The 72,089-nt window shown below is 33.7% G+C and overlaps 5 protein-coding genes across 6 annotated transcripts; 3 read left to right on the top strand and 2 right to left on the bottom strand.

Moving 5' to 3' along the window:
* Window positions 1–18,338: 18,338 nt before the first annotated feature.
* LOC145641597 (superoxide dismutase [Mn], mitochondrial-like) lies at window positions 18,339–22,874 on the top strand. The gene is made up of 6 exons (XM_081692451.1): window positions 18,339–18,725; window positions 19,817–19,863; window positions 19,950–20,075; window positions 20,162–20,218; window positions 20,443–20,520; window positions 22,500–22,874. Exons 1-6 carry the CDS (start codon window positions 18,431–18,433, stop codon window positions 22,596–22,598), a joined length of 702 nt encoding a protein of 233 aa, XP_081548577.1. The 5' UTR covers window positions 18,339–18,430; the 3' UTR covers window positions 22,599–22,874.
* A 7,707-nt stretch (window positions 22,875–30,581) lies between these two features.
* LOC145641609 (small ribosomal subunit protein eS26z-like) lies at window positions 30,582–33,431 on the top strand. Its single transcript, XM_081692461.1, has 5 exons — window positions 30,582–30,720; window positions 30,819–30,911; window positions 31,324–31,408; window positions 31,518–31,651; window positions 33,177–33,431. The coding sequence occupies exons 1-5, from the start codon at window positions 30,718–30,720 to the stop codon at window positions 33,249–33,251; spliced, it is 390 nt and encodes a 129-aa protein (XP_081548587.1). The 5' UTR covers window positions 30,582–30,717; the 3' UTR covers window positions 33,252–33,431.
* Window positions 33,432–34,117: 686 nt separating this feature from the next.
* Window positions 34,118–39,606, bottom strand: LOC145641596 (uncharacterized). Its single transcript, XM_081692450.1, has 6 exons — window positions 38,894–39,606; window positions 36,988–37,188; window positions 36,788–36,887; window positions 35,447–35,653; window positions 35,271–35,333; window positions 34,118–34,688 (listed from the first exon to the last, which is right to left on the bottom strand). The coding sequence occupies exons 1-6, from the start codon at window positions 39,478–39,480 to the stop codon at window positions 34,566–34,568; spliced, it is 1,281 nt and encodes a 426-aa protein (XP_081548576.1). The 5' UTR covers window positions 39,481–39,606; the 3' UTR covers window positions 34,118–34,565.
* On the top strand, window positions 39,561–60,370 carry LOC145641595 (uncharacterized). Of its 2 annotated transcripts, XM_081692448.1 has the most exons (14): window positions 39,606–39,681; window positions 42,651–42,803; window positions 43,593–43,710; window positions 43,965–44,065; window positions 48,906–49,161; window positions 52,794–52,976; window positions 55,791–55,883; window positions 56,748–56,930; window positions 57,479–57,581; window positions 57,682–57,864; window positions 57,956–58,485; window positions 58,612–59,042; window positions 59,572–59,775; window positions 59,944–60,370. In XM_081692448.1, the coding sequence occupies exons 4-13, from the start codon at window positions 44,052–44,054 to the stop codon at window positions 59,732–59,734; spliced, it is 2,139 nt and encodes a 712-aa protein (XP_081548574.1). In that variant the 5' UTR covers window positions 39,606–39,681; window positions 42,651–42,803; window positions 43,593–43,710; window positions 43,965–44,051; the 3' UTR covers window positions 59,735–59,775; window positions 59,944–60,370. The 2 variants fall into 2 exon arrangements, with proteins under 2 accessions (XP_081548575.1, XP_081548574.1); XM_081692449.1 differs by lacking the exon at window positions 42,651–42,803 and having other exon boundaries at window positions 39,561–39,681.
* A 387-nt stretch (window positions 60,371–60,757) lies between these two features.
* LOC145642615 (alpha-galactosidase 3-like) lies at window positions 60,758–61,852 on the bottom strand. The gene is made up of 4 exons (XM_081693806.1): window positions 61,766–61,852; window positions 61,539–61,597; window positions 61,157–61,297; window positions 60,758–60,871 (listed from the first exon to the last, which is right to left on the bottom strand). The coding sequence occupies exons 1-4, from the start codon at window positions 61,821–61,823 to the stop codon at window positions 60,758–60,760; spliced, it is 372 nt and encodes a 123-aa protein (XP_081549932.1). The 5' UTR covers window positions 61,824–61,852.
* Between the last annotated feature and the right edge of the window lie 10,237 nt (window positions 61,853–72,089).

Here is a 72,089-nt window from a genome sequence, read left to right as displayed (position 1 = left end):
TCAGTTCAGTTTGAATCAGTCCAGTTCAGTTCATTGCAACTCTAATCAGTTTAGTTTAGTTCAGCTCAGTTCAGTAAGTGTGAACAGGCCCTTAAGCTTCCTCCTATAGTTCATAGAATTGCAAGGCTAATTGGTTTTTGTCTTATATAGTAGGGCTGAAAATTAGATTTGGGTTATAATTTATGTATAGACTTATATTGCGGTTTGGTTTTCGATTTTTCAAATCCTAAAATCGAAATCAAACCACATTTCACTAGGCGAAAAATGCAAATGGCCACCGGTTGAAAACCCCCCATTGCCACCGGTTTTGAACCGGTGGTCATTTGGGGGGTGGCAATAATGCATCAAATGGCCACCGGTTCAAAACCGGTGGCAATAGTGTTAATGGCCACCGGTTAACCGGTGGTAATACTAATTATGGCCACCGGTTAACCGGTGGCAATAAAAATTGGCGCGGTTTTTTTGCTGCGGAATGATGACTATTGCCACCGGTTCGAACCGGTAAACCGGTGGCAATAAAAGGTTCTAATTTTTATTTTTTTTTTGACCTGCAATTAATCCTGCAACTGATCCTGCTATAATATTCTGCCATATTATTGCGAAAAATTCAATAATCATAACAAGAATTAAAAATATATTTTTAGACTACTTTTATAATTAAAAACCAAATGCAATACAACAAATTAAATAAAGTGTGATATATAAATAAATACAAACAATACTAATAACTAGTCAATATTGTAGTTTAAAAGTTAATAATAAACAAAGTATAATTCATAATGATGCCACATTTACAAATTGAAGGTGATGAAAGATGCCAACATGTCTCGAACTTCATTAAGCTCCTTGCTAGTTAACGGATCCCCCTTTTGCACCTTGCAAAACTTGGAATATATATAAATTATGTTAGAATAAATTAAATTAATATGTAAAAAATTAAATACTTGGGAAAATTAAAAACAGTCGCATAAACAAATGACCAAAATAGCCAAAATAAGGCCTATTTGACTTCTACTTGCCCACTTTCTACATTTTTAAACAAATGACCAAGTTGTTTCTCATAACATGTCAATTATACTTAGTTATAGGTGGCTAAGCCTTGAAATCAAAGAAAAAGGGCATTTTACTAAGTTTAAGGTCGCATTTTCATCCAAAATAGCCAAAATAAGGCCTATTTGACTTCTACTTGCCCATTTTCTACATTTTTTAACAAAGGGCCAAGTTCTTCCTCATAACATGTCAATTATACTTAGTTATAGGTGGCTAAGCCTTCAAATAAAAGAAAAAGGACATTTTACTAAGTTTAAGGTCGCATTTTCATCCAAAATAGCCAAAATAAGGCCTATTTGACTTCTACTTGCCCATTTTCTACATTTTTCAACAAATGACCAAGTTCTTCCTCATAACATGTCAATTATACTTAGTTATAAGTGACTAAGCCTTGAAATCAAAGAAAAAGGGCATTTTACTAAGTTTAAGGTCGCATTTTCACCTAAAATAGCCAAAATAAGGCCTATTTGACTTCTACTTGCCCATTTTCTACATTTTTCAACAAATGACCAAGTTCTTCCTCGTAACATGTCAATTATACTTAGTTATAAGTGACTAAGCCTTGAAATCAAATAAAAAGGGCATTTTACTAAGTTTAAGGTCGCATTTTCATCTAAAATAGCCAAAATAAGGCCTATTTGACTTCTACTTGCCCATTTTCTACGTTTTTAAACAAATGACCAATTTGTTTCTCATAACATCTCAATTATACTTAGTTATAGGTGGCTAAGCCTTGAAATCAAAGAAAAAGGGCATTTTACTAAGTTTAAGGTCGCATTTTCATCCAAAATAGCCAAAATAAGGCCTATTTGACTTCTACTTGCCAATTTTCTACATTTTTCAACAAATGACCAAGTTCTTCCTCATAACATGTCAATTATACTTAGTTATAAGTGTCTAAGCCTTGAAATCAAAGAAAAAGGGCATTTTACTAAGTTTAAGATCGCATTTTCATCCAAAATAGCCAAAATAAGGCCTATTTGACTTCTACTTGCCCATTTTCTACGTTTTTCAAAAAATGACCAAGTTGTTTCTCATAACATGTCAATTATACTTAGTTATAGGTGGCTAAGCCTTGAAATCAAAGAAAAAGGGCATTTTACTAAGTTTAAGGTCGCATTTTCATCCAAAATAGCCAAAATAAGGCCTATTTGACTTCTACTTGCCCATTTTCTACATTTTTCAACAAATGACCAAGTTCTTCCTCATAGCATGTCAATTATACTTAGTTATAAGTGGCTAAGCCTTGAAATCAAAGAAAAAGGGCATTTTACTAAGTTTAAGGTCTCATTTTCATCCAAAATAGCCAAAATAAGGCCTATTTGACTTCTACTTGCCCATTTTCTACGTTTTTAAACAAATGACCAAGTTGTTTCTCATAACATGTCAATTATACTTAGTTATAGGTGGCTAAGCCTTGAAATCAAAGAAAAAGGGCATTTTACTAAGTTTAAGGTCGCATTTTCATCCAAAATAGCCAAAATAAGGCCTATTTGACTTCTACTTGCCCATTTTCTACGTTTTTAAACAAATGACCAAGTTCTTCCTCATAACATGTCAATTATACTTAGTTATAGGTGGATAAGCCTTTAAATCAAAGAAAAAGGGCATTTTACTAAGTTTAAGGTCGCATTTTCATCCAAAATAGCCAAAATAAGGCCTATTTGACTTCTACTTGCCCATTTTCTACATTTTTCAACAAATGACCAAGCTTCCTCATAACATGTCAATTATACTTAGTTATAGGTGGCTAAGCCTTGAAATCAAAGAAAAAGGGCATTTTACTAAGTTTAAGGTTGCATTTTCATCCAAAATAGCCAAAATAAGGCCTATTTGACTTCTACTTGCCCATTTTCTACATTTTTCAACAAATGACCAAGTTTTTTCTCATAACATGTCAATTATACTTAGTTATAGGTGGCTAAGCCTTAAATCAAAGAAAAAGGGCATTTTACTAAGTTTAAGGTCGCATTTTCATCCAAAATAGCCAAAATAAGGCCTATTTGACTTCTACTTGTCCATTTTCTACGTTTTTAAACAAATGACCAAGTTGTTTCTCATAACATGTCAATTATACTTAGTTATAGGTGGCTAAGCCTTGAAATCAAAGAAAAAGGGCATTTTACTAAGTTTAAGGTTGCATTTTCATCCAAAATAGCCAAAATAAGGCCTATTTGACTTCTACTTGCCCATTTTATACATTTTTCAACAAATGACCAAGTTCTTCCTCATAACATGTCAATTATACTTAGTTATAAGTGGCTAAGCCTTGAAATCACAGAATAAGGGCATTTTACTAAGTTTAAGGTCGTACCTCATCAAGATGTATGGTGTTGGAACAATGAGTCGCTATCTCAAGCATGAATCTCATCACGTATAATCCACAATCAACTCCATTATCTTGTTGTGGGCACTAGCATAGGAACAAATCAAATGAATCAATTGTCACATAAAACCCACAATTTTTTTAGCAATGTTTATTAAGATAATCACAATATGATGTGGCATTACCATAGGTGATTTCCATGTAGGACCTCGTGGAGCACGACCATGTATCTTCTTCATAATACTATAGGAAAGTAAAATCAAATTTGATTAGTTTGACTACTAAATGAGTTAGGTTAAGATACTCAACACTAGGTAGCTATATTTACTTTTGTAGTACAGACATCACGAGGTACTTCTTTGTTGATCGAGCTGAATCAAGGTGAAAGATTGTGTTATTAGCAGGACAAATCACCATGAGGAACCAATGATACCTACATAAATTCACAATACACAAACACATCAATAATTAGGGTACAACAAATAAATCAGATGTAGAAAGAATTGAATTACACATGGTTACACTACTAGAAATAGGCTAAATTGCGACGGAATGCTTACGACGGATATGATTTTCCGTCGTAAAGGTGGATATTTTCGACGAAAAATATTTCGTCGCAATTTAGCGACGGAAAATTTCTATTACGACGCATTTTCCCTCGTAAAATTTACGACGGAATTTATTTCCGTCGTAATTTAAAACTTGCGATGGAATATTCCGTCGTAAAGTGTTTTGCGACGGAATATTCCGTCGCAAGTGTTAAATTACGACGGAAATAAATTCCGTCGTAAATTTTACTGTCATTTTTTGAAAATTAAAAGTTGCGACCTTGCCCTAAAAAAAAAAGGGGGAAATAATTGAAAATCAGAGAGAGAAGTGAAGCAGCGCGAGGAGAGAGAGAAAGAGAAGGAGAGAGGAGAAAGTCGCGGCGGCGGTGGTGATTTCTTTACGCCGGCGACGCACGTCAGCCGCCGAGAAAGAGAACGGGAAACAGAGAGGAGAAAAAGAACGGGAAAGAAAGAGAGAGGAGAAAGAGAACGGGAAAGAGAAAGATAAGGAGGAAGGGAGGAAGGGAGAGCTGTCGAGCCCTGGTGGTTTCCGGCGAGCCGCCGCGTGTAGGTAAGTGTGTGCAATTGTCAATTAATTTTATTTATTTTTTTTTTTTGCAAAAAAACTACCGGAATAACATATAACAACCACAACGCAGCCGCACCTCCGTCCCCTAGCCGTGACTGAACCCACCGGCCCTTGGTTGTTTCCGGCGACGCCCCACCTCCGCCTGACAGTAAGTGTGCTCAATTGAATATGAGTTAGCTAGCTGCTCGAACTCTGTGGCCAAACGATCGCAAAATTACTGCTATTTTTCTTGCTTAATGTGCTAATTTTTATGATACTAGGCTATATTTTCTCAGGAATTGTGCTAATGGTTTGTTAAATCAGGATTTTACGAAGTAATTATTTCAATTTTGTGTTAGTAGCTAATTATTCTGGAATCGTTAATTTTGTTGAATTATGTTTGCATTTTTATTTTTTTTTCTAGAGAGGGAACTATTAAGGTGATTAATTAGATGACAAATTCATAAATGCTCGAATTCTTTTTTTTTTAATTTTTTTTTTAATTTTTTTTTTAATTTTTTTTTTCTGATTTGCTTGAATTTTGTTGCATTAATTTGAATTATAAACCCTTAATTTTTTTTTTTTTAATTTTGTTGTAGGATTTGTACAATTTTGTTGGATTAATTGTTAAAAAGAAGTGCAGATCTAAAGGTTAGTTACATTACAAACCTTAATATAATGTATATGTGTATCTTACTTTGGTTGTTAGATATTCAATAACTTTTAGTTTGGTTAATTTAGTGACATTGGTGATCTCTTATAAGTAATCAATTGCTCCCTTCTCTTTAAAAAAACAATATAATGTTAGTTTGGTTTAGTTTAGTTTAACATAATGTAGTTTAGTTAAGTTTATGTTAATATAATGTGTTTTAGTTTAATTTATTTTAATATAAAGTACCTTATTGTAGTTTAGTTTTTTTTTAAAAAATATGTTAGTTTAATTTAATATATAAAACGGTAGTTTGTCTTGGTTTAGTTTAATATGATATATTAGTTTACTTTGGTTTGGTTTGATTTGTTTCTCTTGTTTAGTTTAATCTTGATATATTTGTTTAATAATATGTATGTTAGTTAAGTATATATATTTTTTTTAAAAATCATTTGCATAATCATATGCCTAGATACCCGTTCAAGGCATACACATTAGGAGTATGTCTTGAATAGTCCCCGGTTGGGACTGTCCTTGTACGTTTATTCTCACTTAGGTGGTGAATGTATTCCTTTGTTTTAATTCTAAGGAAGATCCTTGCTTGTCATTTCTCTACAATGTTCTCTAGGTACATATATAGGTGTTTCTAATCGCCTATATTGTGTACTCGGGGAACTGTAGGGAGATGCTGCCGGATTTTCCATAGAATTGAAATTCTGGCATACATTCACTAGTGAGATTGAACGTACAAGGATGGGTTAGGTTGGAGTGATAAGGACCCTTGGAAACTCTCCAAACTCAAATGGAAGCCCGAATGGCTGAAATGGAGAGGAGATACAAGGAGAGTTTCGATGAGATGATGAGTCGTCTCAACAACAACGACTCATGTTCCACCATTCATCCTCAACATCGAGACCCTAGGAATGACCCGGGTGGTGGTGGAGCAGGCCAGGGTTTCCAGGCGATTTCATAGCTTAGCTTTAGTCTAGCATAGAATCACTCTAACCTAGCTTTTGTTTGGTATAGATACCAAAATGTGGACTATCTTTTGTACTAGGACATAATTATTATATATATATGTACATAACCCTAATTTTGTAGGTCGGTAATTAATTTTTTAAAAACAACAATTTTAGGACTCAATATTTTTTTTTTTTTTTTTGTCGATTTATCATTAAAAAAATTCAGGTTTGAAAATGCAGAATACAAAAATTTGTTTTGGGCTGGAAATACAATTTGCGACGGAATATTTCGTTGTAATCTATTATTTACGACGAAATATTCCGTCGTAAATAATTATTTGCGACGGAATTTTCTGTCGCAAACATATTATTTACGACGGAATTTTCCGTCGCAAACCTTAGATTACGACGAAATATTCCGTCGTAAATAATAATTTGCGACGGAATTTTCCGTCGTAAATAATATTTTGCGACAGAAAATTCCGTCGCAAATAATTATTTACGACGGAATATTTCGTCGTAAATAATTTTTTGCGACAGAAATGTTTCCGTCGGAAATTTGCGACGGATCTTCATGAAAGACCAATTCCAAGTCCGACGCTTTTATTTCCGTCGTAAAGTTGGTTTACGACGGAAATTCCGTCGTAAAATGGCCATTTTCCTACAAAGGCTTTTCCGACAACCATTTACGACGGAATTCCGTCGTAAACCAACTTTACGACGGAATTTACATAGTTTACGACGAACTTTTTCCGTCGCAATTTTGCTGTTTTCTTGTAGTGTTAAACGCACTCCTCATAACATGGGGCGAATATGAACTTGTCTCCCGCACGCATTGATTCCCGAATATTATGGTTAACATAATACATCACCTCGGGGGAGTTGTGTAAGATTCTAGTCTCGGATGTCTGTTCGGGGCATAACCACCCAACTTTACTAGGTGAATCAGTGTCACTTAAGTGCTCCCGTAGTGCTCTACGTGCATGTGCAATGAAAAATTAATTGACATATATGAAGGATAAACAATACTAATATATACAACAAATTAATTTAAGTGGCATGAGCCCGTACCTCATGAATATTTGAATGAGAGAAATGTTAAGCATTGAACCGCTTAAAAATTCCTTCACATCTTGTTTGTTTAACCATGCACTTGCATCCTCATCATAATGGAACATTGCCTTAGGAAGTGCAATTTCAATGGGATCGTCACTAGGCAAATGACTAAAACGATTGTGTAGAAAAGTTAAATCCTTAGTGAGCGATTGAAGGACATTGTCTCCAACAAGTGGTGTAGGTTGCATGGCTGAACCTTTCGAAGAATTCTTCTTCGACACTTGTTCACTCTTCGACCCTTGTTCACTCATCTTCTTTATAGGTTGATCAACGCTTTTAGGCTTCACCACCTTCCTTCTCTTTGATGGTTGACTTTTTTTCGAAATCTGATCAAAACAAAGATAATTAGAGTTCAAAAATTTTTGGCCGGGGTTTAAGCTAATAAGTACGCATCAAGATTTGTTATTTTGCACAACATCAAAATAAATATTACCTCGTTGATCAACCTCACCCAAGCACGTGGCCATTGCACATAGCTACCCTTTGCTTCCCAAAGAAGAGTAATCCCATCATCCACTATAGGCACCGGTAGTGGGATGTTTTCAAACCCAACAATGTAAGAATTGATCCCGACCGAGTAATGTTGTGGCCTAAGCGATTGGAAATGGACCGTATCACCAGTCGTTGCTTGTGCACTACCATACGCCACCAACTGCAACTCTCCTCCATTTGATAGCCCCGGGGCTAGAAGTGTACACTCGGTCTCTACCTACACCAGTAACGAAATTCACTTGTAAAAACTGAAATTATCAAAAAGGGTCTTTTCCTACACAATTGATCATGTAACGAAATTCACTATGTTAAAACCAAACACGCTCCCTCGAATCCTAAATTCACCTCTAAATCTGGAAATTCATGGGGTGTTGGATTATCAACCTCCCTCGAGTCCGCATGTGTGGGAGTAACAACCTGCAATAATTAATCAATAATGCCACATTAGATCTCACGTAACTCACAAGCTAGGCCAAAACTAATAGATAGAAAACTACCTCATGTATCTCCTCTTCTCCTTGTCCTTTTGGGTGACTACTGGAGTCGACCGGTGTAGTCGAGGGGAACGGCAAGGGTAAGTTCATTTGCTTCGCCCAAGCATTGAATTCACCTATTAACTCATTGCGAACTTGTTCCTTGATGGATGCCACCTTGGCATCCAATTCTTCCGGTGAGTTAACACTTCCTCGAGATCTTCCCTTTTTGTGTATTCTGAACCCATCACCTTCTCCCATCCTAGCAACGTCCCTCCCATACCTACTACCCGGCCTGGATGGTAGGGCTTTCCCAAAGCCAAGGTGAAGGGGTCTTTCTCTATAGTCGGGACCAGCTTGCCTTCAACAACTTCTGTAGTGTACTCAAGCTGTAGCATAAGAAAAAATGTTAACATGAATACATAAAATGTTTTTGTATGGTAAAGTTATGCTAAAGTTTCAAATAGCTTACAAGTTTATCCGCCACTTTTTTTCCGGTTCCTTGATGACCCATTTTCCGGTGTCCTTATCAAAGGTATGTAGGGAACAAATGAAATCGCCAGCACGACTAACCAACGTAGTGATCGTGGAGTTGGAGGGTTCTGAGGATGACCCTTGAGTCAAAGCGGGGTATATACCCTCCTTCTTCCAAGTTTGCCTCCATTCACCAAATGTCTTGGCCCCCGTACGATGGCGGTACTCCTTCTTCAATGAATTTGCCTTGTTTTGCTCTCGAATTTCCTACATAAATAGTAATGTTAGCATCATTACTGCAAAAAGAGTCAATATGTTATACAATTCTCATTAGATTTAGTAGTTCTTACAATTGCTTTGGGTTGAGTTCTTTGAATAACAAAGTCTTTCCACTCGTCCTCCGTCACACTTGGCCATTTTTTCCACGGTGGGTCTTGTTCCTCAACATCTTCCTCATTTCCACCTTCACCTTCATTTCCCTTGGAAGCTTTCTTCTTGTGTTTCTTTTTCTTATAGATCCATCCACTGGTCAAGTGGGTCTTGAAGCCTCTGAATCTCTCCGCTAGTAAAGAATCAAACACTCTTCTTTTCTGGGGATCATTAGGAATACTAAACAGCTTCTGCAATCACAAATACAAGCCATTATTATTTTCCATTTACAAACTAACATTAGGTGAAATTATTTGTAATACATGTAAATGTGCATTTGAATAAAACACTTGCCCTGGTATCATCCCAAAATGTTTGAATCAAGCCTGGAGGTACTTGCTTCCAATAAAGTGTAATGGGGATTTTGCGCGAACATATGCCAACTTGGTTTGCATATTGTCGAATCCATTGGCCAGTAGGTCGGCCTCTTTTGTCATACTCCAACACCATGGGACCGGTTGGCTTCTTAAAACTTGTTGTCGGACCCCTACCCTTTCTCTTAGCTGGTGCCTTAACCCCCACTCCACCACCTGTGTTCAATTGCTCCTTTCCTTGGCTTTGAGTTTGAGGAGTAGTGTTCTCACCAACAATCTCAACAATTGTAGAATCAATATCAGGCGCACGTTCAGCTGAAATTTCATATTCATCAAGCCTTTGCTCATAAGCATCTTGTTCCTGATCTTCTGGCTCACCCAAATCAGTCTCCTTGTTGACATCATACGGCTCGTCCTCATCCTCATCCTCATCCTCATAGCCATCATCATCATCCTCCAAATTCTCTACTAGTGGGTCATAATCGTCCTCCATGAGTTATAAACACCTGTCATTACAAACATAACACGATATTAGGTCCATAAGAGATAAAAATGTTGACATATAGGTCATAATACATGTTAGTATATAAAATATTAAATTCTATCATTTTTGATGCATTTTGACATAACTTGTTATTATCTAGTACCGTTAACACTAAAAAAATTAAATTTTATCATAATATGTCAATTTTGAGATATACTTCATTCATTAACAAGAATTTGTGAAAATTTAACAACTAAGATAACAATATCATACATTTTCCCTCCAACTATTCATAAAATTACTTAACTTCTGATTAAATTTAATAATACTTTTAATTGCTTACAATTTCAAATTAAATGGTATAGTACCTCATTCTAATATTCCTTCGTTGTGGTCTGACCGCATATAACATGTCTGGTCGTCTATGTCATTTGATGCAATAGGTCTAGGAACAGTGAAAGGTGCTGAATCATCAAATGCATCGTATTCTTCCTCATCTTCAACATCTCCAATGCCTAGGATTCTTCTTTTCCCAGCTAGCACAATGGACCATCTTGAATCGACTGGGTCAGTTACATAGAACACTTGCTTAGCTTTAAAAGCTAGGATGAACGGTTCCGCACTATCATTCAAGTGCCCAAGATCTACAAGAGTAAAGTCATCATACTTGACATTACGCCTGATATTATCAACCCACTTACATTTGAAAAGAGCAACCGTGAAGTTACAATAATCAAGCTCCCATATTTCTTGAATTTGACCGTAGTATGACAATTTTGCATCGACAGGTGATTTATCCTTAGCACTTGCAAACTCCCTTGACGATGCCACAAGCGTTACTCCACTGTTTTGGGTCGACGTAGATTTCAAATCCCGACCCTCTGTCCAAAAAGTGTACCCATTGATGTCATATCCCTCAAATGAGCGAACATCATCCCTAGGACCATAAGCAAGCCACCTTACTGTATCGGTGACACTATCATCCAAGCGACTCATCACTCGTTGACTAAACCAACTCACAAACCTCTTATTATGCAACTGCATTAGTGCCCTTTCACCTTTCGATGGAAATTCATCACGCAAACTAGCCATGTGCTCATCTAAATATGGGTGAACATCAGCAACATGGTGCAACACATAAAGGTGTGCTTGTAAGAACTGATCTCGATCCGGTGACATTCGTTTCGACCCAATTGTGCCATGACCATCCAGTCTCCCTTCATGTCGAGAAGCAGGAAGACCAATAGGTTCAGCAAAGGCTAAATAGTCGGCCACAAAATTACCAATATCCTCACTCACGGTCCCTTGAATTATGCTTCCTTCCGAATGAGCCGGATTCCTTACTTTATCTTGCAATGTGCCCATGTGTCTTTCAAAAGGATAGCACCACCTCAAGAAAACTGGACCGCACAACTTAATCTCACGCACCAAATGAAGAATGAGATGCACCATTATGTCAAAAAAGGAGGGTGGGAAATACATCTCAAATTTGCACAAAGTCACAACCACATCCGTTTGCAAAGCATCAAGTGTACAAGGATCAAGCACTTTGCTGCATATTGTATTGAAAAACGAACATAGGCTTGTAATAGCTTCTCTCACGTGCTTCGGTAAAATACCACGTATTGCAATCGGTAGAAATACTTGCATCAACATGTGACAATCATGGGATTTCATACTTGTCAGCTTCAGTTCTCCACTTAAGGATACAAATCTTTTCATGTTAGATGCGTACCCAGATGGAACCTTAATGCCGTAAAGACATGCACAAAACATCCGCTTTTCTACCCTTGACAATGTGTAGCAAGCCGGTGGTAAATACTTCTTCTCAACCTTGCCTTTACCCTCATCTCTACTCTTTGAAGCATCCGCGGCCTTTCCCTTTCCTTTGCTCTTCCCCTTTCCTTTTTTCGAAACATTTACAGTTTCTTGTTCCGGTTCCTTTCCCTTTCTGTCCTTCCCCTTTGTAACCTTGTCTTGAGGCCACAATTCCGGACGAATCCCGATCTCTTCCAAATCTAACCGTACACCCTTTCCATCCTTTGTTTTGCCTGAAATATTAAAAAGTGTTCCCACAAGAGCATCACACACATTCTTCTCTATATGCATCACATCTAGACAGTGCCTAACATCATGTTCTTTCCAGTACGGAAGCTTCCACAAAATTGATTCTTTTTTGAAAAGAGCTGTTGAGACCGGAGCTTTTTCAGATTTTCCAAACACTGTTCGTATACCCTTAACTCGAGCATAAACCTCAACACCGGTCAATGGCCTAGGCGCAATCTCCTCTTCCACTGTCCCATCGAAAGCCTTTTTTTGCCTACGGTACGGGTGATCACGCCTAAGGAACCTTCGAGTCCTTATATACACATCTTTGTGAGAATTCTTAAGGTATATGCTTGATGTTTCATAAATACATATGGGGCATGCTTTTTTCCCTTTAACCTTGTACCCACACAGGTTGCCATATGCAGGGAAGTCATTCATGGTCCACATAAGGGCTGCACGCAATGTGAACACCTCGTTCTTATGAGCATCAAAACAAGAAACCCCTTCGTCCCACATCTTTCTCAAATCGTCAATTAGTGGCGCAAGGTAAACATCTATGTCATTTCCAGGTTGCCTAGGCCCCGTTATTAGCAATGAAAGCATTATATACTTCCGTTTCATACATAACCAAGGAGGCAAATTGTAGATCACTAAAAGAACCGGCCAAGTGCTGTGTTGGGTACTAAGAGTGCCAAATGGATTCATCCCGTCTGTGCACAACCCAAGTCTTAAATTTCTGACTTCAATACAAACTCCAGAAACTTCAAATCAATGTTCTTCCATTGCGGGGAGTCAGCCGGATGCTTCAGCATTCTGTTTTTCTTCCTTCCCTCGGCATTCCACCTCAGGTTTTTAGCGTCTTTTGGTGTTGAGAATAGACGCTTAAACCTTGGAATAATAGGAAGATACCACAACACCTTAGTAGGAGGTCCCTTCGTACCAGGATTTCAACTCATGCGCTTGTAGCGCGATTGCTTGCATCGTGGACACTCCTCCAATTGTTCATTCTCATTACGATACAAAATACAATCATTAGGACAGGCATGTATCTTCTTATACTCTAAACCAAATGGACACATAAGCTTCTTTGCATAATAGTAAGACGTAGGAATTTCATTCCCATCAGGCAACATCTCACTTAATGCGGTCAACAAAGAAGTAAAACTAACGTCCGTCCACCCATGCTTCGACTTAATGTTAAAAAGTGTTAGCACGGCAGAAAGTTTGGAGTATTTTTTGCACCTAGGGTACAAAGGCTTTTTGGAAGCCTCCGATAGTAATTCAAACACATCACCTTCGACATTATGCAACATCTCATCCACGTCATTATCCTCGACCTCATCCACTGGATGATCCTCAGCTCCATCCTCACCACTATCAATAACATATTCATCATTCTCCCATTCCTCGTCCACATGAATCTCATTGCTTTTATCATGCACGTCATTCCCATCAAGATCCTCACTATACTCTCCACTTTCACCATGCCAAATCCACACATGGTATTTAAGTCTAAACCCACGACAAAGTACATGATCTCTAATGATTTCAACAATATTAACCACCTTCACATTATTACAATCAACACAAGGACAGTATAGGCCTTCCTCACCAATTTTGCGCTGATAAGATAAAGCCGTCTCGCAAAACTCTTGAACCCCATTCCAAAAATCCATTGTATCACGTCTACCATACATCCAACCACGATCCTTTCCCATTTAGTAAAGTGTCTCTAAACATATATAGCAACATATTATCAATAATGTACAATTGCTACATATCTTATGTAAATCAACTTCAAGTACACATCGTGAATATACCATTCATATAGTGAACAAATGCATGTTTCCAAAGTGTCCTTATCACTCCAACCTAACCCATCCTTGAATGTCTACTCTCACTAGTGAATGTATGTCAACTTTCCAATTTTAAGGAAAATCCGGCAGCACTTCCCCCCAGTTCTCCAAGTACAAGATGTAGATAATTACTTACCCACATATGTACCCAGAGAACATGGAGAAGAAATGGACAGCCAAGATGTTCCTTAAAATCGAAAAAAAAGACATACATTCACCACCTAAGTGAGAGTAAACATTCAAGAACAGTCCCAACCGGGGACTATTCAAGACTTTCTCCTAATGAGAAAGCCTTGAACGGGTATCTAGGCATATGATGATGCAAACATTCAACATATTATTGTAATTATTTATTATTAATTAACAAGACACAACTTGTAATATCATGAACAAACCTTTATCAAATAGATAAATAGAAAGAAATATATATAGCTCCATAAAGTTTATAGTTCATACCAATATAGCAAGTATAATGGATGTAATGTCTCAAACTTCCCACTTGAATAGCTAATAAACTTGTGCTTCACTACATATGAATCTACAAAAATAAAAAAATACAACAACAAAATAAAAGTTAGTAATTTTGTCAAGAACTATATACAAAACAACCTAAAATTACACATTAAAACATACCAATTAATAATTACACATTAAAACATACTACCAAAATTCAACTAATTAAGTAACAACTCAGAGATGAAAGGGAAATTATATTCAAAACTTAATTTTAAATCTTGTACTTACCCCTTGCACTTCCCATATTTTAGTTTTCAAAAGACTGTCAAAATCAGGTTACCAGGAAGATATGGAAGAAGAGACTCTTAATATATTTAGTTTGTGTGTCTATGAAACTAGTGGGTTCATAAAGATAGTGCATATATATTGTTCTGAGGAAGAATATGGAGGTTATTTTTATAACTTTCTTAGTACTACTGAATGGAGGAACTTATTTCTGTTTTTGCTGCTTGCAAAGTCATGAACTTATTCCATGTTAATTGTGTGAGTTCAGACTTCGGAGGTATCCTTTGTCCTCCTTGTACTCGAATCAGATATCTTTATCTTACATAAAAAGTATATGATTAATAAATGGCCAAGATGTTTACATATTTATACAACAGTACAAATGCTAGCTTTTCTAGTGCCTTTGTTCAGTAAAAAGGAGAAAAGATGCCACCAAAATCATGTCATTTGCTTGTCGATAATGAAGGCTCTTTATAGATCGCGAATGTTAGTTAATTAGTTCCTGTTATAATTTTAATTTAGTAGAGATTGTCATTAGAATATAAGTTATATGATGATAACATAAACAGGGTGCAAAAACAAAACAGAAAAAAATGAAAAGATATGTACATGGTGCAAATATTCATTAAGGAAAGTTGAACCTTTGATTTCCACAAAATAGCTTCAATATGCACTGAATTGCACCATAACAGATAAAAAAGCCATACACAGAAAACAGGCCTAGAGTTAAACTTAATTTTAATTTGCCTAAACATTGTTCAAAATGCAAAATAAATTAAAACTAACCCTAGGTGGAGATGAAAGGGAGGAGAGATGGACGGTGGTCGGAGGTGGAGGGCCGCGAACAGGTGGTGGAGGGCCGCCGCGGTATCGTGCCCAACCGCCACGAGGGCTCAGTTGCTGCTAGGAGGAGGGCCGAGCAAACAATGCCGAGGGCGACGCGAGGGCTCAGTTGCTGCTAGGAGGAGGGCCGCGAACAGGTGGTGGAGGGGTGCGCAATGGTGGTGGAGGGTGCAGCAGCGGCTGGGCGTCAGAGGTGGAATTCGTGGTGGTAGCTGCTAGGGTTGGAGAGTCGTGAACTGAGAGTTAGAGGGCTGAGTGTTTCAAATTTCGTAGAATCAAACAGGAAAAAGAAGGAAGAAAGCTAATTAAAAGGCGCGATTTTTTTTTTTTTTTAATAAAATTAGTTATTGCCACCGGTTCAAAACCGGTGGCCTTTCCAATTTTTGCCACGGGTTTGGTTGAACCGGTGGCAATTATTCTTTGCTTCATCCCGCCACTTAATTAAGCCACCGGTTTTCAAAAACCGGTGTCAATGAGGGTTTGGTGGGTGGGTCGGTTAGGGTGAATAGGATTGGGTCTAGGTCAGTTAGGGTGGTGGGGCTGGTGGCGATGGTGGTTGTTCATAAGTTTTTTTTATTAGCGGCGGTGGAGGTTGGTGGCACTGCTGAGGGTGGCGCCGCATGTTTTTTTTTTTTTGGTTTAGAATGATTTTCGAGGGAATTCCCCTCGCAAATTTACGACAGAATTGTGTCCGTCAAACGTTGTCGACGGATTTTTCCGGTGCCGAAAAATCACTTCCGACAAATGAATTCCATCAAAAAATTGGTTATGACGGAATTTTCGTCTAAAAAGGTCGTTTTTCCTACCAACCCTTTTCCGACAACCTCTTACGGCGGAAATTCCGTCAGAAACGGGTTTTCCGATGGATTTCAGGGTGTTTTCGACGGAATTTTTCCGTCGAAAATAGGTTGTTTTTTAGTAGTGAAGTAACTTAGTTTTAGGTATCACGTTGCATACATTGTTTGGTGATGAAATTGTGAAAAAGGAAGAGCAAGTAGAGGCCGCACTAGGGCTAGAATAGCGATTCCTCCCAAAAAGAAACGTTATTTTAGTGTCTTCGCTCCTGAACTCATTTCTGTATAAGTAGACCAATTTCGGCTTAGGTAAAATTCATGCTAAATATCCCTTGAACTCTACTTGGGAGAAAGGCATGAATGAGGTTTATGAGTTAAAACTCATTTGGCGACTCCTTATTAGTTTTTTTTTTTCAAAAAAGCGTAATGATAAGATCAACTCTAATTCAAGGTCCCCCAAACAGTCATGAATTCAAATCCTAACACACCCTAAAAAAGTGTAAAGTTCTAGGCTTTAAAGGGTCATGGGCATAGAGGAGAAGGATCTCTTACGATGGACACACCCTCCTCACACAAATACATACATAAATTAGAATCAAATAAAGGTTCCTTCATATGATCGTTGAAAATATCTTACAATGTGGTACATTCCTTGTACGCATTGCTGAAAAATGCAGCCTTTTCGGAGAGACGGTCTAACGATTTGTTATAGCCATAGGATGATAATTATTTGATTCGCTTAAACACATTTGATAATTCGATAACCGTTGTCGAATTATCAAATGCGTTCAAGTGAATCAAATAATGATTACAAACAAATTGAGGGCAAAGGATGATTGATTTTTTTTATAAGCCCTGACACACAAATAAACCCGGCCTAACAAAAAACAATTAATTAAACTAAAAAAAAGTAACGACTCCACCACAGGTCCATAGGGAGACAAACGAATATCTACACCACTTGTGTAGATTTATTGAAACTTAAAATGTAACACTATAGAAAAACAAAATAAAAGGGTCAAAAATAGTCTAATCTTCGAAGAAATTAGACTAAAATTACACTATTTCAGCCTAAACAACCAAAATATTATAAACCCTAAAACAGAGAGGAAAGATGAGGGGACAACTAGGTTCTTTTTTTTTTTTTTTTTTTTTTTTTTCCAAATTCGATCCATTTAATATTGCTTTGTTGCCACAATTCCTAGAAATGTTCAAGTTACTGCTAAAGCTCCAAGAGTTCAAAATAGTGCTCAAATTCCTGAGAGTTTCTAGAAATGTACAAATTCCTACAACTGTTCAAGTGGCTACAAGTGATCAAAACAATGCTCAATTTCAGGCCTGTTAACTTAAGCTTAATTTCAGTTTAATTCAGTTCAGCTCCAATCAGTTCAGTTCATTTCAGTTCAACTCCTAATTTCCTTCTCTCATAAAATATTCATTTCAGCTCTATTCAATTCAGTTCAGTTCAGTTCGAATCAGTCCAGTTCAGTTCATTGCAACTCTAATCAGTTTAGTTCAGTTCAGCTCAGTTCAGTAAATGTGAACAGGCCCTTAAGCTTCCTCCTATAGTTCATAGAATTGCAAGGCTAATTGGGTTTTGTCTTATATAGTAGGGCTGAAAATTAGATTTGGGTTATAATTTATATATAGACTTATATTGCGGTTTGGTTTTCGATTTTTCAAATCCTAAAATCGAAATCAAACCACATTTTATATAAAATCTCATACCACACCAAACCATATTAAAATAAAATTGAACTGCATAATTTGGATTAATTTGCAATTCAGTTCGGTTATAAATTGTACTCCCTCCTTTTTGTAAATACTTGCTTCACTTTCTTTTTTCAGCCATTTTTAAATACTTGCTCAATTTCCTTATTTAGAAAGTTTTTACAATATTTAACTAATTTCTCTCACCTAGTGGACCCACCATGATTATATTTTATTAATTTCATATTCTCTTTCCGCTAATTCTCTTCACTACTTTTTCTTTTTATAATTTTTTATTTTTCCACCTATTCCACTACCTTTATATATTATTACTTTCTCTAATTTCTCCTAAAACTCCGCACAAGAAGAAATTGAGTAAGTATCTAAAGACGGAGGGAGTATTACTGTATTAGTTTCAACCCTAAGTGCAGAGTTCCTAATTCGAAAGACGACGTGGACAAAATATAAGGCTAGCATTACCTTTCTCCTTCACTCTCTCTCCTCTTTCCCATTTCCAACCGAAGCCCGTCGAAAAAAAAAGCTTCGACAAAAATGGCGCTTCGAGCTCTGATGACCAGAAAAACCCTAGCTTCTGCATCTTCAAACCAAGGACTTCTTCATCAATGTCGATCGTTGCAGACTTTCTCTCTCCCTGACCTTCCGTACGACTATGGCGCTCTTGAGCCTGCCATTAGCGGCGAAATCATGCAGCTTCATCATCAGAAGCATCATCAGACTTACATCACTAACTACAACAAAGCTCTTGAGCAGCTCGATGATGCTATTGCTAAAGGCGATGCTTCGTCTGTCGTCAAGCTTCAAAGCGCCATTAAATTCAATGGCGGAGGTTCGATTCTCTCTCTCTCCTCTTTAATTTTTCTTGTGCTTTGATTTTTCATGTTATGAGCTCGGATTCTTGATTTTTCTGGAATTTGAATTTGTCTACAAGTTTTCATCAATTTGACTTTATTAGATACGAGTCGTACAACGATGATGAAATGTTCTTGATTTTTTCACGATTGCTCTAACTTTCGATTTCGATTGTAGTAATTGTTTGAGTGATTCAATATAAAATTTGGATACTTAAATGCAAATCTTAGTTGTTTGTAATAGTTTTTATTCATCAGATTATAGATTGGAGGCATATGCTATATGAGAACAATTTTAATTTCTTTCACTGTGAGATTCATTAAGATCTTATTGTATTTTGAAGTCTTCAGTTGTATTTCTGTGAATTAGAAGCATTACTTCTTTTGTGATAAGATTTTAACTCATTTGATTGCAAATTGGAGTTATATGAGTAAACAGTTTTGAATTCCTTCAACCGATTAGAGTCATCTTTTGCAGTTTCGCTGTGAAATTTGTTATATGGTTGTGAATTAAGACTTGAAAGTGAAGTCTATGTGACCTTAAATTATGTGGTGGTGGAATATTGGAATTGACTTCTTTAGGTTGCAAAAGTCAAGGGGAAGGGGGAGGGTATTAGCAATACTTGGTACTTTGGTAGATATGAGAGGTTTTCTCAACGCCATTGCTCTGTGAGAATCTGTTGAAACAGGTTTCATCAAATTTGTTTTGAGTGTTAAGAGGTTGAAAAAGGATTGAAGAAGATTGCATCTACGAAGTGTGAGCAGCAAGACGGACAATTACTAGCTTGTGTCTAGTGTTTTCCGAAGCTGTCTTGTTGCCATTGTACTTGCAGATTGTGGACTTGTGGTCTTCCAAGAATCTTAACTGCTTCTGTATTATCCTTCCTGCCGGAATTTCAATAGTTGTCAACTGATTGATTTTATGCATTGTCTCTTACATTGTCTTTTGGCATTATATGTCTAATTATTCCATGATGTTTCAATGTATTCTTTGCTTCCTACAGATCCTACCTTTTAATCAGTGTTTTATTCATATCTTTGAGTTGATTTTGGACAAATTTAATGGCAGGTCATGTAAATCACTCTATTTTCTGGAAGAATCTTGCTCCAATTAGTGTAAGTGTCAGTACTGAGATATTATTGTTATCTAGTTTGTGTGAAATTAGACAGATGATGTAAATGATATCATGACATTGTTGCAGCAAGGTGGTGGTGAGCCTCCAAAAGCTTCACTGGGTTGGGCAATTGATTCAAACTTTGGCTCTCTGGAAGCTCTTATCCAGAAAATGAATGCAGAAGGAGCTGCCTTACAAGGTTCTGGATGGGTGGTAAGTTTCACTCTTAGAAACCTTTAGTTGACCTTTCTTCTTTTACCCCTTCTTAACTGTGTGATAATCTGTATTCATTGGAGCAGTGGCTTGGACTTGACACACAGTCAAAGAAGCTTCTTGTTGAAACCACTCCAAATCAGGTGAATGACCAGAGGCCCCAGATTGTTTTCTTTAATTAATAGGAGCAAAGCTTGAAATTTCTTGTGTTTCTAACGTGATGTTCTTAGGAGGAAATTCCTTTGTACTCAAATTAAGACAGAGTGATACTGTGATAGTATCCTCTTTCATTTGCATGTTGGCTGTTGGGTTTTTCTAGTCTGTATGGTTGTTGTTAATGACAGCTAATTTTTTTTTATTGTGTCAGGACCCTCTGGTAACTAAAGGACCAAGTTTGGTTCCTATACTTGGTATAGATGTGTGGGAGCATGCGTACTACCTGCAGGTAGTTTTTAAAGATATACTCTTTTTTTTTTTTCTTTTTTTTTTTTATAATGATTTGAGCGTTTTTGGTCTCTAATGTTGGACTCTCGCTTGTATGTGGTCAGAAATTTTCATTATTTGTCCTTCTTAGAAAACCTGCAGAATTTTTCTTCGCGTTCTCCTTCTTGGTTTACTGTATATGTTGATGAAGCAAGCAGAAAGTTGTAGTTTGTTCACATCAAATTGTTATTTTAACCAGATTGCACTTTTAGTATATTCTATTTTATGGTAAAGAAAAAGATATAAACTGATAATGGGTCATGAGCTCATGACTGGCCTTTCTGGGAAGCCAATCTCTATTCAGCCTAGTCAAAGTTCCTATGCCTCCTTTGGTTGCATTATGAGCTCAGTTGTTTCTAGTTTTACTTTTAAAGCTTGCAGACAGAGGAACCTCCATACTGTACTAAATATTTCTACACAGCAATAACTGCTCACATTTTAGCTCTCTCCTTATCTTGGTGATTCTTGGCATTTCCTTAGTTAGCTTGTCTCCGGGAAGCAGCCTATCTATAGTCCTTTATTAAATAGGGGTGACTGTGCGTTTGGACCTTTTTAAACTTTACTTCAGAAAAATTACTATTGTGCAATGTGCATTGTTTAAGGATGTAGGGGTTTGCCACCTAGATGCGTCCTTGTAAGGTTATGTAATGGATATGTATCTTTTGATAGATAAAGCTGAGCGCTAGTAAACCTCTTGAAGTCAACATACCAAAATGGTCTTAGAAACCGGTTGCACAGCATAGAATATGTAATAGGCCTTTGAGGTAACAAGCTATGGGATTTTTAAAAAGTGCCAGCATAAAAAGTTTGCAAGCTATGGGTTTTCATCTTCTATTTTCTTTTTATTAGGCTTCAGGATTTTGAACCTTTGAGGCAGATGTTGTTGAAGCAAGTATTGAGTGTCTGCGAGGTGGAATGCATGTTAGTCTGAGCTATCTACCGTAGGATTCCACTTCCTCTCAAGTATGCGGAAACAGAGCATGTCAATTTCCCTACTGAATTAGATGAATAACTAAAGTCGTTTTATAACATACTAATATAGACAACAAAGAGATTCATCTCTAACCCCCATGCTCCTCAAAGGGGTTATTCAATGCCCCGAGTACCTTTGCCATTAAGAAGCCCCTTATATTCTACGCATCATTCTTTTCCTCAACTGTATAACCTGAGAAAATATTTAGCATACAATCTTCTTCAAATATTACTCACCCCTGTGATTCCGATTGAATTTCAGCTTCAGATAGATGTCATTTCTTTTGATCAATGACAATAATAAAACAAAGATAGATGAGAAGGGGAAAGTGGGAGGGGGATGGGGGAGCAGAGAGAAAACCTTCAAACTTATGTCAAATTACATAGCCCTAATTTCTTCCTCACTTCACCAAGCAACGTCAAAGCCAAATTTGATCGTTAAGTCTATTTCTCTCATGTCTTCCTCTAATTTGATCCTCTTTATACAACCGGAATGGGGTAGACTTGCAGAGAGGAAGAGCCCACCACCCAATTTGTCCTCCCCTGCAAAATCGCTGAACCAGGACCCTGCCTATTGTCCCAGTTGATGCCTTAGGAGCCAAACTGCTGCCATGCTATCCAGCTTGCAATGACTTCAAACGAGTAGAGGATCTATGTTTTCTTGTGGACTAACTTATTGATTAAAGGCCATTTAGCGTCTACCAAAGACATCAAATTTAAACCAATAGCATGAGTATAAGAGAACAAAACCAAACCCTTTTTTCTAAAAAACTTAATCTTGCTAATATCTAACTTAATTTGCAAATAATTCTTTCTTGTTTTGGAAATCTAATGTCCTCTGTGTTCCATGCATGTTATTTTCCTGTCTTGCATATATGAACATAAGCTAGCCTTTTGTGTATCTCAATTCATAAAATGGTTATTGGTTCTGTCTTTTGTTGACATTTCTGCTGCTTTTCCCTCTTGCAGTACAAGAATGTGAGACCTGATTATCTGAAGAACATCTGGAAGATTATGAACTGGAAACATGCAAGCGAGGTCTATGAAAAAGAATGCCCCAGCCACTAAGCTGTTACATACCATCATTTGGCAGAGGAATAAATATAATGCTTTAGAAAGAGAGGAAAGCCATGTTGTGCAGGTCTGCTTTGCTATCTCATCCACAAACAGGCTTCCTTTCCTCTCCAGGGTCTCGTAATCCCGTTTCAATGTTGTGTTTTTGACAGATTAATAAACTTGTCTTAACTACTGACACTCACTGAGGCTTTTTCATGTAGATTGTGTGCAGATCTTCTGTTCCTATTTACTCCATATGTTATTTTACCTTCCAAAATTTGTTAGTCAGTACACCATAGTATGTGGTTATGTGATATCGGGTGAGATACCCATTCTTGCTGCTTCCAAAGTTCCAAGAGTAGCGCACCCAAGCTTAGTAATCATCCTACTTGTATAGCAAAAGCTTATGTCATGCTATCCTACAATTTCTGTTATGCCATGCTTTAAGTTCAGAGAACAGCAAACAGCCAAACATATCACGTCTTCTGTCTTCCCTTGTTCCATCAAAACGTCAATATGTTATTGTGGACAAGTGCAGGCGCATAGACTGAATGGTTTATTTCCATAACTCGTTCCTGAGCTTTTGCTAAACTTGAACACAATATTCAAGATTAGCCATATTTCTGTGAGCTGAAATGCTGAATACAGTCTTGGACTTTAGGCAATGACTTATAGGGTGATTTTGAGCTTCATATGTCGCATTACTTATATACTCTTTTTGTTGTTTTATTGGCATGTATTCTCAAGTGCTGGTTTATGTCACAGTGGCCACTAAACCTGTAGTGCCTCATTTCCCTTGCTAGTGATTGTAAGATGTGGTTTTCAATTATAAGAAATGCTTAAAATCATAAATGTGTATTATTTTTCGTAACAATAAAATTGGTATAATTATCTATAAATACGGCTTAGCATAAAAATAACTAAAAAAACTGCTCAGTTTATTTTAATCTCAACTACTTTTAATCTCAACCGATTAAATATTAATGATTAGTCTTGTCCATTAATATATCTGACTTCTAAATTATAAATAATTTTAAATTTAATTTTTTAAAAAAACTGAAAACATAACCGCTTGTCTCACTGCCATTGATGCAATTCCAAGCATTCAACCTTCAGCCTAAATCTCATTTAAATAGGTATATGGAGGAGCAATTATCATGAATTGGATTAGATTAAAGTATAACCAATTAAAATCAATGGGAAAATTGGTAACTAACCTTGAAAAAAGGAATACAATTTTATAGATTGGATAGTATTATACGAACTACATGGATATGTACAGTACATAATTATTTAATTACTCTTCCTTTCATCCTTGCACTAGTTAATTGATGGATTTCATGTTAATTAAGTGGATTGTTTTGTTATTCATACTTTGAGAAAATCATCAATGGAGTAGTTTACTGTGTAGAGAATTAAGGAAAACAAAGAAATTTAATTTCTTAGGTATTTTTATGGTCAACTTAAATCAACGGTCCCAATTTACAGAATGATAATCAAGGGTGTAGATTTCATTTTTGTGGTGGCTACAATTTTATTGTAGCCATTGCAAAACTGTCTCGGAGTACAAATCCCCTCAAAAAAGATTACAGAGTACAAATTCCCTCAAAAAAATTATGGAGTACAAATTTACAATAGTAAGGTGTGTTACAAAGTAAAAGAAAAAAAAAATAATAAGATAGGGATTGATCAATTGAATTATTGCAATTGAATATAATTGTAAGAGAAAATTGTCAAGCTCAATTTTGACGGTTGAGTCCTCTGACAACTTATAAATAGTACATTTCTACTTCTCTTTATTATGTGAGGAATAAATGCTAGAACTAGGAATATAATTTAGGGACTGGAGTATGAATGAAACCACGACAACACCATGTCCTTGTAATAGATGTTTTAAGCACACAAATACATTCTTCTAGTGCTCGAGAACAGGGTAAAAAGACTAGATTGCATGAGATTAGATGTTTAAGCACACACAACTTTGATCACAACTATCTTTAGTTTTGCATTAATATGATTTATAAAAACTTATCCAACTATCTACTACTTATTAACATTTGGTGATCTTATAACGGAAACTAACTTATCCGAGAATACTTGGGAAGCATCTTATGTAAATCGTATTCTTTCTTGTTGATCGGTCTGCCTTTCACTTGTTGAAAGTTGAGGTGCTCCTTGACATGATCCATCTTTGACAAAATATGAAGTTTTTTTTTTTTTTTTTTTTTTTTTTTTTTAATTTTCTTTTATTTTTTTTGATACAAAATATGAATCAATCAATCAATAATCTAATCTAATATATACATAAATAAAGTAGGCATTTTTGGAGAGCATTCAGCACGCCACATAAGCAAAGGTATATTTTTGACCAATTAAAAATTAGATTTCTATTTTATTTTAGAATTAAAAAATTCACTTGCCACCTACATAAAAGCGACGAATGAGATTTAAGAAATTTGCCACGTAGGTAAAAAACAACGAATAATGATTTATTAGGATTTAATTTATTTAAAAAACTAAAAATTATCTTTTTAAAAAAAATCATCTTAAGATATAGGATTTATATATCTAAGATAATCTTTATAGTGTTTATAATAAGAAATAAAAATTATTCCTTAATTATAATTAAATTAAAATTTGTTATGCCTACCACTATAATTTGACGCATCCTACAACACCAATAAAATTTCATATCAATACAAAACCAAATCAAGCGAATTTTGTGTCAGTTTATTTCATCAATGGTTGCGTAATTCTTAGTTTAATTTTTAAAATCCATGTTTTAATGTAAATTTGTGATTATTGCTTACATTGTGTTTATTTAGAATACTTAATGATTATATGTTTATGTTTTGTTTACCGAATTTTGTTTTTACATGTAGATCTAATATAATTAGAGAATTAAATTCGAGCAAAAATGATTGGAAAATCAAAGTACGAAGAGGTATTACATCTTTATAAATCATTTACATTTATTAAATTTTTTATAAACCTTTATTTTTATTAATTAATTATATTATTAAAACAAATTTTTTTGTGATTTAGGTAGCATAATAAAGTCATCAAATTAACTTAATTTTTATTTTCAATTACAGGGTGATTGCGTTCATACCTCAATTAAAGCCAACTTTGTACAATTTCGTCCAAAATTAATTGAAATAAAAGTTTACGCCATTAGATACTTTTCAATCGTTACAAATAAGAAGCAATATCGCACTCATTGTCAGTGACAACAAAATAATGATTTAAAATGATTGGAAAATCAAAGTACAAAGAGGTATTACATCTTTATAAATCGTTTACATTTATTAAATTTTTTATAAACCTTAATTTTTATTAATTAATTATATTATTTAAACAAATTTTTTTGTGATTTAGGTAGCATAATAAAGTCATCAAATTAACTTAATTTTTATTTGTAATTATAGGGTGATTGCGTTCATGCCTCAATTAAAGCCAACTTTGTACAATTTCGTCCAAAATTAATTGAAATAAAAGTTTACGCCATTAGATACTTTTCAATCGTTACAAATAAAAAGCAATATCGCACTCATTGTCAGTGACAACAAAATAATGATTTAATTTTTTAAAATACTATTGTTTGGGCGATTGAGGACGATGAAAAAATTCCAATGCATAGATTTGATTTTTTACAATTAAAATTTATAGATCAATTTCACAACAATTTTTCACTTATTGATTTATTTTATAAGACTATAAAGATTAATTTTATATAAATTTTATTTTTGCTAACATGTTTTATTTATCCATTTTGATTAGATGGAAGAGATATGGGTGTGAACGAAGTTGGTGATTCTATCAAAATAGAAGATAAATAGTATACATGTTTTTAATTTTTTTAAAAAATATTTTTATCTTTTAAAAAACAACGAATAATGATTTAGGATTTAAATTATTTAAAAATAAAAAATATCTTTTCACATTAAAGATTTTATCCTAATATGTAACCGATAAAATATCACAATTATTATTTTTTTATTGAAATATATCATATTTACAATTTATTCATATTTTTAAATCTAATTGTTATATAATTAACAACCACAATAAAATACAAAATAACAATAAACAAAGTCGCGTTATAAATTACATTTAAAAAAAAAAACTTTTGTTATAGGAAATAACACTTTAATTAAAATATTATTTTTTTTGTTTGAAATTATTAGATAGTAAAATAAATCAAATAATTAAAAAAAAAACATAGAATCTATACAAAAATATATTTTCTTGAGATTTATACATGAAAAATCCGTGAGCTTTCATCTAGTAATATACTAAAAGACACATCAACAATGACATGTGTCATCTTTTGGTGTGTCCTTAGTATATATTTTAAATTTAAAAAATAAAAAATACTACCTTCGTTTTTTATTAGTTGACACGTTTTAACTTTAGCATTATTCACACACTTCCCTTTGACCATGTTTTGTGATTTATATGTGAAGGAAAATATTGATCTTGTTAGATTCATCACAATTTATATTTTCAAAATATCAACTTTTTATAATTTTTATTTATCGATAATTAAAGATATTAGCGATTGAATATGTGCATTGACAAACACGACTAAAGAAACGTGTCAACTAAAAAGAAACGGAGGAAGTAAAACTTTTAAAAATTGATAGATTATATACGCAAAATATTTACTTCCAAAATTTAAGGAAAAAAATAGTAGAATAATATATTTATAAACATAAATATCTAACCATATCTTTGTATAAATAAATTCCTATATTAGTAATTAATTTTTAATATATAATGATTATTTATAGTAAAAAAAAATCATGAATATATAATTTTCAACTTGAATGAAAAATTATCATATTTGAAATATAAATAAATTGCCATCAAGGTTCAAAATAGAAGGAAGCAATATAATATGTATTCAAAAAAGATTTTTTTTAAAAAAAATTAAGTAGCTTGCAAAAATTGAAATGAATGTATTTTAGATTTTGAAAAAAATAAATTGATACTCCGTGACAAAAATTGAAAAATCGTGCTGGCACGGGTCTAACCTAGTTTTAACTACATGAGATCGTGAAAAGCAAATGGAATTTATCTATCTTTCTATTACATAATACACAAAAGCGAATCTAGGAGGAGACGTGGCACTATTAAAAACTTTCCCTCCAAAATTAGATTCCTTTAAAAAAAATTAAAAACATTGTTATACAAAAATAAAGTTTGTATCTAAAGGTTCGTTTGGCATCACTATAGCTTTCTGTTTTTTGGTTTTTTGTTTTTTAAAAGTTTGTTATATATGTCACATAACGAATCAAAAATTATTTAGACTTTTTAAAATCATGATAATTTTGAAAACTTGCAATAGAAAAGTGGAAACACCTTTTTCTTGTTTCCGGTTTTTGGTTTTTAGTTTTCAAAAAAAAAAAAAAATAGAAAACTAAAAACCAAAAATGATGCCAAGCAAGCCCTAAAATTATCAACTTTTACTTTATACAGATACAGATGACAAAACTTCTAAAATTATCAACTTGCATATATAACTATTACGTACAAGTATTTAAATATTCTATCTCATATGTTTTTATCGTTTTAATATACTAGGGTGTATCTGTGCTAGCGCACGGTATACATGTAACATGAAACATGTATATTTAGAAAGAAAAAAAATAATATTCGTAGGAATGATAAAAGTTTTTCTAAAAAAAATGATGGAAGTTACTTAATGGGAGGTTATTAAATAATAATAATAAAAAAATTAAAAAAAAACTAAACTCAGGAGAGTTGAGGATTGAGGTTTTGGAGAAACCTCATTAATTGACTCTTAAATTATAATATAGATTTCATGCATTTTAGGGCCGGTTCTTTTCAACTTAATTTTAGTTCAGTTTTTAATTTCCTTTTCTCGTAAACAGTCCAGTTCAGCTCATATCAATTCAGTTCTTAAAATCAGAACAAGCCCTTAATACCTATTTAATCGGTTCATTATATTTACTACCTCTGTGACATATTATGTGCAACTTTAAAACTTTTTATATCTCACAAATAATAGCCAAAAGTTACACATAATATGTAACAAAGGTAGTATATATTTTTAAATAATTATATTCGTCATATAATTATTTAATGTTCGTGCACTCCGTAGTAAAAATGCGATTTTTATACCAAAAATTCTAGTTTGATTACTTAGACTTTTGTTTAAATCTAATCTAATCATATAACTAATATATAAAGCTAAAATTTTAGTCAGGTCACGAAATAGTGACACTTGGCATTCTAACTTTTCACCACCTTGGATAGATTTAAATAAATTCATAAGATAAAAAAAAGAAGTTAATTAAAAATTCATTTTTCAATTAAATTAGGATAGAATTTTAGAATAAGATGGTTAGTTTAGAGTTTTATTTTCGATAAAATACCAAATAATAAACTTATAATGTCATACCACGCTGGATAAATATAGATAGACTTTGTAGGAAAAAAAAAGTTAATTTAGAATTCTATTTTCAATCAATTAAATTTAATTATAATATAATTTTATCTTAAAATTCCATAAACAACCTGGGCATCGCACGGGGCACAAAACTAGTATATATATAAAGGGGATTTTTTTCCCCGAGTTTTTAGAGAGCTAGGATTTAATTTTCTTATCGCGCCATGTAAGATTATTAATTTAAGTTGTAGCCAATTAAATAAGAGATTATTAATTTCTTTTACAATTAAATAATTCAAATGCCACGTAAGCAAAATTGACGAATAAGATACTAAAGTTTAAATTAATTAAATACAAAATATTATCTTTTGAGATTAAGAATTTTATCTAATATTTTAAAGCTAATATAATAACAAAAATCACATAATATGAAAAATATTTTTTTAAAAAAACACTAACAAAGTTGTAGCCAATTAAATAAGAGATTATTAATTTCTTTTACAATTAAATAATTCAAATGCCACGTAAGCAAAATTGACGAATAAGATACTAAAGTTTAAATTAATTAAATACAAAATATTATCTTTTGAGATTAAGAATTTTATCTAATATTTTAAAGCTAATATAATAACAAAAATCACATAATATGAAAAATATTTTTTTTAAAAAATACTAACAAAGTTGTAGCCAATTAAATAAGAGATTATTAATTTCTTTTACAATTAAATAATTCAAATGCCACGTAAGCAAAATTGACGAATAAGATACTAAAGTTTAAATTAATTAAATATAAAATATTATCTTTTGAAATTAAGAATTTTATCTAATATTTTAAAACTAATATTTTTTTTTGAATAGATTTTAAAACTAATATAATAACAAAAATCACATAATATGAAAAATATTTTTTTAAAAAATACTAACAAACCGTGCATCGCACGGGATTCATCTAGTATCACCTATTTTCAAGTTTTTTTGCACACCATTTTTTAAATTTTTTTTTTTTAGGAAACACTAATAATAGGGTTTTTTTTTTTTTTTTTTTTTTTTTTTTTTTTTTTTTTTTTTTTAAGGGAAGGCTTATAATTTTTTTTAGTAAAATATTTGACAAAAAAATGCTCATTAATTTTTATTTATTTATTTATTTTTTTGATAAAAAAATGCATATTAATTTTGAGACATCTTATTATTAATTTCCTTTATTTTTTTCCCCTCAATCTTAGGGCGTGTTCGGCGCTAGCTTTTGAGTAGCTTTTAGTGGTTTGACCAAGTCAAACCACTACTCAACAAAAAAATGTGAGTGTTTGGCAAAGTAATGGTTCAAGTAGCTTTTAGTGGTGGAGGTAGCTTTATTAAAAGCTAGGATTATTAGTTTTTGAAGTTAGAGGTAGCTTTTGAAGTAACTTTTGAAAATTTAATATATAGTTTTAAAAATAAAATATTGATTCTTAAATGTAACAGCTAGTCAACCACTACTTTACCGAACAATCATACCTAAATTATCTTTTTTCACAGCTAACAGCTATCTCTACAGCTCACAGTTACAGCTACCTTCACAGGTACATTTTGCCGAACATGCCCTTAGAGTAGGGAATGCGAGGGTACGTGAGTGTCCAATATAAAAACCCCTCATACCTTTCATCACTTTAGAAACCCTAATTACTCAGAGAGCGCAGCTGCAGCCGGAGGAGAGAGAATCATCTTCTACCTTCAACAATGGTGATTTTCTCCATCTCTCTCTCTTCATCTGAAACAATGGTGATTTTGTCCTTAATCTGAAACTCTCTTTGTTAACTTCTTCTGTGTTTTAATGGCAGACTTTCAAGCGAAGGAATGGAGGTCGCAACAAGCACGGCCGTGGCCATGTCAACTTCATTCGCTGCTCCAACTGCGGCAAATGCTGCCCTAAGGTCTTCTTTCTCTCTCCTCTCGTTTTGTCGCTGATTTTTGATTATTTTTTCGATTTTTGATTAATTTTCGATTTTTTCAATGAATCTGTGAATGTATGAAATGGCGATTTTTGAAATTCGGCATGAATTTGTACGTCTGTTTATGTTTCTGGATTTTGTTGTTTGATTCTATGAATTTGCAAAGGATCGTAATCTATTTTGTATGTTTGTTTAACATAATCAAGGTGTAATTTTTCTCGATGAATCGAAAGTAATGTTCAAATGAGTTTTGATAGTTTGATATACCGATAATTATATCAATTACGAAATAAATATGCTTGCAATTTGGTTAATTTGCACAAATGTGTGGGTATTGTGTTAGTGTCGTCTTTTGAGTGTTAATGTTTTGTTATTGGATTTTGGTTGTGTGAAGGACAAGGCCATCAAGAGATTTATTGTGAGGAACATTGTTGAACAAGCTGCCGTTCGTGATGTTCAAGAAGCTTGTGTCTATGATGGTAACTCTCTCCTGTTCTGTGTAATCTGTAATGTGAATGTGTCGAGTTTTTATGTGAAGTCGAGCTGTCTTTGCTGACCGCTTGTGAATTTGTGTGTGTAATTTTGAAGGGTACACACTCCCAAAGCTGTACACCAAGATGCAGTATTGTGTTTCCTGTGCTATCCACTCCCATGTTGTGAGGGTGCGATCTCGCACTGACAGGAGGAAACGTGACCCACCACAGCGTTACACTAGACGCAAGGTACCCATTTCATTTGCTGATTGATATATTTATTTGGTTACTTGTTATGTGTACTGTATGGCATCTAAATTGGTGTATGTGCTTAAAATGATACTCTTGGCTTTTGGGTAGGTTGGTGGTAATTGTAATTAATTCTTCCTGCCTTTAGCTAATTAGAAGTTTAGAACAGTGAAAATGTGAGGAGTGGAAATGATTTTAGGTACTCATTTTGCATGCATTTCTCTGATCAATTCAGCTCTGAATTTTGTAGTTAGATGTTCCTTTATAGCTATGCTTGCACTGTTATGTAGAGAGTGTCACATATTCATGTGTTTGGTGGCTTGCTAAGCAGTATACGTGGGGAAAACTACATCAAACCATATGTTCCGTAAAAAACTCCCGCAAATTGTGTCATTTTGACAGTCTTAACATTTTCTTTATTGGCGCCTTGTGTTATATATGCACTTAGTTCATTGGCAATGGAACCTTTGAAATTCATTGTGTCATGTTAACAATTTAATCTCACTATTTTAAGGAATTGTGACCTTTTCCTTCTGACCCAATCTTAATGGGATGCTTAACCATTATCTATGAACTTGCAACTTGTTATCTATGCCTCATAGTAGAAGAGAGTCAAGTAGGCATTTTAGTGGTAGAAGAAATTGATTATTACTTGGCCCAATTTGCAAGGAAAAGATTGTATTGAAACCAAGAGAGTACAGATGAAAGCATGGATTTCATATTGCGCCCATGATCTGTTATTGCCCGAATTTTTTTGATGATTGCAACTAAAAGAATAATTTAAATTTGTGTTTCCTCCTTTAGAAGACCAGCAATGTAAGTTTTATTTTGGGTTGGATGTACTCATATATTGGATTATGTTGGGGTAAAACAACTTAGACAAGGCTCCATTTAATCCCTCAGGTATGACACTAGCATGCATTTCTGTTGTGAATCTAGTGGCTTTTAATTCGTGTAAGCTTCTCTGCTTGGGGTGGAGATACTATTGACTTTTTTACAGGCTAAAAATTCCCGATTGATCTAAACCTTTTCTATTCATGTGTCCAAATGTACCCCTTCTATTGTATAACAGGGTGGACATTGTGGACTCTGGGCTAGGTGTATGAATAATTAGTCTTCTTATATTGAAATACTCCTTATAACTCAGTTTGTGGCTCAATGCCCCATGTTTGGTTTCATCAGAGATTGCCAATATGTGCTGAAGTCATGAGGACTAAACGTTTGTTTGGGGAACATGGGAAATTACAAATATATTTTGGAAGGTCATCTTTTCTATATGATAGAAGAGGTGAAACCTGTGATCGTTTTATGTGCTGTCAACCAAATTGTTATGTAATCTTTCGTATTCTGTCTACTGTGGATTGGTAGAGGCATTTTGTGTGTTTTGATTTTCTGCCAAGAAGTTGAAGCCAATATCAGAGATTAATTGTGTAGAGTTAAAATTGATTGATATGTAACCGTGTCATCTTTTTCCAGTAAAGTTGGTTTATCGTCTAAGTGGTTGATTTTGGTTGTGGCTTTACAGGAGGACACACCAAGGCCTGGTGCTGCTCCAGGAGCTCGCCCTGCTGCTGCTGCTGCAGGAGGAGCTCGTCCATAGAAGACAAGTCATGTTCATCGGAAGCTTTATGCCTCCAAGTTTATCCCATAGATTTTGAGAACTTTAGCTATAAGTTTTGGAACAGAATTTTTGTTATCTCAACTATATGCTTGCATTGTCTTTATTTAGTTGTCAATGAGGATGATTGTTACTCAAATATTAATGCCTCTACTTGTTTCATTAGTTGTTGTTTTCAGAGTACTTTAATCTGTTATCTACTTTCGAAGTGTCTTGTTGCCTGTGATCATTCCGGGAGTGGTTCTACGGTTAATTAACGACAATTTGAATTTGCCTATGCCATGCTGAGGTTTAATCAGCAGTACACCTGCTTGACAACAGTTACTTGCATATTCTCTACTGTAAAAGCTTTATATAGTCCTTTCTAACTAGAGGAAGTAAATAGTCTTGCATCAAAAGTACGACAGGATGACAATTGCATATTTTGTTCAATCTGATGAGCTATTCTGCTTTTACCAAGGGATTTGTCATTTGTGTACTCTTCTTTGAACTACTTGTGCTGTTGTGCATTGACAGTTTGTCATTTTATCAGTTGTTTGGAAATGGACCATGAACATATACATTTTACAATGCCGAGCTTCTATGGATAGCTCAAAGCCTATTATTCTGAACTCTAAGAATACAGTGAATGTAGGCACAAGATATGATGATCCATCAATCTAGTCAGTGTCACACTAATATAAGATCAAGGATTACAAGCTAAATTATCACAATCTAGTCACACTAATATAGTATAAGAATCAGTAATCACTAATATAGTATAAGAATCAGTAATATGATGTCGATCAATCTATAGTATAAGAATCAGTAATCACTTCAACCAAAGACAGACCAATTGTTCATATTACCAACAAAATTTATCACAATTATGATCCAATGAGCGAGGATTTATGCATAGGTGAAATTTTCTATCTGGTGCTTAAGCCTTAAAAATAATTTTTTAGACAAAATTTGCTGTCTGTCAGTTCAATTACATGTACATTTACAAGGACAAATAAACATCCGAACAATGGAGCTGAAACTGTCACCCTCTCGTGCTGTCGTGCATTCCCTTGTACCTATTGAAGATAAAGAGTTTGTATTTAAAGTCAGCTCTGTGCGAGTCCTCAGTTAATCCAATCCCTCCTCCGTTTTATGCCACAACTGGATCAGAATTGTCTGCCGTCCGGCTGTCCACTGAATCAAGATGTGTTGCCTGAGATTTGCCAAGCTACAGCATCTTGCTTTTCTTCTTGTTGGAACTCCCAACTGCATGTCTTATTATGGATCAATAAGAACTTCTAACTTCGGTCTGCTTCATGCATGGGTTGTAGTTGCCGAATTGTTAAGGTCCTTTGCAATACTAATGCAAGTAGTCATTGGACAATTTGTCTTGATTGCGTTAGATACAATATGGGATCTACTTGCAGCATAACCCTCCTGCAAAAGAATACACCATACCTCCAAGACATCAGATTTGTCGTATATAACAAGTTAGTTGACGCTTAGTTTTGCATATGAAGTCAAATTTAATGCAGCTAAAGCCAGATGCATCAAATCTTCTATAAACCTATACTAAAAGCAAATCCTTCCATGACACTTGTCATGACCTTTTTTTTTTTTTTTTTTTTTTTTTTTTTTTTTTTTTTGCAAAATTTATAAGTAAACTATTTATACCTTATGATATTTTCTTTCCACTTTAACAATTATATTTCATATATACCCAAATAAAATATTTTTGAATATCTTTTATATACTTTATGTAGTATTTTGTAATATTATTGTCAAAAATAGTTAACAACCGTGCATTGCACGGGATTTTAACCTAGTATTTTACTAAGATGGCAACTTCTGTTGGTTCACAGGAGGCACAAAAGCCATCATACTGAGGAACCAGGCCGAGAATTTAGTTTACTTCAGGTTCAAGTCCATTATAATACCAAGTTAAAATCTCACTGATACAAAGCTTTTCTGTCGTTAACAAATTACAGTTGAGTATAAGCAGCATATCAGAAACTATACCTTCTGCAGGGTGCTTATCAAACTTCTGAGGGACGGAGAATTTACTTTTGCACGTTTAGCTATCTGGTAAGTAATATACAAAACAAGATAAGTTAGTAAGCAGAGTTACAAACAAATGATTCAAAGTGAAGAGTTGTCATATTGCAAATATGTCAGGAGAAATTTGAATACCTTACCTGATCTATTTTGATATAGCCTGATGGTAATTTTGGATCGCTTTCACCAATCATCAGATTAATGACTTTCTCCAACTCGAGGCCCATGCCATTACCTATCCATCCCCATTGTTGAGCCAGATCTAATAACTGTGCAAGGTAGGCACCATCGTGGAGTGGTCCAGTCCAAAGGGGCCCTGAGACAACAAGTGAACCACCAGAAGGCAGCTGACAGCAGACGAGAAATTTATATTACTCCACTATTGTGGTTCACCTTTCATGGCAGTGCAGACGGAGAAGTAATTTACTTTTCGTGTACATGCCATAATACACTTGGGCAGTGTGTGCATTTCACATGGCCCATGGGCATATGTATGTACATTACCCAAGTGTGGTAGAGGCGTTGCTCACATCGGGCATGAAACATTGAAACTAGTATAAATACAGCACAAATGTACAATGTTTTTTTTTTTTCTTCTGAAAATTCAATCCTATGACTCTATGCGAGGGTGTGTTCAAAACTTTAATGAATAAAGCCCTAAAGACAGGGCATGCATGTAAGCATGTTATGCGCCTCTATGTATGTCACATGCCATCACATATGTGAATATTGGCACATGTAAGTCACGCGCTACGAAGAATTCAGTAGACGAGTAGATTTTGTTTAGGCCCTTAGGCTTGTAGAGTAGGTTTGAGGGTTTCACTTATATTCAGAGTTGAGTGGGATAATAATATCCAACAAACCGTCGTCTGATTATTGACTAGTACAAGTAAGTTGATAATTTGATATGGTTTACCTAACACTCTTTCTAACTCAAAATAATAGGCTATGTATGATTTTAGATCAAATTTGTTCAGTTTAGATCATTACTTTCTGCTATTAAATAACAAATCAAAACAATGGTCCAGAAAGCTGCTCATCAGTAGCCAGATAAGTGATGGGGTCAATATGGGACTGATTGCATTCATTACAATAACACGTGAAAAGCGAGGAACAAAGAACACTACTCTCAACAAGATATCAAGCAAAATATGGAATCATTCAAGTTTAAGTAAGCACCATAAACATCAGTACCAATTGTACAAAGCAATAATGGACCATTTCATCAAACTTCTTAAATTCACAGACCATAAATAATACTCCATATTCCGTATTTCTATAATAATAACAATAATATTAAGAATCCGATACTGTTTCGACATATTATCCCCATTTATTATCATGTTTGGTTGGTCTCTTCATACAAAAATTATAATTTGTGATCATACAAAATGCCCATTTCAGGTGTATTCAGAAGAGCATATCGTTTTTTAGCAGCTTTATTCTTTGGCTAAATAAATGAATTGATGAGAAATCCATACCTTAGTGCTGCAGTTGGAGCAACAGATCTTTCCAAGCTCTTGCCAGGTAAATGTCTGAGAGTTTCCACAATCACGACAGTAGCTTATGAATCCATAATGTCTGCCATCAGAAGTTAAAGCCACCAATTTAGCTCTCTAGAATACGATATTAAATGGCCAACAGCATAAGCTAAAAGTATCACAGTTCTAACAAGTATCACCTCATGTCAATTAGCCTCCCACGGTTAACTCGTAACATAACTCGAAACACAGGTCCATGGTAAGAGTAGTATGAAAAGAGAGGAGTGACATGGTATCCCATCACACACGCTTCACGAACTGCACCTCCTATTAGCATTCTTAAGCCAATCTCGTTTGGATAAGGCATTGGCCTAATATAAGCCCCATAAGAAGCTAGAGAACTAATAGGCAAAAAACAACACTATAAGGTTCAGATAAAAGATATTAAGTTCATTTTTCAATTTATCATAACACGTTCAAGTAGGTTCCAATAGATTATTATAACCCCACTCTATTTCGAGATTTTACTTCAAGACATACAAAGCCTCAAACTTGTTTAGCTGAATGATTGTATGTACTGTACTCATCAAATTGATCATATTTATATGATATAGAGAGTAAATAAAAGCTCATATGAAGCTATCGATTTACTATGTATACCTCAATTTAAACATAATTGTTGCATTGACATGATTCTTCATAATTATAAGATCCATAATGTAGAGACAAATCATCAAAACACAACTTAATATTCTACTTGTATTACTCACTCAGATAGCTAGCCATTTGTCAAATTACAACATTCTTTAGTAAGTTTCTAATTTACACTTACAATGCAAAATACTAGAGCTATAACTACTATTAGCCCAACCACTCATACACATTCAAGCAATTAATTATAACATCTGTTGGGCCAAAGATGTCCAAATCTTCTTTTCTTTTCTTTTCTTTTTCTTGATATATTAGCAGTTCCAAAGATTTATATCTGATAGACCAAACATGTCCAAATCTTCTTTTCTTTTCATTTCTTGATATATTAACTATTAAGATGTGGAAAATAGACTGGATGAGGCCTAAGAAATGAAAGGGACATAAACATGATGATTCACGTGAAATTATGGAAAATGACAAATTTAGCTAAATGCCCTTTTCATTATTTATAACAGTATAGTTCCCTTTTACAAAATATTTTATATCTTAAAATTATAATTTGAATAGTCTAACATAAGCTTATCGAGTACAAAGTATCATTCTTTTATCGTTTGCTTTCTTACTCATCTTTTGTACTATATTCTCTATCCATTTCCAAAATGCCACAATCAATAATCATTCTTGTTTCTAATAAATTAAATAAATATTTATTTTGATTTACAAAAGATCCCAATATATATTTATGGTATATATATATATCTAGTCACTTCAAATTCATTACAAAGTTGAATTTTACGTGATTATAAATGATTACGCCTATTGTGTATAATGCAATTTTGCCTAACAAATTCATCAAGTTCATGCACAATTCGAACAATCTATCACCTTCATACTTAATTGTCTAATTAAACATCATTATAAGAATCTAACCATCAACATATCCTTCTCAAGATTCAAAATTATGGAATTTTACACAAAGGAAGGGGCCTAGCTAGGCTTGACTATTCAATGTACTTTCCAAACTCAACAAATTCAATTGTAAGTACACAAATTCAATGAACATGACCCACAATTTTTGGCCTATAGGCTCTCTTTGATAGCTAACTTACCTCCACCCTTATCCTGTTAATCATACGAGATTTCATCTAGTTCCGACTTTAACCAGCTAAACTAATCGACAATCTAACACCCAAACATGAATCAATGTCAATAGTAAATAGTTCATTTTTCAAAAAGGTAATGCATACAAAATAGCATCAGTCAAAAACATCTAAATGACCAACTGAGCTACAATCCAAATGGGTATAGTTGGTATACAATAATCATGCAAATACAAGTATATAAAACCACAAGGACCATTTTCACAAACAGTTGGTGGGCATTACACACACATTTTAAACACAACCAAATACCAAAATCTCAATAATTGAAGATATAAAAATTAGATGTACTCACTTATGGGGACGATGTCCTCCAGCCGAGTAGCCATCAGTTGAAGTAACATAAACCAAACCATCCATTTTAATAGCATTAAAAGCCGATCTCAAGAAGCTTGTTTCACTACCAAATGAGTCAACATCAATAAAATCGAAAAAATCCCTTTGAAGATAACACTCACTCATCACTCTATTAGCATCTAAATGGGTAATTACCCATTTCTTTTTACCCTCTAAATCTTTAGGAATTTGAGACAAATTATCCATTATCAATCCCCTGTTTTCCTCATTTGCGTCATTAACTAACACAAAATCGGCACCCGATTCGGCTAAATACCGAAGCGACCGCACCCCACATCCACACATTGCATCAAGAACCCGTAATTCGGGGTTCGAACGCTTGTAGTGGGCGGCAGAAAGGACTCCGAGGTCTCGGCCAATGAAGCTTTCGTGTCGAAAGAAGGAATCACCCACTTGGAATTGGAGACCCCTTTCGGTTTCGTAATCGGAGGATTGAATTGATGAATGAGATTTGGGGATAAAAGAGGGTGGAATTTGGGGTTTTGGAAGATTGAAGATAAAGGGTGAAAGTGAGAAACTTTGCATTTTTGAAGATAACGAATTTTTGAGAATTTTTGGCGGGAGATTATATAAATATTTGTGTTTTTAAGAAATTGGTTTGGTTAGTTGAATATTTTTTTTCTGGGTTTTGTTATTTGGATTTTTGGAGGGGGTTTGGTTTGTTGGTTGGATAATTGTGAAAATTGGAAGCACACATTTTTGAGACATGGCAACAAACAAAAACAGGTAATTTTATCCATAAAAGTCTTTCCTTTTTTTTTTCTTTTAACTTATACAAAAATAGTAAGTAATTTTTAAAGTGACATATAAAAAAAAGTTAGGGGAAAAAATATATAAAGCAATGATGTAAAATACTTTGGTATAAATTATCGAATTATGCCAATGTAATGATTTCAAAATTTTCAAGTTTTATATTTTTAAAAAAGGTTTTTTCTTTATGATTTATATCCCTAGTAAAATTCTTTTTATTTATTTATTTTTAAAATGTGTATCCAAACGTTAAAAAAAATGATTTTTTTTATATATACTTCATATAAGAGATACTATGTACTCCTTAATATTTTGGTATAAACAACTGAACTTGTCATTGTTAATTTGCTATGATTTTTAACTTTCTACTTTTAAATTTATTTGAAAATATCTTTCCATACCTTCATTGTGAATCCCCTACTAAAGTTTTTATTGTGAATATTGTTAGGAAATAGATGAGGATCGATTGATTTAGGTTATGTGTGTTGATATGCGCGGAATCTAGACATCAATGTATAAAACATAAATTTGAGAAATGAAGTAGAAAATAGATAAGATGAACGTACACACAGATATACGTGGTTTGGTCAACAAGATCTACGCCCACAAGTTAAGGGATAGTATATTCTTATTAGCTTTCTGGAGGATAAACAAGAGAGATAACAAAATGAGATACAACACTCCATTTCTCACAAAATCTCTCAAAAGTGGAGTTACATAACAGCTTGAATTGACTAGGCTAATTAATCAATATATAGCACTTCTAATTGTCTACCCAACGGCTTCTTATATAACATAAGGAAACCCTATATTATTCCCCAAGGAATATCATTAGTAACCGTCATATATAAAGCATACTCGAAATTAGGAAACAAAACACTCTTGGCTGATCTCTCGATGAAGCACGGGCGTGCTGGTTTTAGGCACGGACGTGCTATTGGGCACGCGTCAATTCTAGTTTAGACAGTCTTTAGTAAAATGACCTAACTTTGAATTGGGCATATGACCTATCGTAGGAAAGCTTTTAAAACAAGCTATAACCTCCAAATTGAATCACCTCAAGTTCACTTCTAGATTGAGAGATATGTGCATTTGAAATTGACCCTTTGCCATTGTACTAGATTTCAAGTCATATATAATAAATATTTTTTGACATGTTATGTGCAAATTTTTTTTTTTTATGTTGTCTTCGTCGAAAAGAAAATTTAAGATGGGATTGGGGATAGAATGGGCCTATTCCCATGGTTTTATTACTAAGGGGTGGGATGGAGCACGGAGATACCAAGTTTTCCTTTTTTCCTTTTTTTTTTTTTTTTTTTTTTTTTTTTTTTTTTTTTTTTTTGGGACAAGAGCGATACCAAGTTTTCATTAATGAGAACAAAAGGAAAGAAAATTGATAAGAACAATTATGTAACCTTAATACTTATTCCGAATCAATTCTCATTACAAACCAGACAAGGGGTTATTAATAATTTTCTAATCACGGATTATAATTATAATTAAAAAATACGAAGTATATTTGACAAATTAATATTGCACTAGTTAATGACCTTGTTGCAGTGATTGCTAATTTGAATGTCATAATATATACTCTGCATTTTTTATAATGTTATAAACTCTATATATTTCAACTTGATTGTTTTATATCTTTTTGAGTAATAATAAATTGTTCTAGTGATTTTTGTATACTACCTCCGGTCCAAATTACTCGCAACTTTGGGGTATTATTTGTGAGATATAAAATATTCCAAAGTTGCAAGTAATTTGGACCGGAGGTAGTATATCTAATGAATAAAATATTATTCTATTACATATGAAAGGTAAAAATACAACTGACCAAAACTATATTATTGCTATATGTTTTTTATTTGTAACAATACTAATATTATCTTGCAATATTGGTCTCAAATTCAAATCCTACTAGAAGCATTTTTTTTTTTATTCTACATATGTTTTGCTTGATGATGTGGTATATGTATATATAAGGAGGGTCCCACATGGCATATATACTCTATTAAGAACGATTTTTAATAAATGAAGAATGTTTTCTGTAAATTATATTAATTTAGATATTTTTTAGGGTACATATTTCAACAACAAAAAAAAAGATATTTTTTTAGGGTACACAAAATGTAATTTGAATAACTTTGCCATCTACTTCAACTTTTTGCATATTCCTTCATTCCTCATTTTTTTTTTTTTTTTTTTTTTTTTTTTTTTTTTTTTTTTTGCTCTTCTCTCACTTCAAGCAAAAAGCCTCAATATTTTACGAATTTGCTTTGTCAACATTCAACGCTGGTACCTTATTTTCCTATTTTCATCTGATCTACAGGTAAATTTATCAAGTGTATACCTTTTGTCTGATCTATTTTGCCATTAATTACCTTTTCATTTTTTTTTATTACAATCTTATGAAACCATTTAAATTTAAAATGATACCTTTGGTTGGATTTCAATGTTACACTAATGGTTTCATATGTGATATACTGAAATTGTTCATGTTTAAATTAATCCCTATATGCTCTTGTTTAACTTGAAACCTTAGTGATAAAATCAAGGTTTGATTTGAACAACCACGATCAATTCAATTTATATGGTTTGAAATTATAATAGTTAATTACTTTGTAGATATATTTCAAATTAGATTATAACTCACAAAGTGTAAATCTGAAAAACTTAATAAATCAACAAAATGCCCTCACATATATCATAAACATTGTTGTTTTTTTAAAGACTTGAATTGAAGTTTTGAGGCTTAATGTTACTTGGGCAGTTCCCGGTAGGAAGCATAATTTTCGCCGATGTAACGCTATTTACTGGTTTTGATGACTAATTTAATGACTACGACTGACCAAACATATGAATAGAAATTAATACGTTAACACATGACTACCCTGTGAATCAAATGCCTTTATTAATTCTGGTGGTTTCCAGGAAATCTGCAGATTTTTCACTGATGCAACGTATCTCGTCAAAATTGTTGACCAATTTAATGACTATGAGCAAGCAAGCTCGTGAGTGGAAAGAAACACGTCATTACAACGTCACACATGCTAATATTTTGAATCAAGGGCCTTTATTACTCTTGATGGTTACCGGTAAATCTGCAGATTTTTCGCTGATTCAACGTTTTTTGCTTACCACTATTGATTACTAAAATACAGTGATTATGTGCTACCGAACACGTGTATAGAATTAGTAGGGGTAGTTTAGTTACTATGCGCTTAACCGAACATGTGTATAGAAGGAGTAGTCATTCCGCACCCTATTATGTCAATATTATAAACCAAATACCAAACACAATCTTTGTTAAAAAAAAAAAAAATCCAAACACCAAAACCTTATTATTAATCGAATTCTAGGTAGAAGAAAAAAATAGGGGAGAGAGAAACCTAAACACATAGTGCATACCACCTCTAAACCCAACAACATAGATTAGAGAAGAACCCTTGAATATTCTTGCCTAAATTTTTCTCTCTTTTCCATTGTTTTTAATTTAGGCAGTTGGGTTTGTTTCCTGTTTAATACTATGGGTATTAAAACTGGAAACTACATCTAATTATGGAAGATTTCAGCGTTTCTTTGGAATTCATTACACTCAATTGCTCTTTCTGGGCCAATATCTTTCCAAAATATAGCTAATTAAAGAATCTGCTACCCGATTTACATGATCTTGAGGGATAAAAATTTTGTATTTTTATTTTCTTCCCTAATTTTGAAAAATAAAAAATCCCATTTATTAAACATGATACACTATTTCCCATGCTTTTCTGATTTCACAATCGTCATAATTTTAATTTGTATTTATGGTTGTTATTATTTATATTATGATGATGGGTTTCATATTTCATGGGATATCTCCATTTTTGGTGTTGTGTTCTTTGAAGAGATGCTGAAGGAGCAATTTCCTTATTACCCAATTACAAGGACAAGGGCACCTTCAAATGTGGAAGGTTTTTCATTCTCTGGACTTTCACCACTGCAAAGACTTAGGGTTTTCTATGGGTAATCACCAATTTCTTTCTATTTTAATTTATTTTTTTGTTATACTTATATGCCTAATTATGATTATTGTTTTTTTTTTCGAAATATCCATATGACTGATGTTAAATTTTTGAAGTACCCACATTGCAAATTAAGATTTTTTGTCTAATTGTTTTAAATTTTTTGATTTTTATGACAATTTATTTATGAATTTATTATTATTATTATTATTAGAGTGGGATTTTGATATTTTGTTTGTGTGTACTCTGTTTCAGCAACATAAAGTGAGAGAAATTGTTGAGGCTTGGGCATCAGAATCTCTAGCATTGCCTTTCAGTTGCTCCATTATACTGTAGTAACCAATGTCTAACTCCTGGTTAGTATCACCCCTTATACTGTATGTTGTTATTTGTTATACTGCCTCAATTCTGGTTATTGTTTTGTTGTTTGTAATTTTTAGCATGCTGTGTTATCTTCTGTTTTGTTCTGTTCTGGTTATTGTGTTCTGTTTTTGGCCATTGTGCTCGGGTTTGTTTCAAGCTGATTTAAGGACTTTCATCGTGGTCAGACTTCGTTAAATCAGTTTATTTATCGTGCGTGCGTGTGTGTGTGTGTAGTGCTGTATGTCTTCACTGTTGAGTGAGACCCGTATTAACTTTGAGAATCACACTTTGGAATGTGCAAATTGGTGCATAGTGTAAAATTGTACCAGCTAGGACTACTTTAACAGGAGTAGGTTGTGAATTATTTTTTCATAGCTGTTGCTATTGCTTTCCAGCTTCCAGGCAATACCAAGTTAGACTTCTTGATATTTGATCCGTAATGCCTGTTTGTCTGATTATTCTAAATTCTTATAAGAGAATCCATATAATTTTATCCTAGGACTTTGAAGAAACTTGGAAGCTATTGCAATAATAATGGGATTTCAGATATAGTGAACTTTGGAATAATGTATCATCATGGAACAAACTGATATAAACGATTCTTATGCGTTACCATGGTGTTGTAAGAAAATCCTTTTATCTCTGCTTGCTTTTATGCCCTTGTGTAGAGCTTCTTATGGCTTTGATTTTTCTCAGAAATTTCATGAAAAATGCATAGACAAGGGTGGACTAAGTTGGTGACTCCTATAATGTGTACCTTTGTTTTAAGTCGAAGAAGGGATGCTTTGTCTGACTGCTGCTATTCACACTAGTCTTTGACAGGTGGTCAGCTGTTTGTAGATTTTAGTCACAAAAGATTAACATTTCTGTAGATTTTCTTGTACTTCTGTTTTTAATCTTCTGGGGTGCACTAGAGGAAAGCCAACTTGTTTAAATTATTGGCTAAAATGATCCTACTTTGATAAATTTTTCTACAATATCCTAGTGTAATACATTTTCATGTTCAACTCATTGTGCCCAAATTTTGCTGGAATACCCATGCTGTGTAAAAAAGGGTTTTAGACTTTTCGTAGTCGTCCCTAATGGTATACTCTGCCATGAACATTGTAATGATCATCTCTTTTTTTTTTTTTTTATACCAAAAAAAAAAAAAACCCATTCCTCTAGATATAAAGAGTAAAGAGGTTATTGCTATTCTCTCTGCTCTACAATTCCTCCTACTACACGAAGTTCACAGTGCAATTTTCTTATTTCTTGCTTGAATACAAAGAAGGTTGGAGAGTGGGGTATGTTGCATAGTTGAAGTATGCTATTTTATCCAGACCTTTCAAGTTACAATTCAAAGTATGCTATTTGCATGAGGATGAGACATTAGATCATAAGGGATGGAGGAGGAAAATTATGTCGATGACTACACACAATAATAAAATTTGGTTCATGTAGCCGACCCCACTTATGGGATTAAGGCTTTGATGGATTTCAAGTCACAATTTTAAGTCAAGGTAGATGATGGGTGGTATTGTTGTTCTTTAATCGAGTTTTTAATAAGCTGTGGACTTAGAATATAAATTTGGAATATTTTTCATAGGTTTTTTTTGGAATAGTAGTTTATATTTATATAGTCTCCTTGTTGCTTAGACATGTAGCTGTTAATATCTGGAAGGTGAAAAGGTTTGTCTTATGAAGAGCACTGTGAGAATATCCCTAATATTATGTACATCAGTTTAGAGGTGGAAATGTTACTCGTATAAGTTATCATGTATGATTGTATCTACCAATCATGAATAGTCAAGTGGGGTTCAGACAAAGCTATGCCCTAATCTATACTGACATTTTCCATCCAAGTGCATCAAAGCCCCATTATAGTTGTAAAGAATTGGCTATGACGCCTTGTCTGGCCTCAGATTTAGTGGTCATTATTGGATGTCATTTAGTTAAAGACAATTGAGTTAGCATAAATTGTTAGATATCATATTCTTGAGCTGTTTGGTATTGAGATTGATAATGTTTAAAGATTTCTTGCTTACAGATGTTAGGATAGTATGAACCAATGGATTGCCAGAGAGTATATATTTCTAGTATAGTAGTTACTAAAAGTATGTTGTGACTTGTTTGGGTTATGTACCTGTGAATGAAGGACTTTTATTGAGCTGTAGGATATCTACGTAGTCATAGTATTGGCTCATAGTCAATAGTTTTTTTTTTTTTTTTTTTTTTTTTTTTTTTTTTTTTTTTTTTTTCCCAAAGTATTAGTTGTTAACAATGAATGTAAGTGGTACTTTAAATATAAAGGCAAATTCTATAATAACTTACACTACCTTTGGTACTTATATGAGAATTTTTTTTATTGATTGATCTATGGAATGTTATCAGTCGTGAAGAACCGGATTTTTTTGGGGAAGCATGTCTAAAATTCTTGCTTCTATTGCCTCTCTTAATAATTTGATTATTTTGATTCACCTTCTTGCTTAATTGTAGCTTGTGTTAAAAGTTAAGAATAGGGATCAATATTTTATTTCTCTTTGAAATTTTCTTTCCATATTATACTATTGCCTCCGTTTCACATTATGTGCAACAATTGAGTATATTTTGTGGGATATAAAAATTCAATTGTTGCACATAATGTGAAAAATTTGAATGCGCAAAAAAAAAAAAAAAAAAAAAGAAAGAATGTTTATCAAATACTTTTAAATGGACGAGCTGGTGACTTAAATGTTCATCCTCTTAAAATGACAGAACTAGTTAGTGTTCTCTTTGCATTGGTTTCAATTATTTTATACTCTCTCCGTTACATATTACTCGCAACAAAGGGGTATTATTTGTGAGACATAAAATATTCCTTTGTTGCGAGTAATATGTAACGGAGGGAGTATTATTGGCCCTGATTTTATGTTATCTTATCTTATCTGAACTTATGAGTCCTTATTTTTATCTTAATGAAACTTACTAGACATTATCGGGCCTTATTACACCTTATTGGAATTTATTAGCCTAATCTTATTTGAACTTATCGGCCTTTTATAAGCCCTTATCTTCTATGGACTAATTAGCCCTTGTATTATTTTGTCTTATATGTAATTCTGAATGTATAGGAAATTTGAGTCAACTGGTAATATATTTTCATTATTTGCATCACCTATGTTATAATAGTGATGTTAGTTGTATATGACATTGCTTTTAGTGATCATTTCAACATGAGCACTATGTTAAACAAGATCTTTGTGAACTCTGTTCTGATGTAAATTCACAACTTATAAAATGTATGCAATGAAAAGAAGTGTATACGATAGTGTCACAATTCAATTATATATGATGGGGTATTATTACATATATATTGGAATGAACTGATGTTTTTATATAGTAATTTAGTGAAGCTTTTGTTGTTCTTACATAGAGTAAAGAAGAGTTTTGTATTAGGTCGAGGACACCAATAATTAGTGAAGATTAAGTGCTTGGGTGCATCATAAAAAAGTTGTGAGATAGTGTATAGTATGATTTTTAACAGTTCATATTTTAAATAATATATTGAAAATTTTCTTGATACTTTCATGTTGGAAACTCATAGGTGTGTCAGCTGTGCCTTTGATACCAGTTTGTGCTAAAGAAATTTGATGTACTTGGGATGTATATTAAATTGGGTGTCTTAACTATTTGCCTAACCAATTATTTTTTTTTCCATTTTCCCTTGTAAAGTTCATGGTATTGAAAATTAGTCTGAGTCAGCAACATTAATGGCCTTTTAAGTTTCAACAGAAAATCTGAAATCATATATGGAAATAATACCACCTGGCCACCATCAAAAGGTGAGGATCATGCTACATGCCTAATTTGGGGTTTGGGGAGGTCTTGATGTACACTGCTTTGGCTGAAAGGTTGTTTTGGGGTTTGTTGTGGAAAAAGTAAGTGAATTTGAATATGACGTCTATTATTTTAAGCATTAATGTAGCAGCGTATCCTAATAGATGCAGCTTTATGTATCTATGGGTTGATTAAGGTTGTAAGTAATCCGTTTTTTTTTTCAATACAAATAAGATTGCATTTATGAAAATAACTGTATGGAGCAAGAGTATTGAATTGATTTTGAAAGTAATTTGTTTTCCGTTGCTTAATATTTGATTTACATGAATCATGCAACCTACCATTAAAGTTTTGTCTTTTGTGTCAGTTTTTACACTTCATTATGGAGTTACCTTCCTTTCCGTAAGATTGCATAATTGTTTTTGCAAAAGGTGAAACTGTTGACTCTTATGTTCTGCATTTGGTTTGACCCGACTCCATTATAACCGTTCAGTGAGACTACATCAATTTTGATTTTCCTGATTTCTTTCCGCATTTTTTCTTTCCCCAATTCCCGTATACTGACATTTTCACCACGTGTCACTTAAGTAGACAATTTACGGATGTCTCCCGGAGTCAAATGCTTTTTTTTTTACTTCTTTTCGAATTCTGTTTTGCTCTCTTTAATTTTTTTGGAGGTTATCTCTCAGATTTTCAAATCTTAGAGTAGAGATCTAATCAATAGTTTTAACGTTGCGAGAAAAGGGGCAGGGATGGGGATATCTTAAATTAAAAAACAGAACTTTGGAACTCATTTCACCATTCTGAACAAAAATCACCAGAGTTCCTTCTAAGGTTAAGCTGTTAATTTTCATTTGCAGTTTTGCTTTTCTAAATTAAATTAGAGGGCTGATTACTGCTTTAGTTGCTATCTCCCATTCATTTCTTCCGTATTTAGCGATTCTCAGTATTATTCTTTATTTGCTTTTCTGTACATTGGCTATGCATTTGATTTCTGGTGTTTTTATGTTTGATAAATCTTTGATTTCTTTTTAGGGATAAAGTTCGCAGTTTTCTGGAGATGATGGATATCCAAAATTTACGCTCACCTCATCCATCATCATTCACATCTTCATCAAGCTCTAACTGCAACGTGAATCCTTTGCAAATTGATGTTAGAAGATGGGAGGTTGGTGACAGGACGGCTCAGCAGATTTTGTCCGTTATCCAACCTAATGCTGAATCTGAGAATAGGAGGAAAGAGATCATTGAATATCTTCAGAAGCTTATTGAAGATGTTTTTGAAATTAAGGTGAGAACATCATTTCTATCTCAAATTCATATATATGTTTGTGTGTATATCTAATATCTATTTATTTGTCAACTTTTAAATATAAAACTCTTTGTTCCTTGAACCTTGTTCTGTTTTGTTGGTTGGTATGGACAAATCTCTACTCTCTCTTTGCTTCTTGTTCATTTGATACTATTAGTCACTTCGTAATTGAAGAGGTTATAAAGTAAGGAGTGGTTTATTTAAATTTTTATGTTAGGGTTAGTTTTTGGAATAAAGCCCTCTTTTAGAGCCCTCCCAACGGTGAGGATTTTCTTCTCATGAAGTAAAATTTTTGAGAAGAATTGTATCCCTATGGTGAATAATCACGAAAAAAATTCATGAAGATTTGTAAAGAAGTTCATGCTGTGAACTTCCTCACCAAAAAATCACACGGGTCCCACGTCTTTCAATTCTGTTTTTATTTTGTATGAGTGAGAGAAAATGTGGGGTATGGGGAAAAATAGGAGAGCAGATTGGCGAAGCTTTTTTTAAATTTTAGTCTTGGTATTATTTTAAAACTCTTTTAATATTTAGGATGCTATTTCTTTTTCTCATTTTACACACCTTTTTTGAAACTTCCTTTTCAATCGATTGTCTTGTTTTGTCCCATTTTTCTGTATGGAATAATTGACAGGAATATTACGACCTTTGCTCGGTCCGCCATAAATAAAACCACCTTTTGATAATCTCCCAATAAAACGACCTTTGCACATGATCTTCCATAAATGGGGCGAAAATGGGTTAGTATCACGCGCGTCACTTTGTAATTGGTTGATTTTTTATATTTTATTTTACAATTTTCTTATTTTTAAATAATGATTTTAATAAAAAAAATTGATTTTAATTTACAAAAAAAAAAAAAAAAAAAAAATCCACCCATTCTCGTGAACCTCCCACCTATCCCCACACCGTCACGACCTCACCATAAAGGGTGGTGGCTTGGTGGTTGGGTCTGGGTGGTGACCTGGTTAGGTTTAGGCTGAGCAGAAGAGAGAGAGGTGGGAAAGTGTGGGATGAGAAGGAGAAAGAGGTGGGCAGGTCTGGCTGCGAAGGAAAGAGAGGTAGCGGGTTTGGGCTGCGAAGGAGAGGGAGTGGTATCCGGTCGGGGTGGAGATAGATGGGGCTGCCAGAATTGGAAGGGGAAGGGGTGGTCGGATATTGGAGTGGAATATGCAGAACCTGCGATTTGCTTTGTTTTTGGGGCCTAAATTGCTATGACCTGATGTGTTGGTGTGGTTTGGTAATTGGTAGTGGCCACCGCTGCTGATTGTGTGCGATTGTTGTTGGTGAAGTTGGAACGATGGTTGAGTGTAGGGGTTGCGGGTTGCTTGAGGTGCGGGTGCTGAACGAGGAAGGGGGGAGGTTTTTTTTTTTAAAAAAGAAATAAATATGTTAAAATTTAAATTTAAAAATCCTAACAAATCGTAGTGACACATGTCCTTCCTTAACCTATTAAACAAGTTACTGAGCATTTTTATCCTACTAGAGTGTACCCATGCAAAATGCACGGGATATATAAGAAAAAATATATTTAAAATGTGGAAAGTTGATTTGATGTTGTAATTTAGACTTGAGCTGTAATGGTCGGTTTTGGACTTGTCGGTTCTGTTGAACCCTAATTAGCTATGTTGTACCGAGTACTAATAATAATCGTATTAATAATGTGCTGACACCTGATGTGCTATGCTGAAATATGATATTCTATGCTTTGCTTTGAAGCTAAAAAAACAGAGTCTTATTCTTTTATGTCAGGCCACGCAATGCTATTATGGGGTTTACTTTTTCAGTGTTATAGGGGTTACTCGTGTTACTCAGTTAGTGTCATATGGGTTAGTGTCCTGCTCTAGGAGTTACATACTTTGTTTTGTTGTAAGTAGTTATTCGCTGAGGCCAGTTGCACAAAAACGTACATTTTTTTTTGTTTTTGATGATTAAAGAAGTGGAAAATGTTTGGAGGGTAGTCCTTAAAAAAATGCATATAATTGAAGGGTTGGGGATTTAGACTAATATAGTGAAATGTTGATAAAGGAACTGTATACTCGTGCTAATGCATGACATATATTATACTATGTATAAAAATAAATACTCATAAAACAAAGTGAAATGTTAGTACGTAGCGTTTAAAAAAAAGTGAAATGTTGGGGATTTTGAGTGATATAGTGAATTGTTGATAAAGGAACTGTATACTCGTGCTAATGCATGTCATATGTTATACAACGTAACAAAAAAAACACACATAAAGTGAAATGTTAGTAGTAGTCCCATAATAAAAAAACAAAAAAGAAAAACAAAAAAGAAATAGTGAATGGGTAGTTATTGATTTTTTTTTATAATTTTTTTTTTAAATGATAAAAAAAAAAAAATAAAGTAGTGGGATTGGTTGTTATTTTTTTTTAAAAAAAACTTAAATGCATGAGAGTTGAGCATTGGGGTTTTGGAGGGCTCTCGTTTAAACGACTCTACAACTATAATATAGGTTTTTGGAAGATGATGTGCAAAGATGATTTTATTGGGGGATTATCAAAATCCAAAATGTGGTTTTATTTATGGCATATTAGGCCAAGGTCATAATATTCTTTTCAATCCTATTCTGTATCGGACGGTTCCTTATGATGATTTATGTTAGCCGATCCCAAATCATTTTGGTACTAAGGTTTTGTTGTTATTGTTGGTACTCCCTTTGTGTTTAAATAAATGAAACATTTTCTTTTTTCGACCGTGTTTAATTAAATAAAATGTTTCTTTGTTAAGTAACTCTCTCTATTTTTTGTAAATAATACTCTTTTTTTTTTTTTTAAAAAAAAAATTTATAAATGTTTTACTAATTGATGGTCCCCACAAGGCCACAAACCCCTTACTTTCTTCACTCTGCTCAAACTTAAACCCTACTATCTATTACTTTAATAAATTCAACTAACCTTTTTATAATTGTGATTTCATTTATTTAAATACGGAGGGAGTATTATTGTTATTCTTTCTCATATTTTAGATACAGCACTTATATTTTCATGCTTTCCAAGTTGCCAATGCATAACTTTAACCATTGATATTTGTAATTACTAGTAAGTAAAATTTATACTTCGTAGAAGGCTATATTTTTGTCAGCAACTCACCATAAATTGAGATGAATCTAACAACTTCCACATGACTATGTTTTCTCTTAATTATAAATCATAGAAAATAGTCAAAGTTGAGTCTATACATAGTGTAAATCGGTAAAAATGCAAAACTTAGCATGATTTGATATAGTCCTGTTCCAAGTAGGAGTCTCAATTATCCAAAACAACTGCCCCTATATAATAGTCTCATACGTTTTTTTAATGCTATTGCTGTATTCACTTTTAAGCAACCATACCCCAGTATCTTATGTTTTTAATCCACTTTAATCAATTAAAACCCATTAATCAACCAAACCCTAACCCCTCAATGTCTTGTTTTTTTTGTGTTCACCTTCCTAAAAACTAGTGCAAAAGGCAAGTACGACTTTATTGGAGATGGAGGGAGTCTTTGCCTTTTCTCTTCCCAAATTTGGCTTTTTCTTTTGTCATAGTCTTGAAAATTGTTTAATCAAATGGAGCTTGCTGAATATGCTTTGTTTTGAATTTTTCCAGGTTTTCCCTTTTGGATCCGTGCCTCTTAAGACCTACCTTCCACATGGAGACATCGACTTGACTGCAGTTAGTTATTCCAATACTGGCCAAGATTTAGCTGCGGAGATCTGCCATCTCCTAGAAAATGAAGAGAAGAGAAGCACTAGAATTCAAGTTGAGGATGTGCTTTGTGTCCCTGCGCAGGTTTGTCTCTAGGTTTGTCTTTTGTAATTTTACATTTCACTAAAGAAGTAATAAAAGGTCTTTTATGCTCTTTGTTTTTGTACCTGTAAGCCCTCATAACAAAATGGTAATCTTTACCCTCTTTATATTTGTTTTTTCTTTTTATATGGACTAGATTTGGGGGATGGAAGCCTTGGGGTAAATATGTGATGTTTATATAAGAGGATTATTAAAGCAACATTTGTGGTCTTGCTACAAGAAAAGATACATACAGTAGTATCATTATGGATCTTATCAAAGGTATAATTAGGGATAATGAGATATATTTGCATCCTTATTCTTGCACTTAGCCAACAGTGACCTTTATTTCCCAAGTCACCACTGAGGTTGTTTATATGAAACTTCGCATTATTTTTTAGCGTTTAGTATATTGTAATTTTTTATTTGATAAATGATGCGATATGGTGAGAGTTAAGTGATGGTATAAATGACAATTTTTGTCATCATTTAGCACTCTCATTAATGTATATTGTGTTATACTCTTTATGTCCCTTAATATTTGCACAATTTTACTTTTTAGTCTATCCTTTGAGTTTTCTCCATACTACTTTTGATTGTAAAGACACACCTTCACTCTTACAACCACTACTATAACCCCCACCACTTTTCTCTCTCATCAATTAGTCAATCACTTTCAACCAAAAATTAAAGAAGTAATCCTCCCCCAATGGAGCAAACAAAAAGGGATGGAGGGAGTATAGACCTCTACTATATATGCCTTTTATTTCAAAGCTTAGAGTTTTACAAGGGGCCTTGTTGGTGATTTTGATGAAATCATTTACTTTTTCTAAAAGCATAAGCTGTAGATATGGTTCCATTTTATTAAGTCTTTATGGTTCCTTTATATTTGCTATGAGCCTATGACAATTCCTTAATATTTGCTATGAGCCTATGACAATAGCTCATTTGTGGTGATTTTTTTTAGCATATTAGCTATTAATTTTTTTTTTGGAGATTCATGTATTAACTTGCTAGATTAGCCTGACATGCACGGTTTTACAATACGTTTTAATTATACAAGTATTACAAACTCCATACAAAAACTTAAAAAACATATCCAAAATTTTGAATATGGACTCCAAAAATTAATTAAAAAAAAAAACATGAAAATAAGCTTGGGTATGGACAATTTCAATTTCTTGCTGCTCCACACCTTCTGTTGATAAGAAATAAAAAAAGAATTCACATGAGTCCTCCCTAACCTTCAGCTGGACAAAGTAGAAACCACAGATCCAAATAACATCTCATCTCATGAAAATTAGTTCAATCTTCATACTAAATCTATAGGGGAGGCTAACAGAAAAATAATTTTCATAATTCCTTGCCTTCATATGCTCCACTTAATACTTCATCCGTTTCTTTTTAGTTGTTATACTTTCCTATTTTGGAAATTTTTAATTAGTTGCAACACTTTATGTTTTTGACATTTTTTCCTCTCTATCTCTCTTACCCACATGGGTCCAACTTATTTTTCTCTCTATCGCTCTCCTCTTAAAAAACTAATAAAAAAACAAATCAATCAGAAATCAAGCAAATTCATACAAATAATTCCAATATGCAAAGAAATTCCATATCTCAAAAAAATCCAAAACATGTAAAAATCTATAGAGAACAAATAATTGGCAGCAACTATCTTTGCACAAACTATCGGCTTTTCTGGAACGATAATGACCGGAAGAAACTCTGTTGTAGGGTGCTGGGTGCTGGGTGCCAGAGAGAGAGAGGAGTATAATGCAAGGTGTTTGAGAAGGTTAAACAATTAGCGACATAAATAAGGAAAAAAAATGAGTTACTCCATAGTCCATAGTAATGAAGACTTTCATTTTCAATAAGGACTTCAATGAGTCATGAGTCTCGGTCAAATGAAGTAAAGAAAGTAGAAAATAAGGATTTTATTTTTCTTCTCCCTAAAAGAGTGCATAGAGAAGATTCCAGTACAAAATTTCAGCTTAGTTCAGTTTAGCTCCAATCAGTTCAGTTCCTAATTTCCTTATCTCATAAAATATTCATTTCATTTCACCTCCATTCCAATCAGTTCAACTCAATTCAATAAATCAGAATAGGAGCAAAGTAAGGGTTGGGATAGAAAAAAAATTAGTGCAGGAAAATTTTCTTTAAGTAACTGAAACACGTCAACATATGATGCTAACGGTTTGTTATTTTAGTGATAGTATTTACACTTTTTTTTTTTTAGTGTATTTTCTTATTCAAGAACCATTTATCTATATTATACTACCTCCGTTTATTTTAAGTTGACAATTAGCACTATTCACACATTCCTCTTTGACCGTATTTTGTGCTTTATACGAAATGAAAAATATAGTTATGTGGGATCTTGTTAGATTCGTCACAATAAATATTTTCAAAATATCAAATTATCATAATGTTTTCAAGATATTAATGGTTGAATTTGTGCATTGACAAACATGACTAAAGAAACGTGTCAACGGAGTGTGTGTGTGTGTGTGTATATATATATATATATATATATATATACATATACATATATACATATGTATATATATACACCAATGTCCAAAATTGACTTAAGCCCTCTTATACCTTAAAATGTTTGGAACTTTATCCAAATCAAGACCCCTTTCCTATATTCCACTTGCAAAAGCTATTATGTAGGTAAGGAGGCTAGTTGTTTAGTCATGCTACTTCCCTTAATGCATACTGTTATTCTTGCATTTTAAAGAAAGTTACTTATTTTAAAATGAGAATTGAATTGATATTTGTATTTAACATTTGCAACTCTTATGATGGTTGCAGGTGAAAATTGTTAAATGCACTGTGGGTGGAATTTGTGTAGACATATCCTTCAATCAAACAACTGGGCTTTGTTCACTGTACTTTCTTGAACAGGTTAAGTTGGAGATCTAAATCTTAATTTTTTTTTCCTTTTTGTTTTATATACATCTTTACCTGCGCTGTGTTTTTCGTGACCTTATCTTGTTTAGTAAGTTTTCCCTCTATAACCACCCTGATTTTTAGGATTTGAGTCCTTTGAGGATCATTCTACTTTCTTGAACAACTTAAGTTTGGGATCCTTAATCTTATATTTCTTGCATTCTTCAATATTGGCTTTTTGTAACATTTGTATCATTAAGAATGACTTTCTCAGAATCGTCAAGTGAGATTATAAGATAAGTGCTCACACATATTGATCTTAATGTACAATTTTTACTTTTTTAGATTTCATCTTTTGTTCCCCTTTTCACTGTATGCATTCTGGGAATGCTTTGCATTATACTGCTTTTTCTGATTGTTAGTATGTACTACCTCCGTTTTTTATTAGTTGACACGTTTTGGCTTTAGCACTATTCACACACCTCACTTTGACCATGTTATATAGTCAAGTGGGATCTTGTTATATTCGTCACAATGTATATTTTCAAAATATCAACTTTTTATAATTTTTTCTTATTGATAATTAAAGATATTAATGATTTAATTTGTGCATTGGCAAATGTGACAAAAGAAACGTGTCAACCAAAAGAAACGGAGGAAGTATATCTTTGTGTCATTATTTTAGTAATGGGAGTTTCATTATCATTAATTTCTGAAAGGATATCCTGCTTGAAAATTATTCTCATTCCAGTAGTCCTGTACCACTACTTTTCTTCTTCCTTGCACCTGAAGTGATGGTTAAGATGCTTACATCTAATTGCTTTGTATGTATGTTTTTCACCTCCTTTTATCTGAATACTCTATTTGAATATTGACCAGGTTGACCGGTTTATTGGCAAAGATCATTTCTTCAAGCGCAGTGTGATTCTCATCAAAGCATGGTGCTATTATGAGAGTCGGATCCTTGGTGGATTCCATGGTCTAATATCTACATATGCTTTGGAGACTATGGTCTTGCATGTTATCAATCTTTTTCATTCTTCATTGACTTGTCCTTTAGCAGTAAGTTTTTCAAGTTAAAATGTCACAATCTTCAATAGTTGTTATAGCCATATACAAATAAATATATTCAATTGAATTTAGTAAAAATTCTATTGGTATCATAAAGAGGCATTTGAGTTAGATATGTCCTGTTCACTTTACCTTGTTTTTGCTGTATTCGAATTATTTATATTGAACTAAAATTATTTTTGCTGAACTTAAATTATTTTTATTGATTCTCTATTATATTTGTTCTTTAAAATTATTGATTCTTAATGATTAAATATTGTATTTATTGAACTGAAATTATTTTGTACAGAACTGAACTTAATTTTACTGAACTAAAATTATTTTTACTACATATTATTTTTTTTAAGGTGAGGAGAAGTAGAGAACAGAGCCTAAATTGACTTAATTTTATGGATCTAATAATATTATGAAATGATGTTTATAACATTTCATTGATGTTATTTATATATATTGGATAAAATGAAATTGGCTAAAATAATTTATATTTTATTTGGAAGGTGATATCATTGAGAAACTCAGGAATTTTGTACTGGTTGCAGGTCTTGTATAAATTTTTAGAATACTATAGCACATTTGATTGGACCAGATATTGCGTTGATATTAATGGTCTTGTCTTAATATCATCTCTTCCAGATATAGTGGGTAATTACTCCATCTACACCTGCTAATTTTGTCTTTGATGCTCTGCTGTAATTTGATTATTCTTTTTTGCTAAAAAGTTTTTTGTGCCTTTGTCTCACAGTGCAAGCACCACATGACTGCGATGATTTATTGTTGACTGATAATTTTCTAAGGAGTTCTAGAGAAGCAATCTTATCTTCTATGGGAATTGTTGGAACCAAGAATTCTGTATTTCCTGTAAAGTTTCTCAACATTTTAGATCCTCTTAGAGATGAGAACAATTTAGGCCGCAGTGTTAACAAGGGTATTACAATGCTTTAAACACCAAAACTCTTCAAAACTATTTTTTAAATGTTCTGTTTATTTAACAATAATCTTCATGATACTTTTATTAGGTAACTTTCATCGTATCAAAGCTGCTCTCTCTTATGGTACTAAAAAGTTGGGCGACATTTTGATGTTACCATCACAAAATATTGAATGTGGGCTTGAAAAGTTTTTCAAGGATACGTTGGAGAGGAATGGAAATGGAAGACGAGCAGATGTCACAGTTCCTGTGGACAAGTATGGTTCTAATGTCTTCACTGGCGACAGTGATCATGATCATCTTCTTTCAGGAATACATTATGCTCTGTGGTTTCTTGATTATGGTGTGATGTATCCTGTACTCCCTGAAGCATCAGCACATTGTACGGTCTGGAATAATCAGTGTATGGAGATGGGTCATACTGTGCAATTTGATCAGAGCTTGTATAGTAACATCAACATAAGTCCACCTTCTGTTAATTTACTGACAAGTTTCACACAGACAAATGCTGCATATGTTACAGAGGAGCGGAATCTGATAAGTTACCCACAGACAAATGCCACATATGTTACAGAGGAGCGGAAATCAAGGGGAACAGGGACATATATTCCTAATCTTGTAATATTTCTCTTTCATTTTGGGTTTATCTATTTTGTTGCAAGTCTTTTTTGTAAACACCCCCCCCAAAAAAAATAAATAAATAAATAAATATTTTTTCAGAGTACTAATTTTGATTGATACTAGGAGCATCTCATGCGAAGGCATTTTAATGTAGAAGCAAGAAATGAGGAACAGGAAAAGGGAAAAGAGGTTGAATCTGTGGACTCTCCATCTTGCACCTCTACAAAGGCTAATCTGTCATCTGGTGTGGAAGTAAACACAAATGCCTTTAATTTTTCGATTGAAGATTTCCCTATTCTTCCTGGAAGTAAGCCCATACCTATTAAAGTCAACCAATCGAATCCCCCGGAGACTAAGCAGGTCAAAGAGACATCAGTGTCATTGGATAGCATTGAGTTTGATAGCTTCAAACATTCATCTCCGAGATCTCTGTCACTGTCAGAAGCAGGGAAGCAGTCAGATTCCGATGTTTCGGCTATTTTGGACCTTGTGAGTGACCCAACAACTGTGACAGTACTTGAAGACCAGGATTTATCTAAGAGCGAGGAAAAAATGTACGAGTTTCTTATGCCCTTGTTGCTTTTGCACATTCAATTTGATTCTTAGTTCTCTTTTAAAACTCTCTTGATTTTTACTTGGATGCTCTTTCTTTTTCTTGCTTTGCACACCTTTTTTTCAAATTTTTTCAACTGATTAAATTGTTATGTCCCTTACGGGTTCCTTATGATGATTCATGTTAGCCGACCCCAAATCATTTTGGGACTAAGGCTTTGCTGCTGTTGTCATGTATATATGTTTGTGTGTGTGTGTGTTGGGGGAAAGGGGGGGGGGGGGGGGCGTGTGTGTGAATTTTCTCACACTGGAGAAGGGGTGAGACAATAACAACCTCAAAAGCCTTGTGAGTTTTTTAATACACTCTCCTCCGCCATGTGTAGCTCAGACCCCTTGTCAGTTTTCTTCTTAATTTAACGAATTTTATTTACCAGTCTTTTTATCGTCTACCCCTGCCAAAGTTTTGCAGCTGCTTCATATAATCATATTCTGATTTGTCTAATCCTTCATCCCTTTGTTTTGGAAATGTAGGGTGGTCCCTGTGCAGCCATTGCAACTGGCAGATGACAGTGAGTTCCCCCCTCTAAGCCGTCCTCCAGAACCTGTTATAACGCTTAATAAGAAGGAATTTCCTCCTCTTCGGGCATGTTTGAAGTCACAGAAAAAGGGGAAGTGGAAATCAGTATTTAAATAGGTGCAGCAAGGGGTGTGGAAAGGAATTGCAACAATATGAAGGTATTGAAAGGAACAAATACACCACTCTCATCTTTATGATGCATGTAACTTTTTCGACTAACCTCTCCCTTCCCCCTCCCTCCCTTTCCCGAGTTTTGTTGATAATTGCTGTATGGTCGGCATATATGTGAAATTGTCATTTTAACAACTTACTTGGTGAATTTACAGGAGTAGGGTTTGTTGCTGTGATTCTGTGACTAATATGATGACTATATAAGAGAAGAAAGCCAGTGATCGCTAATATGAGGGATAGAAGCTGTAGCTGTTTAGAAGTAGTTGCATTTGCAGCAAATAGTTCAGAACATGTTGTAAGAACCTCTTAGTTATAGATGCTCGCTGAGCTCGAGACATTCTATATGTTTCCGTTTTATTCAATTTAACCTTATTCAGATGCTTTAGCAAAAACTTGTAGGCAAAAATACATGGTTTTTGCTTAACTGAATTCTCTGAATGTCATCAACAACTTACCGGAATTGAAATCTTAGAAAGACCAAATTGGAACTGTATGACCAAAATACCCCAAAACCTTTAAAGAGCATGTATTTGACACGAAAAAAAAAAAAAAAGTATACATTTAGTGATTGTATTTTGAAAACATTTAGTGATCTTTTAATAGACCATGAATAATGGGAGAAGTGGAAATCATTAAGAAACGTGATTTTACTTTCTTGATTACAACTAAAAAGATAAATATTTTTCCCAAAAATCTAGAATTCAAGACTATGTTTAGTGGACTAGCACATTCAATAGGATAAACAAATATCGACTAGCTTAATTGATATGATAATGGGTGTGATAAACTCATAATCACCTTATATCAGCTTCAATTTGTGGGATCTATATACAATTACAAAAATTCGGTACGACAAGGGTTCAATTTAATGAGAAATTGGTAGATCAAATCGTCCGAAATAACTCGAGTTCTCTTATTCATTGTAAAAATGAAAGTTGCTCCAATTTTGCAATAGAAATGATGTTAAATTTACATAGCAGAGTACGACTCCGACATCTTAGGGGTGAAAATGTACATTGCACAATCATGAGACTCTACAGAAGCTCCAAATGACGATACTGCATCACTGGCAACTAAGTTGTGCTGCTACCAACAAATTCAGTATATTAGTATAAGATATTAGCTATCAGAACATTATTTCAAATATCATTATTTGAAATTTTGAACTCGATGACCACATGCTTTGTTTATATTTTACATGCTATTCATGCTTCCTTTTTTCTATTGAATGGATCATAGTGTAGGAAATTTGGACACGAGGAATGCTTGAATGTGCCAAGAACAAGACACTATATACCAAAATCTGATCTTAGGATAAAACTTTCCATATTGGCAAATTGAATAAAAAGAAAGAAAATGTTCAATTACCTTCCACAAGTCTCTAATGGAGACGCTGATTGACGATTGAAGTCCTAGTACACTCCATTCAGCAGTAATCAAAGCAGCACTTGAACATCTATTCCAAAGAGCAACAGCTAGCCTATTCCCGGACAGAGGACCTGCCCAAACCTGGAACACCAATATACTACCTCCGTTACAGGTTATGTGCAACGATTAGACATTTTCCCTCTCTGCTTTATGTCAAATCGTTGCACATAACCTGTAACGGAGGTAGTACTACATATTAAACAACAATCCAACAACCCCTTCCCTCTCCAGAGATAATCAAACAAGGCAAAAGTGATACGTCACTAGCAAAAACAAAGGTCTATCCAAGACAGGAATTAGGGTTCATATGATAAAGGATTACCTGTTGACAACCATCTTTTCCAGAGGCATGAACCCTTCTTCCCTGGACACCAAGAGGATCTACGAAGACAAAAGATTCATAATCCTTAATTAGCATATATAACAAATGAAGGTATCAGGAATTTCAAGTAAAAACAAGCTGAAGTAACCAGCAATTTGTCTCCATCTCCCTACAATAAATTCCCTCTAATGCAATTGGAAGATCTAGATTGTATATTTATGGAGTACCTTGGTTTACGCCAATCACTTCTGTGTTGCTAAGTATTTTTAGTGTCTCAGCAGTCATGTTTCTTATATCACAGCCAATCAATAGAGGAGCCTGTGAATGCAAATTAATGAATTCAATATGCATATACATATAAGAAGCAACTTAGCATTAATAGTACCTCCAGCTGTGGCAAAAGATAATTTGGAAAGCGGATAAATTGATAGTTTGATCAAACATTAAATCAGAGAGGTAAACATCTGCTGTTGTTGAGTAGATCAATTTACAAGAAATTGATAGTGCTAATCATACACATTAGAACACTGTCAAATCACTCAATTGTCAGAAAAAAAATAACATGGAAAATTAATCAATCATAGAGCTAGAGGTGTAAGAAGTCTGAACTTATCAAGAATGATCAATCAATTCCCACAAAATTTTCTGGATTGTCAAATTTGTAAGAGTTTCAATCAGGACACTTTCATTTACCTGCCCTAGCTGTGCCTAATTGCCTATAACGAGTCTAGTGGAGGTCACTGATGCACCATGGAAAATCAATACAGTGAATAACAATGGAGTGCCAAAAAAAAAAAAAAGGAACGATTTTAAAATAACCTCCACTTGACTGTTGTGTATTAGTAGACAGTCATTTCGTTACAGGCCAAGAGTAATACCAGTATTTAATTAGGTGTGCTAGTATTCCAGTAAACCAACTATACAAGTGACTGGCAATGATTTAAAAATTAAAAATATGGTGCGTCTAATAGCTGAAAGATTCATGATCATGTTATGGAAATGATCCATTAAACTGCTTATGGTTCATTTATTTTTTCGACCGTGTTAAAATAAATAAAACGTTTCCTTTTTTTAGTAATCTCTCTATTTTTTTTTAATAATATTCTCTCTATTTCTTTCTAGTAATGTTTTACTAATGATGGTCCCCACAAATCCCTTACTTTCTTCTCTCTTCTCAAACTTATACTTTACTACCTATTACTTTAATTAATTCAACTAACCTTTCTAAAATTGTGAAAGTCAAAACGTTTCATTAATTTTAATCTTGGTTTTAAAAAGCGCGCCTCGGGCGCGCGCTATGGGAAATGGGCTTTAGCTAGGCGAGGCTCAGTCACCTACGGAAGGCGCGCGCCTCGTGCGCCTCCAAGCGCTTTTGATAAGGTGCGCCTTTGCGCCTCAAGGAAAATAACTAAGATATAAGTTATAAATTGAAGAATGATGGACACTTTTTCAAATTTAGACTAGCTTAGCTTTACATATATTATTATTTAATTTATTATGAAACTTTTTAATTGGTATTAAGTACAATCAAAGTAAAGAATAATTTGAAATGAATATGTAAACACATGCGCCTTGCTTACGAAAGGGCGTGCCTTCGCCTTGCGCCTCGGTTGCAAGGACCATTTGCGCCTTGGTGCGCCTGCGCCTTTTAAAACTAAGATTTAAATACGGAGGGAGTATTATTGTTATTTTTTTCTCATATTTTAGATACAACACTTATATTCTCATGCTTGCCAATGTATAACTTCAACCATTAATATATGTAAGTACTAGTAAGTAAACTTTAGGATTTTTTTGAAAATAACACCACAAATTTTACAAAAAATGGATTATAACACCACATAATCTCAAACTTTGATTATAACACCACAAAAAAATCCAAAAATTGGATTTCACCACCTTCTAACTGAATTTTGGGTGAAATCCGTTAGTGGGACCCAAGATAGACACGTGGCAATAAGACATTGGTTTAAAAAATAAAGGTAAAAAAAAATTAAAAACAAAAAAAGAAAAACACCCTATAACCCTAACCCAGCCACTAGCCCACCACCGGCGGCCGCGACTCCACAGCCGGAGACTCATACTAACGCCGGCAACCCTTCCTTCACCGGCGAAATCACCGCCCATCATCCCCACCCACCACAGCCCCCCTCCCCCCCGCGCAAATCCCACCAATCAGTCCGTGCAAACCCTTACCACGAACCACCGAAAACCACCCATGTCGTCGCCTCACTGCATAATCGACCTAGCTAGGGCTTCGAAAGTGGTTTTCGACCGGTTTGAAGGTGAAGCAGAAGTACAGGTGTGGTTTTTCGAGGAGGAATCGAAGTGGCTGGGAGGTTTCGGCTGGGTTGGGTTAGGTTTCGGCTGACGCCGGTGGTTCGGCGACGATGTGGGCTGGGGTTTCGGCTAGTTTAGGTTGTGGTTTCGATGGTGTGGTGACGGTATCGGAGGTTTTGGGGCAGGGTATGGTGACGACGGTGGTTCAGCGACGGTCTCGGAGCTTCGGGGGTTAGGTTTGGGTGACGGTGGTGGGAACCCACCGGCGGTGGTGGCTGGTTTAGCATTTTAGGATTTTTCTTTTTTTTTTTAAAAAAAAAAATAATTTTTTTTAATCCAATAAATGAGTGACATGTGTCAAAAGTGAGCCCCACTAACGGATTCTTGGATGGAATCCGTTAGTAGGTGGTGAAATCTATTTTTTTTTATTTTTATGTGGTGTTATAATACAAATTCGAGAAAAGGTGGTGTTATAATCCATTTTTTGTAAAATTTGTGGTGTTATTTTCAAAAAAATCCTAAACTTTATTATAGTCTTAAAAAAAAAAAGTAAACTTTATAATTCGTAAAGTAGAAGGCTATATTTTGTCGGCAACTCAGCATAAATTGAGATGAATCTAACAACTTCCACATTACTATGATTTCTCTTAACTATATATCATCAAAAAATAGTCAAAGTTGAGTCTATATATAGTGTTTATCGGTAAAAATGCAAAACTTAGCATGATTTGTTATAATCCTGTCCCAAGTAGGAGTCTCATTTTATCCGAAAACATTGCCCCTGTATAAAAGTCTCATACCTTTTTTTTTATTGCTATTGCTATAATCACTTTTAAGCAACCATACCCCAGTATCTTATTTTTTTAATCCACTTTAATCAATTAAACCCCATTAAGTAGGACTCTATTGGAGATGGAGTATTTGCCTTTTCTCTTCCCAAATTTGGCTTTTTCTTTTGTCATAAGTCTTATAAATTGTTTAATCAAATGGAACTTGTTGAATATGCTTTGTTTTGAATTTTTCCAGGTTTCCCCTTTTGGATCCGTGCCTCTTAAGACCTACCTTCCACATGGAGACATCGACTTGACTGCAGTTAGTTATTCCAATATTGGCCAAGATTTAGCTACGGAGATCTGCCATCTCCTAGAAAATGAAGAGAAGAGAAGCACTAGAATTCAAGTTGAGGATGTGCTTTGTGTCCCTGCGCAGGCTTGTCTCTAGGTTTGTCTTTTGTAATTTTACATTTCACTAAAGAAGTAATAAAAGGTCTTTTATGCTCTTTATATTTGTTTTTCTTTTTATATGGACTAGATTTGGGGGATGGAAGCCTTGGGGTAAATATGTGATGTTTATATAAGAGGATTATTAAAGCAACATTTATGGTCTTGCTACAAGCAAAAATACATAGTATGCATCTTATCAAAGGTATAATTTGGGATAATGAGATATATTTGCATCCTAATTCTTGCACATAGCCAACAGTGACCTGAGGTTGTTTATATGAAACTTTGCATTATTTTTTAGCGTTTAGTATATTGTAATTTTTTATTTGATAAATGATGTGATATGGTGAGAGTTAAGTGATGGTGTAAATGACAGTTTTGTCATCATTTAGCACTTACATTAATGTATATTGTGTTATGCTCTTTATGTCCCTTAATATTTGCTCAATTTTACTTTTTAGTCTATCCTTTGAGGTTTCTCCATAGTCCATACTACTTTTGATTGTAAAGACATACCTTCACTCTTACAACTAGGGATGGCAACGGGTCGGACTCGGAGCGGATTATGCTAAATCCGACTCCGACCCGACAGGAAGTTGGAGGTTAAATCCGACATCCGACTCCGACTCCGACTCCGACTTTAATATCCGACCTCCGACTCCGACTCCGATCCGACCCGACTCTGAGTTTTTTTTTCATTATTCAATATACTTTGAGATGTTGGGCTATTTGGGCCTTTACAACTCACACCCAATGCCACCATGACCCATACAAAAATCCACTATCTATTAGAGTCGGAGTCGAATAATCCGTTAAAGTTGGACATTTGTCGGAGTCGGATTTTTTTCTCGGATTTTTTGTAGGATCCGACTCCGACCCTCCTCCGACTCGGAGTCGGATTATTTTAACGGAGTCGAACTCGGATTACTTTTTTCTCGGACTCGGAGCGGATATTTTACCTCGGATCGGAGCGGAGTAGGGTCGGATCCGGACTAGATTGCCATCCCTACTTACAACCACTACATTAAATTAACCCCACCACTTTTCTCTCCCATCAATTAGTCAATCACTTTCAACCAAAAATTTAAAAAGTAATTCTCCTCCAAAATGGGATGGAGGGAGTTTAGACCTCTGCTGTATATGCCTTTTATTTCAAAGCTTAGAGTTTTACAAGGGGCCTTGTTGGTGTTTTGGATGAAATCATTAACTTTTTCTAAAAGCATAAGCTGTAGATATGGTTCCATAATTAAGTCTTTATGGTTCCTTAATCTTTGCTATGAGCCTATGACAATACCTCATTTGTGGTGAATTTTTTAGTGTATTAGCTATTAAATTTTTTTTGAGCTTCATGTGTTAACTTTAGGGGTGTCAATTCGGTTAAACAGTTCGGGTTTGGGTTGGGTTTATCAGTTTCGGGTTATAACGGGTCGGTTTATAACGGATTGAAATAATAAGCGGGTCGGTTTGGGTCGGTTTTGAAAATTATCGGGTCAGTTCGGTTTGGTTTTTTTAATTGCAGTTTCTATTCGGATCGGGTCCTTATCGGGTCGGGTTCTAGTCGGTTCGGGTCATAATCAATTTGGGTTGAACTGGGTCGGTTTGAAAACGGGTTTAGCCCATTTAATGTGGGTTTCGGTTAAAAACAGTTCGGGTCTTAATCAGGACGGGTCGTAATTGGTTCGGGTCATAATCAGTTTGGGTTTAACTGGGTCGGTTCGAAAATGGGTTTCGGTTCAATATAGATCGGGTGAAATCGGGTCCAACCATTATTGTTTCGGTTATAATCGGTTTAGATTGAACTTGGTTGGTTTGAAAACGAGTTTACCCAATTTGAAACGGGTTTCTAATCAAAATCATATCGGGTTAAAATTGAGTCGGATGATTATCGAGTCGAATTAGTCAGATAATGGGTAGGAACGAGTCATGTTATAATCAAGTCAAGTCATAAATAAGTTGGGTTTATCGAGTAGTAGGTTGAAACAGATTAGATCATAAATATATTGGGTAACAGGTTGTAAATGACTCAGTCATAACGGGTTACGGGTTTTAAACGGTTTGGTCATAACGGGCTACGGGTCGTAAACGGTTCGGTCACAACGGGTTACGGATTATAACCGGTTCGGTCACAACGGGTTACGGGTTGGAACGATTTAGGTTTATCGGATTTTTATCGGGTTTTAACGGTTTTCGGTTTAAAACGGGTCGGGTTACTATCGGGTTTAAACGTAATCGGTTTGGGTTGCTTTCAGTTTCGGGTTGTAACGGTTTGGCTTGATAACGGGTCGGGTTAGTAACGGTTTGCACAAATTTGGTTTAGTTCAGTTTCGGTTTGGAAAAAATTGGGTTGGGTCAGTTTTCGGTTTCCAAAAAACAGGTTTTAAACAGTTCAGTTCCTTTTCGGATCGGTTCGAAACAGTCGGGTTTAACGGTTCGGGTCAGAAACTGACAGCTCTAGTTAACTTAGATTAGCCCGTGACACACGGTTTTATAATACATTTTAATTATATTCGTATTACAAACTCCATACAAAAACTTAAAAAACATATCCAAAATTTTGAATTTAGACTCCAAAAATTAATTTAAAAAAAAAACATGAAAATAAGCTTGGATATGGACAATTTCGAGTTAAGTATTGACGCATAGCACCTATATGTTTTAGAAATATATAGGATGACAAAATGTACCACTACAGCCTAATAAGTGATAGGTGGTAGGTATTTTAGGAGAAAATAATCGACATAAGATAACAAAAAGTACCACCACATGTATAATAGTACAGAAAAAGTACTATTAATACAATTTATACCTTAATGGTACATTATAATACACAAAAATGTACCACTGTAAAAAAATATCAAATGAAAAAATATAATAAAAACCCCATACTGCCTTCCTTTATGCATGCTAAACATATAAGTGCTATGCGCCTTGATGCACTCTTTCGATTCCTTGCTGCTCCACCCCTTTTGTTCATAAGAAATAAAAAAAGAATTCACAAATGACTTTTCCCTAACCTTCGGCTTGACAAAGTAGAAACCACAGATCCAAATAACATCTCATCTCTTGAAAATTATTTTAATCTTCATATTAAATCTACAGGGAGTAGGGGTGCTAATTGAGCGAGTCGATCGCGAGCTAGGGTGTGCTCGACTCGTGATCGAAAACCGTGCTCGTTACTCGCTAAGCTCGTTAAACTACTACTCGACTCGTGCTCGTTTAATTTTTTCGCAGCTCGACTCGGCTCGTGACTCGTTAAGTTTCGATTTCTCACTTAGCTAAATCTATTGAAAACACCCAAATATAAACACCCAAATTAAAACGCCCAAATTAATTGGAAAAAATAAAACGCCTTAATTAGTTCTCTAATTTCTCAAGAACATAAAAAAATGTCCAACATTTCGCATAAATTTTATCAAATATCTAATAAAACTACAAGAACATCTATAGATGTACAAGAAAAGAGAGTAACAAAACGCAGCTGTCATATTAAAAGCTTGTTCCTTGTTAAAATTGTCTTCTAGTTCACCTTGAATGCTTATTACTTCAAATTTGAGGATGAAAGAAAAAAACAGAGCAAAAAACTAAGGAGGGAGGAGTCTAAAGGCAAGTGGCGGCTGTGAATGAACTAACGGAGGAGAAGTGGAGAAGTGTTTAGGGGTTTTTTTTTTTAAGTGAATGAGTGATAAGTCTGAATAATGGCTTGAGTAGTCTAGTACTGGTAACTCTAGTATTGCTAATTACGGATGAGTTTTTTTTTGTTAATTTTTTTTTCTTTTTCTATTATATAATTGCTTTATTTTTTTTTTTCTATATGCCACGTTTTAGTATTACTCCCTCCGTGTTTTTTTAAGTGATACATATTGATCGGCACATAGTTTTAGGCAATTTAATTGACTTAAATAAAATAAGAGGTAAGTGGGGTAGTAGAGTATTAAAAAATTGTTAAAGAAAGATAGTGTTGTTAATAGTTTATTGAAAAGTAATATATGTGAGAGGAAAGATATAATAAAAAAGTAGTAGTGGGTTTGGGTGAGGACCATGAGAGGAGAGAGATATAATATTTTAATGTATTGTTTTGCCAAAAAAGGAAATGTATCACTTAAAAAAACACGGCCGGAAATGGAAAATGTATCACTTAAAAAAACACGGGGGGAGTATTTGTTTTAATTTTTTTTTTTACTTATAAATTCTTATACAATATTTTAATAATAAAATATTATCGAGCTGCTCACGAGCTTATCGATTCGAGTTATAGCCTGCTCGACTCGTGCTCGTTAAGGTTTCGAGCCAAGTCGAGTCAACTCGAGTTTTGATCGAGCGTTGACCGAGTCGATCTCGAGTTGCTCGCGAGCTGCTGAACTCGATTATCACCCTTAATAAATAAAGCCGAGTCCTGTAGACAGGCCACGAAACAGCAACACTTGGCAGTCTAAAATTTTGCCAAGTGTCACGCCACGTAAGCGCCAATTATGCAGGTCTTATTAAAATTAAAAAGTAGAGTTTTATTTGGATAAAATAATATATTAAGATTAAAAACTAGAGTTTTATTTAGATAAAATAAATAATAAGATTAAAAAGTAGAATTTCATTTAGATATATAAAATAAAATATTAAGATAAAAAAGTAGAGTTTTATTAGGATTAAAAAGTTAGAGTTATAGTATCAGTACACCTCTAATAATAAAAACTTAATTAATATTAATATATTTTGATATTTCTCTCCAAATATTTTGATATTAATTAATTAAAGTAGAGTTGTAGAGTTTTATTAAGATTAAAAATGTTAGAGTTTTAGTATCAATATACCTCTAATAATATATACTTAATTACAAATAAATTATAAATTGAATTAAATTAAGGTTAATGATATGCGTCAACTAAGCAAACCATATTAAGATTTAAAAGTTAAAGTTTTATTAAGATTAAAAAACTTAGAGTTTTAGTATAATATATATATTTCTAATAATTATCAAAGTAATTAAAAAACAATGATATTTTGTTGATTAATCAGGATAATATCATATCATATAACTAATAGTTAAAGCTAATATTATACATAATGAAGTGAACCAACTAATAGTTAAAGCTAATATTATACATACTAGTAACTAAAATATAAAGCTAAACTTTTAGCCAGGAGGCGTGAGAGAGCGACACTTGGCGCTCCAGTTTTTCGCCAAGTGTCGCTCCACATAGGCGATGATTAGATAATAAATAAATTAGGATAAAAAATTAATAAAGTAATAAATAAACATATTTTTTTTTTGACGGAATAAATAAACATATTTTATGATAGAATTGTTAGTTTAGAGTTTTATTTTCAATAAAACTTCTCATGCTTCCCACGTGTAAAATAAGATATGATTTTCACAAAATTTAGGATAAACTTTAATAAAATAATAAGTAAATATATATTAGGATAAAATTGTTAGCTTGGAACTTTATGTTCAATAAAACTTTTTAGTTTCTCACGTGTAAAATAAACTATAACTTTAAACAAATGAACACCGGCATTATTATATATATGAATTTTTATTGTGAAATAATGTTGAAGAAGAATTAAATTAACACATATTTTGAACAATTAAAGGTGAATAGATTTACAAATTAGTTATAATAATGCCTCTAGAGAAAAATTATTACTTTATTTATACTTATTTCATATATAATATTAAAACATAAACATTATTTAATTGTAAAGTGAACCCGGGGCATCGCCCGGGGTACATACTAGTAACTAATATATAAAACTAAACTTTGGCCAGGTGTGATGAGACGGCGACACTTGACGTTCCAATTTTTTGCCAAGTGTCGCTCCATGTAGGCAATGATTAGATAATTAAAAAATTAATATTAAAATTTAATAAAATAATAAATAAATAAATATTTTAGGATAAAATTGTTAGCTTACAGTTCTGTTTTTAATAAAACTTCTCAAGTTTTTCACGTATAAAATAAGTTATAATCCTAGAAAAAATTTAGGATATAAATTTAATAAAAATAATAAGTAAATATATATTAGGATAAAATTGTTAGCTTAGAATAAAACTTCTCATGTTTCTCACGTATAAAATAAACTATAAAAAATATTCAGTTTAAATTCGGGTTTATTGGGTAAAAATGAGTTTGGGTCATTCCTAGATTCGAGTTGGGTTTCATTTAGGTCAATAATTTGGGGTTATATTCAGGTCAGGTAGGATCAATAATGTCTTCCAAGAAATAATTATTACTTTATATTTATTTCATACGTAGCAAATTAATCTAATGAATGTTAAAACATAATTAAGGATATATATAGTATAATAAACCCGGGGTATCGCCCGGGGTACGTACTAGTATCGACCCTAAACCTATATATATATATATATATATATATACACACACAAAAGTAACTACCAAATGGTAATGACACCATTTTACAACATTATCATATATATAATTATATATATATCTTATGCCAACTAGTCGCATACTCCCTCCATATTTTTAAATGCAAAACTTGTAATTTTACACCATTTATTTATCATGTTAATAAATACAACCATATTATACATCATTAAATAGATTCATCATAATGATGTTCATTGTGATAATATCATTTGTTTACTTTTCATATACAATTGAATATCATAGTTTTTTTTGAATAAAGATTGATTCATAAATAAAAAGTTATATGACATCTACAGAGAGATTTATATCTAACAAATACATAACACTGAATCAGATAAAAATATCTTTTCAAAATTGCGATCATTGTTGCAAATTATACATTCTTCATACCCTCTTTCATATCGACGAGGGGGTTTATCGATCCATTGTAGCTTTGAAGAAATTTAGTATCTGACTCTCCTGATTGTAATTGAAAGATTTACCTCTTCTTCAATCCCCATGAAACAACTACTTGTACCACACGAAACTGATAAACCAAAACTAAAACAAAACTAACTATAAAGGTACTTACTACACTCAAAACCCAGTATAGGGGTACTTACTATCATCAAAGAATGTAGGTTTATTGAATTCAATATCAAAAGCATAGAGGAATTAAA

Source organism: Chenopodium album, chromosome 8 (genome assembly GCF_948465745.1).
Source record: "Chenopodium album chromosome 8, dcCheAlbu1.1, whole genome shotgun sequence".
Taxonomy (NCBI): domain Eukaryota; kingdom Viridiplantae; phylum Streptophyta; class Magnoliopsida; order Caryophyllales; family Amaranthaceae; genus Chenopodium; species Chenopodium album.
This window is presented reverse-complemented; position numbering and strand designations above follow the sequence as displayed.

Excerpts from the sequence above, each read along its gene's own strand:
- LOC145641596 (XM_081692450.1), bottom strand. The coding sequence starts at position 39,480 with ATGCAAAGTTTCTCACTTTCACCCTTTATCTTCAATCTTCCAAAACCC. Across the intron at positions 36,888-36,987 it reads GGGAGGCTAATTGACATGAG|ACATTATGGATTCATAAGCT; the intron begins GTGATACTTGTT and ends TTCTGATGGCAG. Across the intron at positions 35,654-36,787 it reads GCTCCAACTGCAGCACTAAG|CTGCCTTCTGGTGGTTCACT; the intron begins GTATGGATTTCT and ends GTCTGCTGTCAG.
- LOC145641595 (XM_081692449.1), top strand. Across the intron at positions 49,162-52,793 it reads AAGATGTTTTTGAAATTAAG|GTTTTCCCTTTTGGATCCGT; the intron begins GTGAGAACATCA and ends GAATTTTTCCAG. Across the intron at positions 58,486-58,611 it reads GGACATATATTCCTAATCTT|GAGCATCTCATGCGAAGGCA; the intron begins GTAATATTTCTC and ends GATTGATACTAG.
- LOC145641609 (XM_081692461.1), top strand. Across the intron at positions 30,912-31,323 it reads GCGGCAAATGCTGCCCTAAG|GACAAGGCCATCAAGAGATT; the intron begins GTCTTCTTTCTC and ends GGTTGTGTGAAG. Across the intron at positions 31,652-33,176 it reads AGCGTTACACTAGACGCAAG|GAGGACACACCAAGGCCTGG; the intron begins GTACCCATTTCA and ends GTGGCTTTACAG.
- LOC145641597 (XM_081692451.1), top strand. The coding sequence starts at position 18,431 with ATGGCGCTTCGAGCTCTGATGACCAGAAAAACCCTAGCTTCTGCATCT. Across the intron at positions 20,219-20,442 it reads TTGAAACCACTCCAAATCAG|GACCCTCTGGTAACTAAAGG; the intron begins GTGAATGACCAG and ends TTATTGTGTCAG. Across the intron at positions 20,521-22,499 it reads AGCATGCGTACTACCTGCAG|TACAAGAATGTGAGACCTGA; the intron begins GTAGTTTTTAAA and ends TCCCTCTTGCAG.
- LOC145642615 (XM_081693806.1), bottom strand. The coding sequence starts at position 61,823 with ATGACTGCTGAGACACTAAAAATACTTAGCAACACAGAAGTGATTGGC. Across the intron at positions 61,598-61,765 it reads AGTGATTGGCGTAAACCAAG|ATCCTCTTGGTGTCCAGGGA; the intron begins GTACTCCATAAA and ends TTGTCTTCGTAG. Across the intron at positions 61,298-61,538 it reads GAAAAGATGGTTGTCAACAG|GTTTGGGCAGGTCCTCTGTC; the intron begins GTAATCCTTTAT and ends TTGGTGTTCCAG.